The sequence below is a fragment of the Balaenoptera ricei genome, chromosome 12 (genome assembly GCF_028023285.1).
Source record: "Balaenoptera ricei isolate mBalRic1 chromosome 12, mBalRic1.hap2, whole genome shotgun sequence".
NCBI classification, from domain to species: Eukaryota; Metazoa; Chordata; class Mammalia; order Artiodactyla; family Balaenopteridae; genus Balaenoptera; species Balaenoptera ricei.
Genome location: NC_082650.1, coordinates 8,702,860 through 8,774,948, shown reverse-complemented (window position 1 = coordinate 8,774,948; position 72,089 = coordinate 8,702,860). Strand labels below are relative to the sequence as shown.

General features: G+C 38.8%; 2 protein-coding genes across 3 annotated transcripts in view; both read right to left on the bottom strand.

The window, feature by feature from the left end:
* Nucleotides 1-21,654: 21,654 nt before the first annotated feature.
* On the bottom strand, nucleotides 21,655-40,706 carry RSPH3 (radial spoke head 3). Its single transcript, XM_059942071.1, has 9 exons — nucleotides 40,640-40,706; nucleotides 39,885-40,563; nucleotides 35,496-35,583; nucleotides 29,815-29,956; nucleotides 28,108-28,253; nucleotides 26,568-26,771; nucleotides 24,825-24,987; nucleotides 22,563-22,649; nucleotides 21,655-22,148 (listed from the first exon to the last, which is right to left on the bottom strand). The coding sequence occupies exons 1-9, from the start codon at nucleotides 40,704-40,706 to the stop codon at nucleotides 21,835-21,837; spliced, it is 1,890 nt and encodes a 629-aa protein (XP_059798054.1). The 3' UTR covers nucleotides 21,655-21,834.
* A 28,818-nt stretch (nucleotides 40,707-69,524) lies between these two features.
* TAGAP (T cell activation RhoGTPase activating protein) overlaps nucleotides 69,525-72,089 on the bottom strand; it is an 8,359-nt gene continuing 5,794 nt past the window's right edge. Inside the window, exons 8-10 of one of the 2 annotated variants that reach the window (XM_059941867.1) lie at nucleotides 71,732-71,846; nucleotides 70,067-71,061; nucleotides 69,525-70,027 (exon numbers count right to left, since the gene is read on the bottom strand). In XM_059941867.1, coding sequence (XP_059797850.1) covers nucleotides 69,788-70,027; nucleotides 70,067-71,061; nucleotides 71,732-71,846 — 1,350 coding nt within the window. In that variant the 3' untranslated portion in view covers nucleotides 69,525-69,787. Of the gene's footprint in view, nucleotides 71,062-71,731; nucleotides 71,847-72,089 lie in introns of both variants that reach the window. The other variant, XM_059941866.1, reaches the window with a different exon arrangement.

Here is a 72,089-nt window from a genome sequence, read left to right as displayed (position 1 = left end):
AAATTACACTGACCTTGATGGGAGGGTAAAAAGCTGGGGCAACCTTTCTAGAAAGCAGTTAACATCAATATGTAGTGAGCCTAAAGTTCCTCAAGGACCAACAGTAGGACATCATTAAACCAGTAATTGCACTTTAGGTACTGTTTGTAAAGAATACTGAATAAAGTGTGAAATGCAAAAGAGATTAAATGATAACAGCAGAAAATGAAACTATATTCAACATGATCCCAATCTGGTGGAATTATAAACATACACATTCATGTTAAAAAAAAAAAGACTGGAAGAAAATATTATAGGTGATAACTCCTATTAGCTTTTGGTGGTGAGATTATAGGTGATCTTTTTCCTTTTTAATAATGTTTAATAACTTCCAAATCGTCTCAATGAAATAAAATAATGGAATAAACAACAATAAAATTACTTTTTAAAAGTTTATAGATCCTTGGACAACCTAGAAGAAATGGATAAGTTTCTAGGAACATACTATCTCTTAGACTGAATCAGGAGGAAATAGACAATCTGAGCAGACTGATCACTAGTAGTGAAATTGAATTAGTAATTTAAAAACTCCCAGCAAACAAAAGTCCAGAACTGGATGGCTTCACAGGGGAATTCTACCAAACATATAAAGAAGAGCTAATACCTATCCTTCTCAAACTATTTCAAAATATTGAAGAGGAGGGAACGTTCCCAAATTTATTCTATAAGGCCACCATTACCCTGATAACTAAAATCAGACAAAGACACTACAAAAAAAGACAATTACAGGTCAAGGGCTTCCCTGGTGGCGCAGTGGTTGAGAATCTGCCTGCCAATGCAGGGCACACGGGTTCGAGCCCTGGTCTGGGAAGATCCCACATGCTGCGGAGCAACTAAGCCCGTGCGCCGCAACTACTGAGCCTGCACATCTGGAGCCTGTGCTCCGCAACAAGAGAGGCCGTGATAGTGAGAGGCCCACGCACCGCGATGAAGAGTGGCCCCCGTTTGCCGCAACTAGAGGAAGCCCTCGCACAGAAACGAAGACCCAACACAGCCAAAAAATAAATAAATAAATAAATAATTAATTAAAAAAAAATTACAGGTCAATATGTATGATGAATATAGATGCAAAAATCTTCAACAAAATATTAGCAAACAGAATTCAACAATATTTAAAAAGGATCATATACCATGATTAAGTGGGATTTAATTCCAGGGATGCAAGGATGGTTCAATATCCACAAATCAATTAATCTGACACACCACATGAACAAAATGAAGGATAAAAATCACATGATCATCTCAATAGATGCAGAAAAAGCATTTGGCAAAATTCAACGTTATAAAAATTCTTATCAAAGTTGGTATAGAGGGAACATATCTTAACATAATACAGGCCATTTATGACAGCTAACATTATACTCAATGGTGAAAAGCTGAAACCTTTTCTTCTAAAATCAAGAATAAGACAAGGATGTCCACTCTTGCCACTTCTAGTTGACATATTATTGGAAGTCCTAGCCACAGCACTCAGACAAGAAAAAGAAAAGTCATCCAAATTGGAAGGGAAGAAGTAAAACTGTCACGTATTTGCAGATGACATGATACCTTATACAGAAAACCCTGAAGTCTCCAAGTCTCCACCAAAAAACTATTAGAATTCAGTAAAGTTGCAGGATACAAAATTAATATACAGAAATCTGTTGCATTTCTGTACACTAATAATGAACTATCAAAAAGAAAAAGCAATAAAACAATTCTGTTTAAAATTACATCAAACAGAATAAAATACCTAGGAATAAACTTAACCAAGGAGGTGAAAGGCCTATACTCTGAAAACTACAAAACACTGATAAAGGAGACTGAAGATGATACCAAAAAATGGAAAGATAGCCCATGTTTATGTATTGGAAGAATTAATATTGTTAAAATGCCCATACTACCCAAAGCAATCTACAGATTTAATGCAATCCCTATTAAACTTTTCACAGAACTAGAACAAATAATCCTAAAATTTATCTGGAACCAGAAAAGATCCTGAATAGACAAAGCAATCTTGAGAAAAAAGAACAAAGGTGGAGGTATCACATGCCCTGACTTCAGACTATACTACAAAGCAACAGTAATCAAAAAGTAATGGTACTGGCACAAAAACAGATACGTAGATCAATGAAACAAAATAGAGAGCTCAGAAATAAACCCACACAATTATGGTCAATTAATTCATGACAAAGGAGGCAAGAATATACAGTGGAGAAAAGACAGTCTCTTCAATAACTGGTGCTGCGAAAACTGGAAAGTGAATGAAATTTGAACATTTTCTCACACCACATACAAAAATAAACTCAAAATGGATTAAAGACCTAAATGTATGACCTGAAACCACAGAAGAAAACACAGGCAGAACACTCTTTAACATAACTCGTAGCAATATCTTTTTGGATCTGTCTGCTCAGGCAAAGGAGACAAAAGCAAAAATAAACAAATGGGACCTAATTAAACTTAAAAGCCTTTACACAGCAAAGGAAATCACTGACAAAATTAAAGACAACATACGGAAAGGGAGAAAATATGAAAATATTTGCAAATGATATGACTGATGAGGCATTAATATCCAAAATATATAAACAGCTCATAAAATTCAATATAGAAAAAAACAAACAACCCAATTAAAAAACAGGCAGAAGACCTTAACAGGCATTTTTCCAAAGAAGACATACTGATGGCCAATAGGCACATGAAAAGATGCTCAACATCACTAATCACCAGGGAAAAGCAAATCAAAACCATAATGAATATCACCTCATACCTGTCAGAATGACTTTTGTCAAAAAGACCACATATAACAAATGCTGGCAAGGATGTGAAGAAAAGGGAACCCTAGTTCACTGTTGATGGGAATGCAAGTTGGTGCAGCCATTATGGAAAAGAGTATGGAGGTTCCTTAAAAAACTAAAAATAGAGCTACCATATGATCTAGCAATTCCAATCCTGGGTATATATATCCAAAAACCCCACAAAAACACTAATTTGAAAAGATACATGCACCCCAATGTTCATAGAGCATTATTTACAATAGCCAAGATATGAAAGCAACCTAAGTGTCCATCAACAGATGACTGGATAAAGAAGATTTGGTATATATATGATGGAGTATTATTCCGACATAAAAAAGAATGAAATTTTGCCATTTGCAACAACATGGATGGACCTGGAGGGTATTATGCTTAGTGAAATAAGTCAGACAGAGAAAGACAAATACTGTGTGTTATCACTTATATGTGGAATCTAAAAAATAAAACAAATGAATGAACATACCAAAACAGAAACAGACCCACAGATATAGAGAACAAATCAGTGGTTACCAGTGCGGAGAAGAATGGGGAGGGGAGGGGCAAGGTAGGGATAGGGGATTAAGAGGTATGAACTACTATGTATAAAATAAATGAGCTACAGGACATATTGTACAGCACAGGGGATATAGCTAATATTTTATAACAACTTTAAATGAATTACAATCTATAAAAATATTGAATCATTACGTTGTACACCTGAAACTAATATAATATTGTAAATCAATTACACTTCAATAAAAAAGTCTATAGATCTTGAAAGTGATACTAGAAAGTAAAATTTCAAGGCTCCTCTCACTCCCAATGAAAAGAATTTCTGCTAGTTTCATTTATAGGATAGGAATTATCAGGAGTTATTAATATATGTACTCTACTCAAGAGACGAGGGAGGTCTGGACAAATATTCCTACATTTTTAGATTCCACAGACTCATAACTTTTAAAAAACAAGTTTAAGAATGCACATGTAGAGGGAAAAATCCCAAGCAACTACCCTCTGTTACCTTTATTTCAATTGCTTTCATCACCCCCTTCCCAAATATAATCTCAGAATTAAAGATCTTTAAACAAAAAACTCATAGCACTGTCCTTATTTTTCGACGTTTGCCATGCTTAATGAAGAGTTTTTGAGGACTAAATCGAATTTTGAGATCCACAGGATTAGACAGGTTCTCAAGTCTCTTTCTGTGCTATGATTATATGGTCTTCAACTCATTTTTAGGGCCTGAAATCCATACATGATCAATGTCCTGTCATAAATCATTAACTTTATTTGCTTGCTGAATTTTGATGGCCACGAAAATTCTTTCACCTTGAAATGCAGAAATTCTTCTGGTAGACTCACAGTGAACTCATAGTAGAATGGGTTAGAAACCATCATGTGGCAAGAAGGATTGACATGTAAATAAATTGGTATTGTATCTCAGCCATCTCTAGCGTTTAAAACTTTAAGTTTTTCTTTATTTTTTTGGAATTTTAATATTTACTATTCTGACAGTTGGAATTTCCTAATGGATTTAGATATTTCCTAAATGACTGAGACATAGTCATATACCCTAAGTCAGCAAAGAATATTTGCAAAAAAACAATTCCACTTGTAGAAAATTAAAAGCAGTGTGTTTGCTGGGTTTTTTCCCCATGTATATTTTGTTGTTTTAAAGGGGAGAGCTTTTTAGTTATTGGTTACTTATTAGGTGGTGGAAATCTGCTCTTTTGAAATTCTTTCATGGAACTCTTTACCCTAAGGCAGGTATATCTGAAGGAGCAACAATTCAAAAGACTGAGAATATGATGCTCTTTCTTTGTGAGACAGCAAAAACTAGTTTATCTATAGGAAGCCTCAATTACTGAACATATTTGGGGCAGAAAAACAGTCTTTCATCTATCCAGGAAGACTGAAGAATAAATTATTGTGGACAGCAAAATTGTGCAGTTGTCTGATCTTCAAATTTTTCTATAGAGCATTACACACTAAGAATCTTACATGGAATGCACTGAACATAATTTCACTAATTTTTTGATGCTTCAAGGTCATCTTTATAAACATTAACTTTTTTATGCCAGCTGTATGGAGACATAACTTACATATAATAAAACTCATCCTTTTAAAATGTACAACTCGGTGCAACTATGACCATTATTTAGAGCATTTTCATTACTTAATATCCATTAGCAGGCATTCCAGTTACACCCTCTACAGCCTCTGGCAACCACAGATATACTTTCTGCCTCTAGCATTTGCCTATGCTGGACATTTCATATAAATAGAATGACATAATGTGACTTATGACTGGCTTCTTTCTACAGTATAATTTATTTTCAAGGTTCATCCATGTTATAGCATATAAACAGCACTTCATTCTTTTTATTGCCAAATAATATTGCATTGTTTGGATATACTACTTTTTGTTTATCTATTCATTGATGGATATTTAGATTCTTTCCATTTTTTGGCTTTTATGAATAATGCTGCCATGGACATTCATGTACACATTTCTGTGTGGATATGTTTTTATTTCTCCTGGGTGGAGAAATGGAATACCTAGGAGTGGATTGCAGGGTGATATGTAACTCTATGTTTAACATTTTAAGAAACTGCCAAACTGTTTTCCAAAGCGGCTGTACCATTTTACAATCCCATCAGCAGTAAATGAGCTTTCCAATTTCTCTTTATCTTCATGATCTCTTGTTATTGTCAGGCTTTGATTTTAGCCATCTTAGTGGGTATGAAGTAGTATAATAATGTGATTTTGATTTGTATTTCCTTGTTGACTAATGACATTGAACCCCTTTCATGTGCTCATTGCCCATTTGTTTAAATTCTTTGGAAAAATGTCTATTCAAATCCTTTGCTGATTTTTAAATTGGATTGTCATTTTATCGTTGAGTTGTAAGAGTTCTTTGTATAGTTTGGATATAAGTTCCTTATTAGGTATACGGTTTGAACATGTTTTCTCCCATTCTGTGGTTTGTCTTTTTACTTTCTTGCTGGTGTCCTTTGAAGAATAACATTTAAAATTTTGATGAAATCAAATTTATCTATTTTTTTCTTCTGTCATTTATGCTTTTGATGTCATATATAAGAAACCATTTTCTAAACTGTGGTCACACAATTATACTCCTATGTTTTCTTCTAAGAGTTTTAAAGTTTTAGCTTTTTACATTTAGGTTTTTGACCTAAATCCACATGAGTTCATCCATTTTGAGCTAATTTTTGCATATGGTGTGAAGTTGGGGTCAAACTTCATTCTTTTACATGTGGATATCCAGTTGTCCCAGCACTATTTGTTGAAAAGACTATTCTTTCTCTATTGAATAGTTTTGAACACTTGTTAAAATGAATTGGCCATAAATGTATGGGTTTATTTAGACTCTCTGTTGATCTATACATCTATCTTTATCCCACACTACACTGTTTTCATTACTGTAGCTTTGTAGTAAGTTTTGAAATTGGGAAGTGTGAGTCCTACGACTTTGCTCTTCTTCTTCAAGATTGTTTAGTGTTTTTTTGGTTCTCCTGAAATTCCATATGAATTGTAGGATAGGCTTTTCCATTTCTGAAAAAAAGATTGTTGGGATTTTGATTGGTATTGCATTGAATTTGCGGCTCACTTTGGGGAGCACTGCCATCTTTCCAATATTGTCTTCCAACATGAACATACAATGTCTTTCTATTTATTTAGGTCTTTGATTTCTTTCATCAGTTTTGTTGTTTTCATTATGTACGTTCTGCATCTCTTTGGTTAAGTTTATACTTCAGTATTTTATTCCTTTTGATGCTATTATAAATAAAATAGCTTTCTTAATTTCCTTTCAGATTGCTCATTGCTAGTGTATAGAAATACAATTGACTTTTGCATACTATTGATTTTATAGGCTGAAAACTTGCTGAACTCATTTATTAGTTTTAGTAGTCTTTTCGTAGATTCCTTAAAATTTCTGTACACAAGACCATGTCTTCTGCAATTAGAGATAGTTTTACTTTTCCTTTCCAATCTGGATGCTAGATGCCTTTTATTTATTTTTTCCCGCCTAACTGCCATTGCCAGAACTTTCAGTACAATGTTGAACAGAGGTGGCAAGAGTAGACATTTCTGTCTTGTTCCTGATCTTAGGGGGAAAAAGCATTCAGTCTTTCACATTACGTTATGATGTTAGCTGTGGGGTTTTCCTAAATGCCTTTTATAGGGCTGAGGGAGGTCTCCTCTATTCCCAGTATTGTTGGCTGATTTAATTTAAAAAATTGGATTTTGTCAAATGCTGTTGCTGCATCTATAGAGATGATCGGGTTTTGTTCTTTATTTTATTAATATGGTATATGACATCGACTGATTTTCAGATTTCACAACTTTGCATCCTTGGGATAAATCCCACTTGGTCATGATACATAATCCTTTTTATATGTTGCTGGATTCAATTTGCTAGTATTTTGTTGAGGATTTTTGCAACTATGACTTTAAAGGATGTTGATCTGTAGTTTTCTTTTGACGTCTTTGGTATCAAGGTAAACTAGCCTCATACAATGAACTGGTAAGTATTCCCTCTTCTATGTTTTGAAGAGTCTGTGAAGGATTGGTATTACTTTTTCTTTAAATGCTTATTAGAATTCACCTGTAAAGCTATCTTAGCCTGGGTTTCTGTGAAAAGTTTTTAAAATTATTAGCTCAATCTTTTTATTTGTTATAGGTATATTCAGGTTTTCTATTTCTTCTTAAGTCAGTTTTGGTAATCTGTGTCTTTCTAGGAATTTGTCCATTTCATCTAGGTTATTTAACTTTGTAGCATACAGTTGTTCATAATATTCTCATAATAATCCTTTTTATTACTGTAGAGTTGGTAGTGATATCCTCTCTTTCATTTCTAATTTTAGTAATTTGAGTCTTCTTGGTCAGTCTAGCTAAGGGTTGTCAATTTTGTTGATATTTGCAAAGAACCAACTTGTGGCTTTATTGATTCTATTGTTTTTCTATTCTCCATTTATTTCTACTCTAACCTTTATTATTTTCTTCCTTCTGCTTCCTCTGAGTTTATTTCACTCTCCATCGTCTAATTTCCTAGGTGGAAGGTTAGGTTACTGACTTAAGATCTTTCTTCTTTTAAACAAAGGGAAATCCCTGGTGGTCCAGTGGTTAGGACTCCACGCTTTCACTGCTGAGGGTACAGGTTCGATCCATGGTTGGGGAACTAAGATCCCGCAAGCTGCGCAGCATGGCCAAAAACAAACAAACAAACAAAAAAAGTAGGTGCATCCCATAAATTTTGGTAGTTATATTTTTGTTTTCATTCATCTCAAAATACTTCCTAATTTTCCTGTGATTTCTTCTTTGGCCTATTTATTTAGGGGTATGTGTAATTTCCATATTTGTGAATTTCCAAAATGTCCTTCTGTTATTGACTTCTAATTTAAATGTATTGTGGTTGGAGAACATACTTCGTACGACTTTAATATTTCAAATTTATTAAGGCTTATTCTATGGCCGAACATCACCTATCCTGGAGAATGTTCCAGGTACACTTGAAAAGAATATATATTCTGTTGCTGGGTGGAGTGCTCTATGGATGTGTAATCCTAGTTGGTTCATAATGCAGTCCCCATGTTCTATTTTTTTGTTGATCTGCTGCCTAGTTGTTTGATCCATTACTGAAAGTGGGGTTTTGAAGTCCTCAACTGTTGTTTTTGAATTGTCTATTTCTCCCTTTAGTTCTGTCAGTTTTTGCTTCATTATTTTGGGGTTCTGTTGTTATATTCCTATGTGTTTATAATTGTTATGTCTTCCTGGTAATTGATACTTTTATCATCATATAATACACTTCTTTATCTCTTGTAACAATTTCTGTCTTAAAGTCTATTTTGTCTGATATTAGTATAGCCACTCCAGTTCTCTTTTAGTTACTGTTTGCATGTCATATCTTTTTCTATCCTTTACTTTCAACCCATTTGTGTCTTTCAATCTAAATTGTCTCATAGATAGTATAGTTAAATTGTTTTTTAAAAATCCATTTTGCCAATCTCTGCCTTTTGATTGTAGCATTTAACCCATTTAATTTTGATGTAATTACTGACCAGTTAGCATTTCCATGTGCCATTCCATTGTTTTTTATTTTATTTTTTCTAGGTTTTTTTTTTTTTTTTTAATTTATTTATTTTATTTTATTTATTTTTGGCTGTGTTGGGTCTTCATTTCTGTGCGAGGGCTTTCTCCAGGTACGGCAAGTGGGGGCCACTCTTCATCGCGGTGCGCGGGCCTCTCACTATCGCGGCCTCTCTAGTTGCGGAGCACAGGCTCCAGACGCGCAGGCTCAGTAGTTGTGGCTCACGGGCCTTGTTGCTCCGCGGCATGTGGGATCTTCCCAGACCAGGGCTCGAACCCGTGTCCCCTGCATTGGCAGGCAGATTCTCAACCACTGCGCCACCAGGGAAGCCCTCCATTGTTTTTTTAATGTTTTTCTTGTGCCTCTATTCTTCTATTACTGCCTTTTTTTTTTTTTTGGTATTAAATGGATATTTTTTACTGTACCATTTTAATTTTATCTTGTTTCTTCTAGTATTTTTTTAAAAAGTTATCTTCTTAGTGGTTTTTCTGGGGATTATAATTAACATCTTAATTTAACACAGTCCAGTCCAGATTAATACCAATTTAATCTCAATAGTATACAAAACATTTTCTCTAATATCACTCTGTTCCCTCCCTCTCCTTGGTGTTATTATTGTCCTATAAATTGCATCTTTATACATTAGAAGCCCATCAACAGTTTTATAATGATTGCTTTATGCAGCTGCCTTTTAAATGACAAAAGAGTGATAAAGAAAAATACATTCCTACTCTTTTATATACAGATATACTGTCTTTATTGCTGCTCATTATTTCTTCATGTGGACCTGAGTACTGTCTAGTGTCCTATTATTTCACCCTGAAGGACTCCCTTAGTATTTCTTGTAGGGCAGGTCTGCTAGTGACAAGTTCTGTTTTTGTTTATCTGGAAATGTCTTAATTTCTCCTTAATTTTTAAAAATGTTAATAACATTTTAAAAATAGATTTTATTTTTAGAGCAGTTTTAGGTACACAACAAAATTGAAGTGAAGGTACAGAGATTTTCTGTATCTCCCCTGCAGCCAGACACGCAGAGCTTCCCCCATTATAAGCTTCCCCCTCCGGGTGTTACATTTGTTACAACTGATGAACCTACATCGACACATCATCACCCGAAGTCCATAGTTTACATAATGGTTCACTCTTGATGTTGTACATTTTATGGGTTTGGACAAATATATGACATGTATCCATCATTATGGTATCATATAGAGTATTTTCACTGCCCTAAAAATCCACTGTGCTTTCTATCCATCCTCCCTCCTCTCTAAATCCTGGCAACCACTGATTGATACATATATATATATATATATTTTTTTTTTTTTTTGATGTGGACCATTTTTTTTTTAACCTTTCATTTCTTTTTTTTTAAATTAATTAATTAATTAATTAATTTATTTATTTATTTTTGGCTGTGTTGGGTCTTCATTTCTGTGCAAGGGCTCTCTCTAGTTGCGGAGAGCAGAGGCCACTCTTCATCGCGGTGCACGGGCCTCTCACTATCGCGGCCTCTCTTGTTGCGGAGCACAGGCTCCAGACGTGCAGGCTCAGTAGTTGTGGCTCACAGGCCCAGTTGCTCCGCGGCATGTGGGATCTTCCCAGACCAGGGCTCGAACCCGTGTCCCCTGCAATGGCAGGCAGAGTCTCAACCACTGCGCCACCAGGGAAGCCCGACGTGGACCATTTTTAAAGTCTTTATTGAATTTGTTATAATATTGCTTCTGTTTTCCGTTTTGGTTTTTTGGCTGTGAGGCATGTGGGATCTTAGCTTGCTGACCAGGGATCGAACCTGCACCCCTGCATTGGAAGGCCTTCGAAGTCTTAACCACTGGACTGCCAGGGAAGTCCCACCACTGATATTTTGCCTTAAGTCCCCATGATTTTGCCTTTTCCAGAACATCATATAGTTGGAATCATAGGTATGTACCCTTTTCAGATTGGCTTCTTTCACTTAGTAATATGCATTTAAGGTTTCTCCATGTTTTTTCATGGCTTCATAACTCATTTCTTTTTAGTGCTGAATAAAATTTCATTGTTTGGATATACCACCATTTATTCATCCATTGACCAACTGAAGGACATCATTTTTGCTTCTAGTTTTGGCAATCATGAATAAAGCCACTATACACATTCTTGTACGGTTTTTGTGTGTGAACATAAATTTTCAACTCTTTTGGGTAAATATCAAGGTGCACAATTGCTGGATTGTATGGTAAGAGTATGCTTAGTTTTGTAAGAAACTGCCAAACTCTTTTCCAAAGTGACTGTACCTTTTGCATTCCCACCAGCAATGAATGAGAGTTCTTGTTGTTCCATCTCCTCACCAGCATTTGTTGTGTGTTCTGGATTTTGGTCATTCTATTAGGTGGGTAATTGTATCTCATTATTGTTTTAATTTGTAATTCCCTGATGACAAATGACATGGAACATCTTATGCTCATTTGCCATCTATACATCTTCTTTGGTGAGGTGTCTGTTAAGGTCTTTGGCCCATTTTCAATAAATTGTGTTGTTTGTTTTCTTATTGTTGAGTTTTAAGAGTTCTTTTTATATTTTGGATAACAGTCCTTTATCAGATATGTCTTTTGCAAATATTTTCTCCCAGCCTGCGGCTTGTTTTTTCATTTTCTTGACTGTTTTTTTTTTTTTTTTCAGATCAGAAATATTTAATTTTAATGAAGTCCAGATTACCAATTCTTTCTCTCATGGATTATGCTTCTTGTAGTATAGTAAAAAGACATCACGAAACCCAAGTCAACTAGATTTTCTCTTATATTATAGTTTTATAGTTCTGCATTTTACATTTAGGTCTGTCATCCATTTTGAGTTACTTTTTGTGAAGCATGTAAGGTCTGTGTCTAGATTCATTTTTTTACCTGTGGATATCCAGTTGTTTCAACACCACTTGCTAAAAAGGCTATTCTTTCTCCATTATATTGCCTTTGCTCGTTGTCAGGATCAGTTGCCTATACTTGTGTGGGTTTATTTCTGGACCCTTTATTCTGATCTATGTGTCTAGTCTGTCACCAATTTCAAATTGTCTTGATTAGCTTTATAGTAAGTCTTGAAATTAAGTAGTGCCAACTTTGTTCTTACCCTTCAATACTGTGTTGGCTCTTCTGGGTCTTTTGCGCTTCCATATAATCAGTTTGTTGATATCTGCAAAATAATTAGTTGTGATTTTGATTGGGATTGCACTGAATCTATAGATCAAGTTGGGAAAAACTGACATTTTGACAATATTGAGTCACCCTATTCATCAACATGAAATGTCTCTCCATTTAGTAGTTTGATTTCATTCATCAGAGTTTTGTAGTTTTCCTCATACAAATCTTGTACATATTTTATTAGACTTATAATACCTTGAAATACCTAAGTATTTCATTCTTTGGGGGGGGGATGCTAATGTTAACGGTATTGTTTTAAATTTTAAATTCCATTTGTTAATTGCTGGTATATAGGAAAGTGATTAATTTTTGTATATTAACCTTGCATCTTGCCACCTTACTATAATCACTTATTAGTGTCAGGAGTCTTTTTGTTGATTCTTTCAGATTTTCTACATAGACAATCATGTCATCTGCAAACAAAGACAGTTTTAATTCTTCATTCTCAATCTAAATACTTTTTATTTCCTTGTTTTATTGCATTAGCTAGGACTCAGTATGATACTGAAAAGGAATGGTGACAGGGGACATCCTTGCTTTGTACCTGATCTTAGTGGGAAAGCTTCTAGTTTCTCACCATGGTGTTAGCTGTAGGTTTTTTTTTTTTGTACATATTCCTCATAAAGTTGAGGAATTCCCCTCATTCCCAGTTTACTGAGAGGTTTTGTTTGTTTGTTTGTTTTTTCAAATCATGAACGGGTGTTGAAATCTGTCAAATGCTTTTCCTGCATCAATTGATATGATCATGTGACATTTCTTTTTTAGCCTGTTTCTGTGATGGATTACATTAATTGAATTTGAAATGTTAAACCAGCTTGGCATTCCTGGGATAAATCCAACTAAGTCATGGTATATAATTCTTTTTTTTAAAAAATAAATTTATTTTATTTTATTTATTTATTTTTGGCTGCGTTGGGTCTTCATTGCTGTGGGCGGGCTTTTCTCTGGTTGTGGCGAGCGGGGGCTACTCTTTGCTGTGGTGCGCGGGCTTCATTGTGGTGGCTTCTCTTGTTGCAGAGCAGGGCTCTAGGCGCAGGCTTCAGTAGTTGCGGCACACGGGCTTAGTTGCTCCGTGGCATGTGGGATCTTCCCGGACCAGGGCTCAAACCCGTGTCCCCTGCATTGGCAGGTGGATTCTTAACCACTGTGCTACCAGGGAAACCCTATAATTCTTTTTATACATTGTTGAATTCAGTTTGCTAATATTTTCCTGCAGATTTTTGCAACTAGGTTCATGAGAGATATTGGTCTGTAGTTTTCTTGTAATGTCTATGTCTGATTTTGGTATTAGAGTAATGCTGGTCTCATAGAGTAGGTTAGGAAATATTCCCTCTGCTTTTATTATGTGAAAGAAATTGTAGAGAATTGGTATAATTTGTTAAATGTTTGGTAGAATTCACCAGTGAACTCATGTGGGCCTGGTGTTTTGTTTTGTAAGGTTATTAACTATTGATTCAATTTATTTAATAGATATAGGCTTATTCAGATTGCCTACTTCCTCCTTCATTTTTAAGAACAGTTTTGTTGGATATAAAATTCCTGAATGACAGCCTTTTTAGCACTTTTGAGTACATCATTCTACTGCTTTCTGACCTCCATGGTGACTGAATAAAAATAAGCTGTTAATATTGAGGAGCCCTTGTATATGATGAGTTATTTTTGTCTTGCTGCTGTTGAGGCCCAGGGCATGCTGCCCCCAATTATGCCTCAGTGGCATATTGATTATTTTGAATTAAAGTTACTTGAGAAACAGTCAGTGAAAAAAATGATATAAAAAACCCACTATGCCCCCAACTCCTTACCCCCTAAAAGTGGGAAATAAATCTCCCATGTGAAGAAGGTATCCTCCCTGTACCAGCAGGATAGAAAGCATCCTTAACAACGGAGTTAGGAAATTCAAGGTTAAGTAAGCGTTGTAAACAAACTTTGTTACTTCCTTTCTTTGCTACTCCAAGCACAAGCCCCTTTATCTTGTTAACAGGCACAAATAATTGTTTCTTTGTCTAAAAATGATATTTAAACAATCTGCTTTGGTGACTTTGGGCGTCCCATTTATATGAGACCTCTGTGCATACAAATTCAACTGATTTTTTTTCCTATTAATCTGTCTTATGGCAGTTTAATTATTAGACCAGCCAAAAGAATTCAAGATGGGTAGGGGGAGAATTTCTCCCTCCCCAGCACTGTCTCAGAATTGTCTTTGTCTCTGTCTCTTGGCAGTTGGACTATGATGTGTGCAGTTGTGGATCTCTTTGAGTTTATTATACATGGAGTTTACTGAGCTTCTTGGATGTAAATATTAACTTTTTTTTCCATCAAATTGAGGACGTTTTCAGCCATGGTTTCTTCAAGTGTTCTTTCTGCCCCTTTCTTTCCTCTCCTTCTGGGATTCCCACTATGTGTCTGTCAGTGTTCTTATAGTGTCCCACACGTCTCTGAGGCTCTATTCGTTTATCTTCATTCATTTTTCGTTCTGTTCCTCAGAATGGATAATCTCAATTGATTTAACTTCAATTTCATAGCTTATTTCTTCTAACAGTTCACATCTGAGGCCCTCTGGTTAATTTTTCATTTCAGTTATTGTACTTTTCAACACCAGAATTTCTATTTGGTTCCTTTTTATGATTTCTATCTCTTGATATTCACTCTTGGGGTGAGAATCATTCTCATACTTTAAGTCTTTAGACATGGTTTCCTTTAGTTCTTTGAACATATTTATAATTGCTGATTAATGTCTTTGTTAAACAGGTTCAAAATTTGGACTTTCTCAGGGACAGTTTCTATTGACTGCTTTGTTTTTTCTTCTGCATGGGCCATACCTTCTTATTTTTTGCAAGTCTTGTATTTTTTTGTTGAAATGTGAACATTTTATTTTATTTATTTATTTTTAGCTGTGTTGGGTTTTCGTTGCTGCGTGTGGGCTTCTCCCTAGTTGCAGTGAGCGGGGGCTACTTTTCGTTGCGGTGTGTGGGCTTCTCACTGCGGTGGCTTCTCTTGTTGCAGAGCATGGGCTCTAGGCGCACAGGCTTCAGTAGTTGTGGCACGCAGGCTCAGTAGTTGTGGCTCGCGGGCTTAGTTGTTCCACGGCATGTGGGATCTTCCCAGACCAGGGCTCGAACCGGTGTCCCCTGCATTGGCAGGTGGATCCTTAACCACTACGCCACCAGAGAAGCCCGAACATTTTAAAGAATTAAAATGTGGTAACTCTGGACATCAGATTCTTGCTCTACCCCTTCAACCTGGGTTTTTTGTTGGTGTTTGTCTGTTTAATGACCTTCCTAAACAAATTCTGTAAAGTCTGTATTCTTTGTGCTGCCACTGAAGTCTGCTCAGTTAGCTTAGTGCTCAGCTAATCATTAGAGAGATTTGTTAAGTGCCCTGAACCAGTAAGTCTTACACCCTTTGCTGAGGGGCTCTATGTGTGTCGAGACACACCCTCAGTATTTCAGCAGTTTACAACTCTGACTTAGCTTTTAACTCCTGCTTGTGTAGATCCTCAAGGTCAGCCAGGGATGAGAGATAAGGGCCTTCCCAGGTCTTTCCTGGGCATGCAAACAGCCCTACAAAGCACCCTATACATATAGATTCCCAGGAATATGTTGAAGCTTTTCAAAACCTCCTGTGGACATCTCATTCCTCAGATTTCCTTTTCAAGTTTTTTGGCCAGCCTCCTGTTTGCTCCAACTGGCACTTCCACCTCAGCCAGCTGTGATGTTGGACAATTACTGCTGATTATTTATTTAGTTTTAAACAAATGTCCTGGTGTTGGGACTTTCCTCACCGAGCAAGCTCTGAGTCAGGTCAAACAAAGATAAGCCCTGTAACAGGACTTATCCAGGGAGCTAGCCACCAGACAGGTCGAATACTGACAGTTTTCTGGGGACATGGCTTTTCTGGAGAGCTCTAGGCATGTTTTGCCCCCTCCAGTGGCTGACAGGCTGCTTGTTTTCTCAGTTACCATGGTTTTGAGTCTGTTGGTTTTCAAGGCTATTGTGGAGCTGGGAAGAATGAGATGGGAATAGGGCAAGTTAAAATGCCACAAAGCTTACTCGTCTGTGATTCAGCTACTTTTCTTGAATAGATACTCTTCATTGTTGCAAGCCTTTGGTTAATTTCCAGAGTTCTGAAAATGTTATTTTTTTGACAATTTTTGCCTGTGTTCTCATTGCTTTTATGGAGGAGCTGAGTTTCAGAGGTCCTTACTCCACCATTCCAGAAGGGCTTCTTCCATAAACATTAATTTCTGTACTGTGCTGTAATGTAATCATGTATTCAAGAGCTGATGAGGAATATTCAGTTTTGGCCCCAGACTGCTGTGCCTTTTGAGCTATCTATTTTTTCCTTCTACCTTTTTTTTCTTATAAATGTCAGCCCACGGTCTTCCCATAGCAGTCCCTCTCTCCTTGTCAATATGCTACTTCTAATATGCTGTGGGGTTAATAAACAGCCAAATTGGGTAGCAATGTTAGAATAGCTTTGGATGGTCCATGGCAAAATGTGTGGACTCTGACATTGCGACTGCTCAGAAGTCACTTTGGCTTTCTCTCTCTTATGCTCTAAAAATGAGGTTTCTAGATACCTGAATTTAGAAGAATTGAGTTGGTGATGTCCAAATCACGGGAGATAATAGTCCCACAATACTCCTTGCTGAGTCAGATTATATCTATAGTGGTATACCTAATTTTGGGAAACATGTTTTAAGATGGCTTTGACCAAATAGGAATTTCAAGGTAACAGTAACCAGGATGGAGAGTGAGTAGTTCTAAAACTATGCCATACAAGGAATAATTGGGAAGAGTGGTGGTACTTCATTGGGAGAAAGAAAAACTTGGAAAAAAGAAAAAACTATTGGAGTACAGGACAGGGCTGGTATGGTAATAAAATTATTCTGTCTCCCTCCACCATAATCATGCCAATTGATTATAGGTTATAAACGAAAAAGAATAGGTTATAATGGGACAGATTTTGACTCAATATAGAAGAGATTTCTAATAATGAGAACTGCCCAACAATGTAATTGACTAAGTATTTACCATAGCTTGAGCCTGGGGAGACAAAACTAAATAAGACAGAATCACTATTCTAGGGCAGCTCATAAAGGGAAAGCCTCATCCTTAGTGATTAAACAAAGACTAAGTGACCACCTGTTAAGGATGCTGTATTGGATAGAAGACTGGAGTATATAGAGCTAAAGTCCATTCTAACACGACCATGTTAAGGGTCTGAGGTACAGGGTGGAGTCTGCTGCAGTCCCTACAGAGCTGGCAGATGACTTTAGGGCAAGATAAAATACTCAGTGTGAGTCTAGAGCAGCAGTCCCCAACTTTTTTGGCACCAGGGACTAGTTTCGTGGAAGAGAATTTTTCCAGGGATGGGTTGGGAGGTGTAAGATGGTTCAGGCGGTAGTGCGAGCGATGGGGAGCGGCAGATGAAGCTTCACTCGCTGGCCCGCTGCTCACCTCCCGCTGTGCGGCCGCTTCCTGGCAACCTGAGGACCGGGAGTGGTCCGCGGCCCAGGAGTTGGGGACCCCTGGTCTAGAGTCTCCAAGGAGTACAATATATTTTTGAACTCTTTGTCTACCAAGGTCTCTTTATGGTCATTAAATTATGTATGACGTTGGAGGCAAGTCAACTTTACTTTAGGGATTTACTGACACCTAGTGGTAAAAATAGATATCAAAATAATCCAAAATGTTAGAAGACCATACACACAAGTTCATTATCAAAAATAAAGATGTATAACAACAAAATGTATAATTTACAAAAATTATAAATGCACATTGTGATAAAAATGTATTAATGTTTCAAATTCTATTTTCAAAAAGAATTTTAAATTCTTTAAATGTTATATTTTTATACTGAAATTTCAAACTTCAATACCTTGATTGATTTTATTTATAAGCAAACCTATAACACCATTACTGTATCTTTTAACTCATATATTTCATTTATGCCATTTTCATGGTTTATGAAAAACAGAAAAACATCACCTAAGCTATCAATTTATTAAATTTTAATTTGTAAGTTGAAAGCACTAAAACAGAAAGGTTAATATGCTCTAATTCAAAGGGAGAATTATAGACATCAATCCAATACCATTAACAGTAGTTTTTCATGATAGTGACACCTGATCTGTAACATTTTTGTCTGGGTCTCTGTGAACAAACTTGGAGAAGCTTGGAGAAGGTTGCTTCTGGTTAGACCTAGGAGCTATGGCTAAAAAACAATAGGTGTTAATTGGGCTATGGGGAAATCAAACCCATATTTGGGCCTCTTCAGAATGCCTTTATGCTAAATAAACTCAGATAAATGGCTATGGCTCTTGAGCTATAGAATGCATAATAAAACTTTCTGTGATTTACCTACAAACAAAAGAGAAAAGCAGAATGTAACAAATTTTGCATAGTAAATAAAACTTATGAAAACTAAAATTATAGATAAAAAATTTAGCTGATGTGGTTAATATGTTTTAACAACATGACAAGAAAATGAAAGTTTTTTAGGTTAGAAGAAATGAGTACCATTAACATTCTGATGGTTATGGTACCATAACATTTTGATACGATATGCAAAATGCCACTTCTCCCACATGCATTATGAGATTTAAAGGAACTATCCTCTCCAAATACTTCTTCCTTCTGCAAAACCTCCACTCTCCTACATGTTTTCAAAATAAACCACAGTCTGATAAACCAGTTCTTTTTCGTAACTACAGAGGCAAACCCCTTATGTGTGGTGAAGAATTCAAGACCAGGCAGTCTGGCTCTGGTGTCTGCCTTCAGTCACCACCCTGTGATGCCCTGAGTGACTTCTCAGGCCACGCCAGTATTCCTCAGCTCAACAGAAGTCAGAATGGCTTAAACACCATGATACCTACACTAGAGAAAATTACTTCTACCTTTCAGATCTATTTCAGTGATATGGGAATTTTTGTCAGGGATGACAATCTCTATAAAGTTATTACATATTATCTGTTTTATTACTATTTAGCTTCTGTTAGCTTAGTGTTGGTTGAAAATAGAAAGGAACAGAACTCGTAAGAAGAGTATTAGAAAATGTGAGCATAGCCAATTTAAAGTTTCCATTCAATATTTTTTTTCGACAGATAATATATAACCAGCTTCACAGGACAGTGCCCTAACTTCTCAACTATTTTTTTTCTCTCGAGGATGGAACAGGATGGCAGTTAAGCTTAACCAACTTCAGTGTGGGGTCTACAGATGTAAGGATATTTAATAAATTGAATTAACTTATGGAATTGTAGAGCTCAGAACTGGATGGTTAGCAGAACATCTGCGAAGTGTTTAATGCACTGGCTTACTATAAAGGAAGGTTAGAATTGTAGAAGATAATCAACCTCAAATCCATCTTGAAAGCATTCTTAAAATTGTGGGTATTTAACAATCCATAATAAAAGTGATCCACAACAACCCAAATTAAAAAACATTTCCTGCTCTTACTACCAACATTAGTATTTTGTAAATTTTAGGAGGATCATAAAGACTGTTTAACAAGATGGAACCAACCCAGCAGTGAATAACAGGAGTGATTCCAGTTTTTAAAATGCTGTTAATGCAATAATTTACTTGAAGTTATTCTTTGTACCTCACAAAGGTTCAAGGTTGTTCAGAAGAAAGTATAGTAGATTAGAAGGAAGGAGATTTGGGCTCCAGGTTTCATCCTATTACTTACTAGGCTTGTCACTTAGGGCAAATCACTTAAAACCCCTGAGCTGTGGTTTCCTCATTTTACCCCTGCTTCATTCAGCTCCACTGCTAGGCTGTATCTGCAGCCTCCTCAAGGTGCTCCACACCCAGCAGGCACTCAGTTAATGTTTGCTGGCTGAACAAACCAAAGACTGATTGAAAATGAAAATAAAAATATTGTCACATACACCGCAGAAGTTGCTCTGAGGTTAAAATGATGTGGGGTTATAATATGTGGGGAATTAGCTTGAGAATCATGAAGAATGCTATAGAGACATACAGTGCAGTTCTTTTTACAAATGGAGAAGATGTTCTTATATATTTTTAATACCTAATTTAGAAAGAAACTAAGGTTGGGACTTCTCTGGCGGTCCAGTGGTCAAGACTTCGCCTTCCAATGCAAGGGGTGCAGGTTTGATCCCTGGTCAGGGAGCTAAGACGATACATGCTTTGTGGCCAAAAAACCAAAACACATAAAACAGAAGCAATATTGTAACAAATTCAATAAAGACCTTAAAAATGGTCCACATCAAAAAAAATCTTTAAAAAAAAAAAAAGAAGGGCTTCCCTGGTGGCGCAGTGGTTGAGAATCTGCCTGCCAATGGGGGACACGGGTTCGAGCCCTGGTCTGGGAAGATCCCACATGCTGCAGAGCAACTGGGCCCGTGAGCCACAACTACTGAGCCTGCGCGTCTGGAGCCTGTGCTCCGCAACAAGAGAGGCCGTGATAGTGAGAGGCCCACGCACTGTGATGAAGAGTGGCCCCCGCTCGCCGCAACTAGAGAAAGCCCTCACACAGAAACAAAGACCCAACACAGCCAAAAATAAATAAATAAATTAATTAATTAAAACAAAAAGAAACTAAGGTAAGTGTGTTAACAATTGCAAGCTATTTCAAATAGCTTATATACTTATAAATATTTATATATATTTATAAATATTATATATTTATAAATATTCTGAGAAAAACAGACTATATCTACCGAAAGCCTCAGAAGACTTCAGTGATTAAAGATTAACATAACTTTAGAAATAAAATACCTGTGATTTTCAATAGTGCAGGTAAATTCACCACAGAAGTTCAGATTAAAAAGTCAAATGGTAATTCCCTATAACACAGTCATACTAGGCAATATCTTACCATATTTTAAAAAGAGATTTATATGTACTAATGTTGAAAGGTCTAAGATATACTGTTAGGTGAAAAATGCAAATAATACAACCCATATATTTCCAGGTGTTCAAATCTATATCTATAAAACTATCTTGAAAAAGGCCTGGAAGGTACACACCTGATGGATGACAGTGGTCGTCTCTGAGGAGGGACTTTTAGCTTTATTGGCATTGCCTGAAATTTTTTAATAGCAGGAATGTGAAAAAATAGATGAGAGCATATTACTAATTCATAGAATCCCTTGAGCATTACTTGAATATTGAAGATTGAAGGGATAACTATCTGTTTAATTTTATACAAATATGGGTATACTTCTTGGTCTTTGCAAGGAGAGAGCACTATAGCTTTCAGTTACCCAACATTTAGGGATTCTTGGTTAGAGTAAGTTAAACAGTTTTTCTACAGAGAAGAAAAGCTCAATGGCTGACAGCACTGATATCTAGCATTAAATAGCATACTTACTAAAAAAAGAACTAAACCACAAAACTAAGGAAAAATATATTAGCTATATATAGTGGTAATGGGAAGAGTAAGTAAAAATATACTAGTTACACAGTGGCGATGGAAGGACTAAGGAAAAATACATTCATTAGTTATATATACTGGTAATGGGAAGCTTGTAATTAGACATAATTCTCATTAGAGTTATAATATAGCTTCTAAATAGTCTACTATTAAATAAAGTTTCATTTTAAAAATTAGTTTTATTATTTCAACGTATTTGATTTGCTCAGTCCATTAGACAAGAAGGCAGGTTGACTAAACACAACCTAATGCATAACCTGAGGGGACTCGCGCATCATTACCTGATTGCTCGCGATGCTGACTGGCTGCTGATGGGTTCCACGGCTCCGAAGCTCCCCTCTACTGCAACGGTTCTTCACTCCTGAAGGATTTCCTCATTTCTGTTTGCTCAACCTCTTCTTCCATAAGCTTCCTGTCTTGGGACGACACTCTCTCCATATACCTTGCATCATACGGTGTTCTTTGCGGGGAGTCTCTGTCCGGAAGTGGCCTCTGTGCCTGTGATGCACCGTGATCCTGGGATTCGTAGCCCACCAGTGGATCCCTCATTCCTCCAGGACCACTGAGCCCATCCTCAGGTTTCAGAGAAGAGTGCTTGTCCTCCTTACGCTCATACAGACTCAGTCGTTTCTCAACCACCTCACGAATCAACACTGAAAAATTATACGTGCAGAAATCACTGTGATTTTCCGTATTTTAGTAGTTATAATGCTGACTTACAGATGAGTACAAAATATTCACCAGCCCTCGTCCCTTCCCTGTAGCATGACCTTTTATATAAACTCAACATACTTACCTTCTGTGCCACTTAATGCACTAAATATGCATTATATTCAATGCCCGTTTTAACAGAATATAATTTATAAAGTAATGACAGAAGATATTAATTCTGATCAAATTATAAAGGAACCAAAATTAATACTGAGGGTAAAAATATGTACCTTTGTTAATATAATTGATATACTGAAAATTTAAGAACCAAAACTTTAAAATATCTTTTCTTCTATATATTCTTTCTACTGAAAAATTTCAGAGATGACTTTTCAATAAAAAATAAAAGAACTTACTGTCAACCACTGTTCTTCCAACCATGCTGCACTCCATGGTTTTGTCAACTTCATTCATTAGCCATGGAAGGAATCCTATCTCAATATCTGTAATTTAAAAAGTTAACTTCATTAAGTGATTTTTAGGAATCATTATAGATTGGAAGAATCTGTGCTTTCCCCTAATGTTACAGATACATCAATATTGTTTTCTTATTATAAAATGTCAAATAGACTCATACAGCATCACTTTTGCTGTTACCACATTCTCTATATATCTTCTGGTCTATTTCCTTTCAATTGCAGTAGAAATAGTATTTTTAGAACTATGAGGCCTTCCTTGGAGTCAAAGCTGTTAGAACTGACTTTATAGGTGCAACGTGAGATGAATCAAGGAGGCGGGGGGTGGAAGCAGGGGGTGTGGAACTGGGAGCAGAACTCCAATCCAAATGTAATGCAAAGCCAGGACTGAGCAATGCTGGCACCTCCACCTGAAGCCCAGCTGAAGCCTGGGGTCTGACGGAAGCTGATCAAGATTCAGAGGTAAGGGTCAGAGGGCATCTGAGAAGAAGGCCATGTAGAAATGGGTCGGAAACAAGGTGTTTCCATTAGTGATAAATTTGTTCAAACTGAAATGGAAATCTACTCTATGGTGTAAGCCTTTAAAAAATATGGTCCCTTACAATATACATTTTAATGTTTTAAAATGGCTTTTTTGGGGGACTTTTCTGGAGGTCCAGTGGTTAAGACTCCGCGCTTCCACTGCAGGGGGCACAGGTTTGACCCCTGGTCGGGGAACTGCGATCCCACATGCCGTGCGGCATGGCCAAAAAAAAAAATCAAAGGCTTTTTTTGGGGGCAGGCATCTAATTGTTATTTTTCAATGGGTGACAAAAGAGAGTGTGATAGAATATATATTCACTACTATAGTAGTCTTAATCTGAAGCATGAATCTCCTTTGCAAGCTTTTACATGATCTATAACTGACTTTTCCAGCAGCCCATGAATGCAGAAAAGGTTGCTGGCCTCTGTGACTAACAGCAAGAGGCCCAGCTGGACCCTGGGCAGCTGGCAGCATGGCAAGGGCACTGGACCTGGAGTCAGAGCCCCAGTCAGTCCAGGCCTAAGCACCCCCGAGTGTCCAAGAGCAATTCAAGTTCTCTGAGCTTCAGTTTCTACTTCTGAAAAATGGGACTTAATCTGCCGTACTCCCTCCCTCACAGCCCTTTCGGGCGCGCCAAATGGTATCACGTGTGAAAAACACGACAAAAATTGCAAAGTACAATAGAAATGTAAACTAATAATATTTGTCTGTAACCTGACCCTTATGTATTGAATTGAGTGCGTCATCGGTGAAAACTGACATTGCGAATATCTGCCCTCAGACAGTATTAGCCATTTGAAATAGGACCTGCGTACAAAGCAACATGGATGTAAGTGCTTTTGAACCCGAGGAAGGAGGGCGGCAGTGAGAAAGTGCCAATTTTTCCCCTCCGTTTGGCCATGCTAAGCTGAGGAGAGTGGCTGTGAGGGGATGCTGGGAGATGGCTAACAGGTACGGGTTCTATCAAGGCCGAGATCAGGTTGGTTTGGTTGTTGTTGAAGCCTCCAACACTTAATACAGTGCCTGGGATAGTATAAACACCTCATTACATAACCTCACTAGCTGTCCCCAAAGAGATTTTGATTGGAATAGGAAGTCTACTGAGAAAAACTTAGCGACAACTACTTACACATATAGATTACATATACAACTGACCCCTGGAGGACATGGCGGCTGGGGCTGCTGACCGCAGGCACAGCCAAACATCTGCGTATAACTTCACAGGCAGACCTCTGTATCTGCCGGTCTGCATCTGCGGCTTCAACCAACCACGGACCGTACTGCAGTACGTACTGGGTGAAAAAAGTCTGCGTTTAAGTTTTATTTACATTATGACATTTAGCTCCTAAATAATCCTCGTGTCACACAGGAGCAGACTGAAGGTCATAGAGCTAGTTAATGATAAACTGGGATTCAAGCTCAAGTTTTTGACATCAAGTCCATATTTCTTTCTACTATCCAATGTTGTTTCTCAATGAAAGTAAACATCCTAAAATCAAGATCTTTATAATGCACCTCTTACTAGTAAAAGTTCTTTCTTAAAACAACTATAATTGATTTTAAAATTTGTTTCAGAGATAGAAAGATTCCAATTCAAACTAAAAATGGGCACGCGATAAATCTGAACCATGAAGAGGATGCTTATTGTGACAGTTAATTTAACAAAGACCTCCACAGACCTCTTTCAACAGGATCATAAAAGTAGCCACCATCCCTGAGGCTGCTGAAAACAGAAGGGAGAAGGTCGGCCAGGTAACGCTGTGCAAACGCTTGGGCGGCGATTTTCTGTGCAGTCTCGTTATGCTTGTGAACCACTTGCCACTGCTGTTGCTTACGACGCTCCTGCCCAGAGAAAAACGCCACCACAGGTGGTTATTCAGCTATTACGTCTTCCCCAAATACTGACTCTAGTGAGCGGAAGAATTTGGACTTATATTTGTATCCAAAAATGAACAGCAAGGTGTCTATTACCAGTTCATGTTTTTCATCAAGATTTTAATGAATTTCAACAACTAGGTAGGTACTAAATTCAGAGGAGATGAAGCTTAAGGTAAAATTCATTTCCTGATCCATTTTCAAGTAAAATAACTTCAAGATATACGTGTTTGACTGTATGGCTGACACCAAAGAATAATAATAGTTATATGTATTTTTAATTAGTATTATAAAGTATTGCTGATATGAAAATTACAGTTGCTTAGACATTTTTGATTAAAAAACTTGGGCCAATAAATTATCTCATTTGTAATGATTCTTTGAGTTCATAAAGTTCAGAAAATTATAAAACCTCTTTTTGTTGTTGTTGCTTCTTGTAGCTCCTATGAAATCTGTGAAGCTAATGAACTATTCTCTACTCCTGTGTACAAGTGGGAACATTAATATATTTTCTAATTAAATCTATTTTCAAAGTTTAAGCAAATATAAATCTAGATGATTTGTAGACTTCATTTTTTATAATATATTTCCTAACAGTAAATAAACAAATTTAACTATTTTTTTATAAAGGCTTCACCAATTATTTCAACAAAGCTAATTCTGTCAGTGTTCATTTTATAATTGTGAACAAATAATCGTGCATTTGCACAATCTTTACCATCAGCCCCATGCTCTTTACACAATTAATTATTCACTTTGGAGGAGAACTGAAAGTCCGTTTGACTAGATTTTGAGTAGAATGTCCCGACAACTAAGCTATTCTGTGTGGTAAGCTAGACTCTTTGAGCCCTTTCAGGTGTTTGGGAACTCTTTTATCATTTATCCAGCCAGTGTTTACCACAGGGTGACAGTTATTGCCAGCCCCAGACAGACTCTTATCTGAAGATTACTGAGCCTCGTGCTTCCTAACTAGAGGTTTCTGGCATATTTTAAAAATTGGATTCTAAAACTTTTCTTATTAAAGGTTCTAAAAACCTATAATCTAGAGAAATATTCTATAAAGACCCAAGTATAAATATTCTATAAAGACCCAAGTAGTAGACTCTACAGATGTGGAGCAGGGCTCACCACAGAGAAGAAGATCCAGAATTCTAGGCAGATCCTCTGCTTCTTACCACCCACCTACCCAAAGATACTCCACTTTTTCCTGCCACCTTCTCTGCCACTGACTTGGGGCAAATCGACATTCTTTCTTTCTCTAGCACTCTTGATACTTAAGAGTGCCTTTCACTGGAACCTATGTAATTTAAATTGGTTACATTTAGGAACTTTGGGAACTCTATGTAGGTACATTTATGTAAACTGGAATTTAAAAACGTAATTCAGTCCAGGAAAGATCTGTGATCTACAGGAGAGACCTGAGCAACAATTACTACAGGTCTTTTCTATATGTTTGCAAAGATCTTTAGCTCTGTTCATACTACATGTGATTTTGAACGTAGTCTATTAAATAATCAAAACCTAAGAGAGAAACTAAAATTCTATACTTTTTCCTCTCGGTGTCGTCTCTCTCGCTCTTCAAGTCGCTGAACTTCCGCGAGCTCGACATTGCGTAACTCCTCATGTGCGCGCTGACTGGCCCGCAGGTTTGCCAACTCTTCTTCTTCCATTACTTCCAGAAGAGACTGCTCGATGGTCTTTCCCACCAAAACTTCTAACATTGGCTTAACTTCAAGATCAAAGTCAAAGAGCTTAAACACACAAAACAAAGCAAGTTTAAAATAGTAATCATGAACCAAAGGCTCAGTGAAAAAATATCCAGAAGAGTAGCAAGAACAGTATACTATTTATTGTCTTCTGTGTGCCAGACACCGTGCTGGTGTTTTATTTATGGTTTCTAATCCTCAAAATAGCCTGAAGGGCACACAGGCTGTTTACAAGCAAAAACTGATTGAGTCAAAGTTATAAAAAGACCTATGCAATCATCAGAATGAACCTCGATACTCAACAATTTTCAGATCAAACTCTGAAACCCAAGGGAAATATCCGTCTTTCTTATTCTCTGCCTTTTCTGCTCAATTTTTACTGGTTGTTTTGATAACGGTTTGAAGAATAATGGATATTATGGTGATTCATCTCTAGGATTTCGAGGCAAATATACCCTTCTATGTAGATTATGAAAACTTACTTTATTTCCCAATTTCAATGACAGTACTTTCAAGTTCCTTCGAATCTTAAATCTCACTGAAGTCATTATGTACATAAGGATTGCCTTCTCTTCTTCAATTTCATAAACTGGCCTATCTATGTATTCCACACTGATATGAAAATGTAATTATTTTAGGATTATTTTCCTACCATAGATTATCCTCATAACATTTATATAATCTACAAGGAACTAACAGTGGAACTTTTTATACCAGAGATATTATTTTTCTTTATTTGGTACAAATCTACCTTATATTCATACATTAAGCAAGTATGCAAACACACAAAAATTAAATATGTAAATATTCTAAAAACATTTATACAAATCTTTATTTCTGAACAGCAAAGAGGGAAAATGAGATCATGGTATTTAAAAACATGCAGACCTACTAGAGAATGGACTGGAGGACACGGGGATGGGGAAGGGTAAGCTGTGACAAAGTGAGAGAGTGGCATGGACATATATACACTACCAAACGTAAAATAGATAGCTAGTGGGAAGCAGCCGCATAGCACAGGGAGATCAGCTCTGTGCTTTGTGACCACCTAGAGGGGTGGGATAGGGAGGGTGGGAGGGAGGGAGATGCAAGAGGGAAGAGATATGGGGACATATGTATAACTGATTCACTTTGTTATAAAGCAGAAACTGACACACCATTGTAAAGCAATTATACTCTAATAAAGACGTTAAAAAAATAAATAAATAAAAACATTTCTGGGTAGCTCAGGATAAAACTATTATAGATAAATTTGGAAAGAAATGCAGTAAATAGAATCTTCTTGACTGTGAAGTGGTTTGTATTCATGTTAAGCTTTTAACTAAACCTAACTTTAACTATTTATAAAGAAGATAGAGGGAAGTCCAATAATGTACTATACCTCTCCTTCTAGAATTTGGGTGGCCATATCTTTGCCAGTTTTGGCAGGAATAAAGAGCGGTGTTGGTGGTTTGTCCAAAAATGCATCTGTTTGGCATTCCATATCAACTTCTATTATGCGGTCAGCAATTTCTTCAAGGTATAATTCTAAGAGAACACCATATACATTGAGTTAGAAATTCTGGTCAATTTCAAGTATTTGAAACTACAGTCCCTTCAAAATAGAATTGAATGGATCAGAAAACAAGTCTTGGAATAAAAGTACTCAAATGTGGGGTTCAATTCACATAGTGTACTAAGCGTTTTTATGATATTTGGAAGACTATAGAGTCACTCAGGCTAGAACATTAATTAAATGTTGAGAAAGCACTGAGCTTTGTATTTGAAAACAGAACTAAAGAAGAGCATGAAACCATAGATGTATATATGACACAAAGTATAACACAGGATGCAAAGTTAACAATCCATTTATTTAACGAGTCCTAAGATAGCCAACTTATAAAGATTTGAAAATTCCTGGATATTAAAAAAAACTATGCACCATGTCACTGTGTTACTTGATGTTCCCTCTAGCCTACATATTATAAACAGACATATGAAACCAAATTTCACCTTAGGAATAATTTATATGAGGCAAGGGCAGTATGGTATCATGCAAAGAACATGAGAACCGGAGTCAGATGTTGAACACAGAAACTAGCCAAATTACATCCTCTTCGGGCCTGTTTCTTTATGTGTAAAAGGGATCATAATTATCAGTCACATGGAGTCTTCTTTCTAATAAAGGAGATACATAGGAAAAGGACCTGGTATAGTCTCTGAGATATAAGAAATACTCAGCAAAAAGTAGCTGCTATTCCATCACTTAATATTCTGATGGTATAAATAAACACTAAAATTTAGCTCTCTCAGAATTACAACTATGTTGGCTAATCACAGACATATACTCATTCTAGACTTGGCCTCAACGTAGGGAAAAAACACGGAATGGTCCTCTTCCTTTCATCCTTATTATCCGGAAATACCTCAGATGAATCCACTCACCATCTTGGCAGGGTGCAAGGTGAATCCCGAGTAGTTACACTGGTCCAAGGAGAACACCAAGTATTGTTTGACTATCAAGATTCTGTCAACAACACAGCTAGACCCTATAGGTCTAGGTAAGCCTCCACAGCTGACAACAGTCAAACAAGCAGGAAAAGCCTGGCACTAGCCTAGGAGAGCCCGCATGGCCCTGGGGAGTATGCAAAGCGAATGGAGAACAAAAGGAGAGACAAGAAGAGGCCATGGTGAGAGAGGTGGGGAACTCAGATCTAAATGGGTTTACGCCCCTCAAAAGACAAACACCAAAATAAAACTAGATTGCTGTCCTCTCCTGTTGGTCCAACACTGATTCATGTTGGGCTATAAAAAGTAAGAAATAATGCCAGTTTGAGAATAGAATATGTGAAAAGGGCTAAGAGAGAACTTAACTTGGTCATTAAATTCTTTTTTCAAAAACCCCATCTCATACTTTCAGCCATACCCAATATAATAATAATATATAGTCTATGAGTTTGTTTAATGAAGGAACTTCTCCCACCATGTGACTGGGGAAGTACTGGACAGCATAACAGATACATAAATAATATAAAGGCCACATAAAATGAACTGACTTAGAAAACCAAGCACACCCAGGAGCCACCATGCCAATGGCGGGCCCACATACCTGTCTGCACATCTACATGCTTTCTGCCTTCCACGGGTTCGGGCGTTCGTGGTCTGAGCTGTTCTTGGGCTCGTTTTTTGGCAAGAGCTCTCCTCTTAGCCTGCTGCTGTCTCTGAATCTCTGCAAGATCGGGCTGCCCAGGCTGAGTGACAGAAAAGGCTTCTAAAATTTAGAAAATATTTTTCAAAACATATAGGACTGCTGTTCCAAAAGTGATTCCTGGATGGTATAAAAGCATCTGTCATAGAATGCCTCCTGATTATCAGTGACTTGATGATTAAAAATTTATTTGAACTTTGTCTGGTAATTACAAAGGTATCTGACAAAACATATAAAGTAACTTCAATTTATGACTGTTAATTAAAATGCGTGCAGAATCCCATCTAACAAATTGTTTTTCCTCATTCAAGGATTTTTACCATGAACTCCTCTGGTGCCTAGTAAACTGATATAACCATTCAGTCACAGTAAATTTTAATGTATAGTTAAGAAATTGAAAAGCACTCGAATTTTTTAAAAATCTGATTTCATGGACAGAATTTCCTTAAAAAATTTATTAGCTCACAAAGAAAATAGCCTCAGTCCAAACGAAGCCTGTCCAAGTGCACAAAATAATAGCTGACTCAGGGATTAAAAGTATAATTATTCACAGTAGTTCTGCAATATGTGGCAGTCCTTGATTTTGTATCCATATCTAATTTTGTAGTCCTTCTCTATAGCTAACTTGTCTTATCTCAAGGTAAATATGAAAAGAAAAGGAGAAATATGAAAGTACTTTACATGAAAATTTTTAATATTTAAAATTAGACTTCTAAAAACATTTTAATTGAAATGAAATTGTAGTTTTTTTAAAAAGAAAAAAGAAAATTACCTATAATCCCATCTTCCTAATACAATGGCTATTGCTATTTAAATGCATACAGTTTTTTTTAAGTTGTGATGATACCATACATTTTATACTGTTTTCCTAACTTAACACTACCTATTGTAAATTTTCCCCATATTCACATTATATAGTGGAAAGAAGAGCATTGGCCCTGAAGCTCAAATTCCAACTCCTTAATTTATTAATTACTAGGATTAGTAAAGCTTGGACTATTAACCCACATTTTCAGATATTCAGTCTTCTCATCTGTACAATGGGAATAATGTCTGTTAAGTTTTAGATTATAAGGAACAAATCAGGTGATAAGGTAACAAGTCTAACAAGTCTAACAATACCTGTCATAGACTAGCTCTTCCCCTACATAGTTATCACTTCCTTTTATTATAAAATAACCACCAAAAAGAAAGAAATATCTTTACCAAATATCTTTACCAAAAAGAAAGAAATATCACCTACAGTTTTGTTTTTCTAATACAATTACTAATATCATTTTGGGATTATTCAATGGAGGACTTTTCGTTTGTATAATGTGTATATTCTACATTATTATAAATATCATGCTTGATTTATTTCTATTTTTTTAATGTAATAGAATTATAAATGTCAGCCTTGAAAGATTTAGGGTAACAGAAATACAACAAGTTCATTTTAGAAATGCATTGCCTAACTTAACTGTTTCAAATCTAGTTATAATCTCTTTTTAAAAAAGTTTTACTTTGAAAAATTCACAGAAATTTGCAAAAACTATATATAGCATCCTGTGTATGCTTCACCCAGCTTCTTTCAATGGTGACATTTTATACAATTATAACAAAATATCAAAATCAGGAAATTAACATGTAAGATATTAACAGATCTTACTGGGTTTTCACAATTTTTACATGCATTGATTTGTGTCTGTGTATACTGTTCTATGTGATTTTATATATAGATTTGTGTAACCACTACCACAATAAAGATAGAGACCTAACTCATTGCCCCAAAGGAGCCTCCTTTATATTTCTCCAAGTTCCACCTTCAATTCTGTTCTCCATCTCTAGATTTTGTCTTTTTAATAATGTTATATACAAGGAATCATTCAGAATGTAACCTTTTGAGATTGCCTTTTTTTCACTAAGCGTAATGTCCTTGAGGTCCACCCAGGTTGTTACATGTATCAATAGTTCATTCCTTTTTTTTTAAATTTATGTATTTAATTTATTTATTTTTGGCTGGGTTGGGTCTTCGCTGTTGCACACTGGCTTCCTCTAGTTGCTGCGAGCGGGGGCTACTCTTCGTTGCGGTGCGCAGGCTCCTCATTGCAGTGGCTTCTCTTGTTGCGGAGCACGGGCTCTAGGCGCATGGGCTTCGGTAGTTGCAGCACATGGGCTCAGTAGTTGTGGCTCACAGGCTCTAGAGTGCAGGCTCAGTAGTTGTGGTGCACGGGCTTAGTTGCTCCGCGGCATGTGGGATCTTCCCAGACCACGGCTTGAACCTGTGTCCCCTGCATTGGCAGGCAGATTCTTAACCACTGCACCACCAGGGAAGCCCTCATGGCTTTTTGTTAGTAGTACTTGATTGCATGGACGTACCAGGTTTGTTTAACCATTTACCTACTGAAAGACACTTGGGTTTTTTCAGTTTTTTGGCTATTATGAATAAAGCTGCTATCAATGTTCATTTGTGAACAAGTTAATATGTGAACATATGTTCCTATTTCTCTGGGATAAATGTCTAAGAGTTCAATTGTGGACTTGAACGGTAGGTGCTTGTTAGTTTTTATAAGCAGCCACTTAACAATTTTCTAGGGTCAATGTACCATTTTACATTTCAAACTGCAGTCTACCAGAGTTCCAGTTGCTCTACGTCCTCACAAGCACTTCTTCTTACTATTATTTTAAAATTTTAGCTTTTCTAACAGGTGTGTAGTTACATCATTGTGGTTTTAATTTGTATTTCCCTAATTTGTATTTCCCTAATCTTGGTTTCAAGACTTGTTTTGTTTTTTGCTTTTGGAAGTTTGATTTTGATGTGTCTTGGTGAAAATTTGTAGGTTTATGCCTTTTGTCAAACTTGTGGAATTTTCAGGCACTATTTCTTTGAGTATTTTTTCAAATCCCATACTTTTTCTCCTTTCCTGGGACTGAATTTAGATATTTTATAACATGAATTTAGATATTTTGTTATTGCTCCTCAGATCTCTGAGGCTTTTTTGGGGGCAGGGGTCTATTTTCTACCTGTTCTTCAAACCAGGTAATTCCACTGATTTGTTTCTGTATTCACTGATTGTTTCCTATGTCATCTCCAATAAGTCCATCTGAGAGGTTTTTATTTTGGTTATTGTATTTTTCAGTTCTGTATTTTCCATTTGGTTCATTTTAATATTGTCTATTTCTTTGCAAAGATTTTCTATTTTTTTCCATTTGTTTCAAGAAAGTTCATAATTGTTCCTTTTTTATTGAAGTAATTTTATGATGACTGCTTTAAAAGTCTTGTCAGGTTACTCCTACATCTGAGTCATCTTGGTGTTGTCATCTCTTGATTGATTTTTCTCATTCAAGTTGTGACTGTCCTGGTTCTTGGTACAATTGAGTGATTTTTAAATTGTATTCTGGACATTTTGGGTATTATGTTGTGAGACTATGGGTCTTAATCGTTTTAGCAGGAAATCACCCCTTTTGTTTTAGTGCACAGGTGTGAGTGGAGAGGGAAGTTTACCACCACGAAGTGAAAGCAGGGTGCCAACCTGTATCACCTCACTGGTGCCAGGCGGGGGTGATAACTCAACTCCTTGCCATGCTCCGCTGACACGAGTGTTGGAGTGTAGGCGAGTTGAGTTCTGGCTAGCACTGCCTCTTACTACCTTGTCCCTCCTTGTTGCTGTCAGGGAGGGTTGAAAATTCAGCTCCCTCCTGGCTCGGCTGATGCCACCCCAGAAAAAGTAGGAGATCCATTTATACCATCTCTTACCACCTCACTGCCCCTGGGTGAGGGTGGCACTTCAGCTTCCTGCTCTGCCCTTGTTGACACCAACTCCATGGATGAATCAGAGGACTGGTTCGTATTGTTGCTGTCACGTGGAGATCAAGGTCCAGCTCTCCACCTTAGCCTCACCAATGGCCATGCGGAGAGGCAGGGCGGTTTACCCATTGGTGTGTGGCTGGAGGAGGGGTACTATGGTAAGAAGGTTCCTGTTCCACGAGGCCACCCTCTATCTTTGGACAGAGGGAGCGGGCTTTTCTTAGGGTGTGCCAGGTTCCAGGGTGTTCATGGTTGCAGGTTGCAGGCTTCTCTGGCACTCTGGGATATGTGAGAGGCAAAAAGAAAACCCATGGACTCATTGCCATGTTGTTCAAGTCCAGAGGTCCCTAGCCAGTCCACTTTCTTCTTTCCACCTTTCAGAATCTTCCTATGTTTGTTTGTGGTGCTACATCCAGGGTTTTTTAGTTGTAAGAGGAAGAATTGGAAGGAATTGGTGAATTCCTACTTGTCTGGAACTGGAAGTCTGAGTATACTTTTAAAGTGAGGTGTTGATGAACTGACTAAAGAACTAAAAAAAAATGTACCAAATCATCATAATATTAATTTTTTAAAAAAGGACTAAAAAAGCAGTGATTCCCCATTCTACTCTTGTTCGAGGTCTGGCAGTATTCATTGCTACTGCCACAAGAAAATGCTGAAACATGTCTATATCACATATTTGAGCTATTGTTTCTAAATGCTGGCCCCTGAACTGGCTGTACCAGAATTGCCCAGGGAAGTTTATTAATACTACATACCCCTGTGTCCAACTTTTGGAGGTTCTAATGCAGTAGATGCATGGTATGCTGAAGCATATATATTTTTGAGTTTTCTAGGTGATTTTGATATATGCTGATTCAGAATGTCTAACATCCCATACATCCCATGTGGTGGTAGGCATTTATATGTCAAATAGTGTTTACAAGTTAACTATATTTCATTTCTGTGCCAAGAAATCATTCTTCTTTTTAAATTAAATTGAATTTTTTTAATACAGCAGGTTCTTATTAGTTATCTATTTTATACATATTAGTGCATATATGTCAATCCCCAAGAAATCATTCTTAATATCACACTACATCTTACTCATCTCTGTATCCTACGTACCCAGCACAGGACTTAAAACTCAATAAATATTTGTTGAGTGAACTAAAGAAAAGAAGCATAATTCAGACTTTTTGATTAAATAATGATAACAGTATTGGAGCATGAGATAATTTAAACAAACCTAAATATATTAGACCAGTGTTACTGAAAGTGTGGTCCTCAGACTCGTGTTGTCTGTGAGCTACTTGAACTGGTCTATAACAATTTAATTACAGAAATTGAGAGTAAACATTTGGAAACTTTTAGAATAGTTCTCCACAGTTCTATTAACCTAGTAAAAAATTGGGGCTTGTATTTTTTAAAATACTTTTAATTGTGGTAAAATACACATAACATAAAATTTACCATCTTAACCATTTTTAAGTGCACAGTTCAGTGACATTAACTACATTCACATTGTGCAACCATCACCACCACCCATCTCCAGAACTCTTTTCATCTTGTAAAACTGAAACTCCGTACCCATTAAATAACGACTCCCTATTCCCCCATCCCTGGCAACCACTATCTGGCTTGTATTTTGCATGTCTTTTTTTTTTTTTCATTTCATTTTTCTAGCAATTCATCTTTATTTTATTTCATAAATGTGTTAGTCTATAACAGATTAGAAATTAAAAGAAACAAAAATTGGTCCTTCACCACAGGTAGTTTGGAACGCTCTGTGTTAGACTATTCAAATTATACTTACCAGTGGTACTGTCTGCAGAGCATAAGTGTTGCCTCGGATCACCCTTCTGTCATACATTATGTTTCCGTAACGCATAGGTTCTTCAGCTCTGTAAAAAAGCAAATTCTAAATAATCACTGTTATAGAGTATTGGTATCTATGAAGTCAATTCATTTTTTAAAATTGAAGTATACTTGATTTACAGTGTTGTGTTAGTTTCAGGTGTACAGCAAAGTGATTCAATTATACATATATATATATATATATATTTTCAGATTCTTTTCCATTATAAGGTATTACAAGATATTGAATGTAGTTCCCTGTGCTATATAGTAGGTCCTTGTTGTTTATCTATTTTATATATAGTAATGTGTATTTGTTAACCCCAAATTCCCAATTTATTTCTCTCCCCCCTTTCCCCTTTGGTAATCATAAGTTTGTTTTCTATGTCTGTGAGTCTATTTCTGTTTTGTTAATAAGTTCAATTGTATCACTTCTTTAGATTCCACATATAAGTGATGTCATATTTGTCTTCCTCTGTCTGAAGTCAACTCATTTTTAATAGGATTTAGAAATGAAAATATTTTAAGATGAAAATATTTTAATTGATTTTTTTTTTTAGCACAGTCCATAAAATAAGGAGACAAATGGCTGCCATTTATGGAATGTTTATTATAAAGCCAGGCACTTCACAGGTATTATTTATTGCTCACAATAAGCTTCAAGCTGGGAATGATGGTTGCCATTTGACTGAAGGGGAAGTAGACCCAGAAAGGAATCTGACCGAGGTTACCTAGCTAGTGAGAGGTGGAGCTAGATTTAGGATGTAAATCTGTTAGACTACTTAACAAACCTGAAAAGAGCCCAGGTGAAATGGGGCTTGCTCTAAAGGACTGAATAAATTTTGATTCCAGAATTGAAAAGTTACATTAATAGAATCAGGCTTAAAAAATAAGTTAAATTTCTTATTGTTCTTTAACCTCAAAGATATTTTAAAATATTGTTTTAAATATTAATAAAATTTAAATTTCAGAGGTCAGAATGATCAATAGTGAAAAATACACAGCTGATATTTTCATTTGAAGTTCTTTAAACGATATGCCATTTGTGGCTATGAAACCAAATAGCGACCTATACCAATAACAGTACTCTCTCAGAAATGATTCTGTTAGGGGTAGTAAATTGCTTGTTTATCACATATTGAAACCACTACTGGATAGCCTGACATCATATTACTTAAAACCCAGACATGCTTCACTGCTCATCTTACTTGACCTCTGGACAGTGTTCGGCTCAGCCGGCCACTTCCCCGCTGAAGTACTCTCCATCCCAGGCCTCCCTGATACCACCATATTATTCTGAATGCTCTTCTGCTTTTTCTGACTCCTTTCTCAGCCAGGTGTTTGTTAGTTCCCCCCACTGGAGAATTTCCTCATGATTCAGGCTTCTCTTGTCCTGAGTTGACCTCATCCACTCTCAAGGCTTCACTTAATGTCCATATACCTAAAACTTCCAATTTTATCTTTAGCTCAGAACTCTCTTCTGAGCTCTAGACTGTACAGCCAGTTGACATGCCTGATGACATCTCACTCAAATGTCTCAAAAGCAACCTCAAAATTGAACTAATTATCATTTTCCCACTCCAACTTGTTACTTCTGTAGTGTTCTCTATTTCATTAAATGGTACTAACCACCCAATTGGTTTAGAAGCCTGGGAGCCATCCATGACTCTTCCCTCTTCCCCATTTTCTACAACCAGCAAATCCTATTGATTCTACCCCCCAAATCTTTCTGGCATCCACCCACTGCTCACTGCCACCACTATCGTTTACTGGGACTGTTGCAGAAGTCTCTTAGTCTCTTAACTGTGTGGAACAACATTTCTTTCCAACATTTCTATCCACTGTAGCCAGTGATCTTTCAGAATGGAAAAATCCAAACATAATGCTTACTTGATTAAAGCCTCCTAGTGCTAATTAAAAGTGATAGTGAGGATAAATTTTGTTTTTTTTATGATATCAAAGACAGAAAGAAAAAAAATCCATAACACCTACTGCTGGAGAGGATGTGGGAAAAAGGATACGTTTAAACATTTCTGGAGGAAAGATACTTTGTTCCATTTGTCTGTATTAAAAAAACACATGACTTAACAATCTCATCCTGGGAATCTGCCTCATAGATATAAAAAAGCCAGTACATAAGGCTGTTTACTGAAACTTCCTTCTTTGTGGTAAAAACTTGAAGTGAACTGAATATCTATCAATAGTGGAAAATTTTAATAACATATGGTATCAGGGATATCATGCTGCTATTAAGAATAATTGGAGGAATTTCCACAAAGAATTAAGTGAGCGAAGGAAGATGTTGAGAATTGTGTATGTTACCTTTGCTATGAAGTAAAGCCCTTGTAGATGTGTATCTGTATGTATATATTTATACATGTGTACATAAACATGTGAGCCTGGAGAAAAGTACAAAAGTATTCAAAGTCATTAACATGGTTTGGGGGCAGGAGAGGGAGAGTAGGTTTGCAGGGGAAGGGGCTGGGGAATAAGGCTGTACTAAGAAAACCCACAGGCATGAGTGATAGGATAATTATTAAAAGATTAAAGAAATTAGGGAAAAAAGGAATTAGAGCTTATAAAATGGGGGGGAGCCAACTGCAGATTAATACGTGTAGTATGATTCTACTTTGGAAATAAACCTTCTATACATATGTGCATATGCTCCTGTATGTGTGAACAAGCAAGGAGGCGTGAAAGAATAATAAAAGACTTTTTAAAAAATTTATTTATTTTATTTATTTATTTTGGCTGCATTGGGTCTTCTTTGCTGTGCACGGGCTTTCTCTAGTTGTGGCGAGCAGGGGCTACTCTTCGTTGTGGTGCACAGGCTTCTCATTGCAGTGGCTTCTCTTGCTGTGGAGCACGGGCTCTAGGCGCGCAGGCTTCAGTAGTTGTGGTGTGTGGGCTCAGTAGTTGTGGCTCACGGGCTCTAGAGCTCAGGCTCAGTAGTTGTGGCGCACAGGCTTAGTTGCTCTGCGGCATGTGGGATCTTCCCGGGCCAGGGCTCGAACCCGTGTCCCCTGCATTGGCAGGCGGATTCTTAACCACTGCGCCACCAGAGAAGCCCAAGATTGTTAAATTTGGTTACAACAAGGAAGTGGGAGTAGAGGTCAGTGGGAGATAATTAACTCTGCCTTTATTCCCCTTTATTTTGTATTTTTCATTTGCTTCAACAAGCATATATTACTTTTATAAATGGAAAATCACCAATAAGGATAATTTTAAACTGAAAAATCAAAGACATAATATAAAAGAACTCCTGTCAAAGGCTTGAATCAACAGATTGAATATACCAATCAACTAACTCTATAGAAAAAAGAAATTGTTCCTACTGAACCACCATTGATTCTTATTTCATCTGTTGGTGTGATTTAATAGGAAGGATTTGTAAGCAACCACTTAAAGGCACCAGGAAGTATTTCTCAAAGGAGTCCCTTTTAAAATTGAATCCTTTTATAATATAAATAATTTAAATTTAAATTTTCTTGTTTTGGTTTTCTTAAAGTGGTAGACATTTCTTATAAAAGAAGTCTTTACTGTCAGAATAAGATAATCATGAATTTAGACTCTGTTTGAAATAAGCATCAAGAGCTACACTGCTCCTGTTGTCATTAATTCAACAATTTGTGTTGAGTGCTATGTGTCAGGCACAGTCTTAAGTGAACAAAAGTCACAAAGGTTCCTGTTTGCATGGAGCATGCATTCTTGGAAAGTTCTGCTGATTCCAAAATTTGAGGCTTACGGCAAGAACTTTAAGAGAACCATAACATTTAATGCCCTTTCCAAATATGGATATTTGAATATTTGCAAATACTGATGAATGTAAAAGTACAATTTGGGGTCCAGCATGTTAGGATAACCTGATTCCTGCCCGAAGACTGCTGTGAAACAGCTTTAGTTGGCTCCCATTTTGGACACGCTATTGTGACCCCTTTTTACCTCAGTTTCTTCATTTTCATAATGGAGTTATAGAACCAAATTCACAGCACTGGGGACTACGTAAGAAAATGTCTGTAAGTGCCCCTAGAAGGTGCTTGCATGGCACATAGTCGGCCAACAATAAACATCACTTGACTAAAACTTAGTGAAATAAGTCGGTTCCGTCCACATGTTATTAATCATGCCAGCATCATCATCAGTAAGAGTTAACTAATGCCTTCGTGCTTCAGTCCTCCACACCACGGGAGAGTTCTTTAGAGGAGGAAATTTTATATTTCGCAGAGTGTAGAGAAAGGAAAGCAGCATAGGCAGGTTTTGCCAGGGCGAAGGGGCCAGGATCCCGCGGCCCCGGGACGGGGTTGGGGGGGCGGGTGGAGACCACAGAGGGGTTGGTTGGCTCACTCACGGCTGCATCTGGTCGTCCCGGTAACGGCGGCGCTGACAAGGCAGGGCCCGGGGCTGGCTGGTGTAGGTGTAGGTGGCCATGGCCGGGGAGGCGCGGTCCGTCAACGTACAGGCCACGCCCAGGGTCGGACCGCTTCGCTTTCGGTGAAGCTTGGCTTCGAAGCAGGTGGGCACGAAAGTGTCGTAGGAGCCGGAGAGGTGCACGTAGTGCCAAGGGCAGGGATTCCGCGACGCAATGAGAGGCGGCAAGAAGGGAAGAGGGCGGGACGGGAAGTTGCCAGGGCAGGAGGTGGAAGCTACGCTCGGCTTACTCGGTGCAGCACTGAGCCCGCCGGCGCCACCCGCACCGGTTGCCCAGCAACCCAGCGTTCCGGCTGGAAGCGGGACCTCAGAGAAGTTCCTGCTGGCCGGTTTCGGGGGAAGGCCGGTGCGCCGGGGAACTTCCGGCTCTTGACTCCGCCCACCCAAGCCTTCCTTATAGATGCGCCTGCGCGTGAAAGAGGCGGACATGGCGGCCCCCGCGGAGGCCTGAGGAAGACGGCGGCGGTCCCCGGCCCCACTTTTGAGTGTGGCTTTGCGGGGCCTGTGTTGGCGCCGTTCTCCCAGGCCTCGTTCCTTGGGATCCGCCCTCGGCTGCTTCTCCCGGCACTGACGCCGCGCCTCTACTCCGGGCTGTCCACCTACGATCGCACACGCGTGGCACCCGGGCTCCTGGCTCTGTTACGTGCCAGGGCCGGGCCAGGGCTTCCCTGGTGCCTCCCAGCTCCGCCACCTCTGCCGCCCCAGGGGCCGCCTGCCGCCGTCCTCCGCAGCTGGTCTGCATTTTCCGCCTTCTCCGCTTAGCGCTCTGTTGCTAGTCCTTCAGGGACCCTCGGGCGCACGGAGCGTGAAGGCCTGCCCCACGGGCGTCTCATTTTGGGAAAGGGTGGGCGCCTTGGGTCTTTTAGGCCCCCTTTGCCCTGAAGAATGAAGCATCATGGGGTGGGTCTGCCCTTAGAAACGCAAATGGATTGGTTTTAGTATTGGCAATGTAAAAATATTGGTTTGTGTAAGTGAAGTTTAGGCATCCCTGAGTGATCGGTTATTTGCATTTGTGTTTGCGTTCTTCAATTCAGTTAAGTGCTGTGTGGATTTAAATCCAGGTTCTGCAATGTACTAGCCCTGTAACGAATGGCAAGTTAATGTTTCTGTGCTTCATCTTGCTAATTTGCAAAATAGGGGTAATAGAATTTATCTCTTAAGAGTTTGTCATGAGGATAAAAAGGGTTAAGTGTAAAATACGTAGAACTGTATCTGGTAAATGATAAGGTCGAGATCCCTCCTGTGCTTTGAAGCTTATGGTCTAAAGCAGATGTAGGCGTTGTATAAACACTAACATAAAGGTATATGGTAAATGCTAGAGGTAAAAACACTGGATGAAGATTTTAGGTCTGATCTCTGAATTTTGAGGTGGTTTCTGAATGGGCTAAAGGAGAAAGTGACATTTAAATTGTGTTTGATGTGCGTAGAAACAGATGGATTAGAAGTGGGGGGCTAGAGAAAGAAAGGAAATAAAGATCACTTTAAGGGTTTTGATTAAATGTTGGACATTGTGTAGAAAAAAAGGCAGAGACGCTCTAGCTTATGTTGTTTTCCTTCAGAGGATTTAATTTTATTCAATTGGCAGAGTTGACATTTAATAAAGGATTCAGGCTTTGGGAGGACTGATCGATTTCTGGTTTGCCCTTATTCCAGACCATAGGCCTTTAAGAATCTCAACAGAAAACCTAGCGTTTTAACAGGTCCCCATCTTGGGGGACCTTGAACTCTGTAAGTTTGTATTCCCAGCTCTTTGAGATTGTGGAAAGGTCTACTTAGCTTTTTGACCACTTAGCACCTGCTTGGTATCTTGATTTCTAGTGCCCTTGCAGCTTAGAATTAAGCAAATGTCTCAAAGATAAAAGGATAATAGTCAAGCAAATTGTCCGATTTACTTCTCTGTGGTCCCCCTATCTCTGGGGTCTTGTCCCTTCAAGACCTGTCTAAAGTTCTCAACTCTAACTTTTATCTTCCCAGATCTGAAAGACTCCCGACACTTCTAGGTCACTGCTTTCTGCTTGCACTAAGTGCTGTGCTCAGAAACTCAGTAAATGCCCCAGGAGAAAAAGCAATGGAGAAATTCTCTATCACTATGTATTTTTCTTCTCCCTGGGATCCCAATCCCTTATGTCCTCACTGGCTTGGTTGCTCTCTAGTGCCTTCAAATCGCCTGTGTGATTTTTGTTTTGTTTTGTTTTTAAATGTTTTCAGCTTTTTTTGGTTTTTGTTTTACTCGTATCCTTTGGTTTTATTTTTCTTTTCAGCAAGAGATATTCCTAATTCCTATAGAAGTGTTGGTTTGATTCAAGCTCCTAAGTCATAGCTAGAAGTTATGCCAAGAATGAAGTTTCCATTTACTGATACAGGGAACACTGGGAAGGAGCAGATTTTGGGGGCAGCATTGGAAGCTCAGTTTTGGGCACATTAAGCTTGAGAAACATGTTAGTCATCTGAATGTAGAGATGTTGAGTAGTAGTTGGATATGGGAGTCTAGGGTTTCAGGGGATTGGTCCAGCGTAGAGATGTGGATTTTTGACTCAATAGCATATAGATGGCATTTAAAGCCATGAGACTTGATGAGATTATCAAGGGAGTATAGAGAGATGAGCCTTGAGCATATTTAGAGGTTGGAAAGTTAAAGAATAAGCAAAGGAGACTGAAGAAGGTGATCAGAGAGATGGAGGAAATTGCAGACAGTTTGGTCACCTGGGAGTCGAGTGATGAAAGTGTTTCAAGGAGAAGGGAGTAGTCAGCGATGTCTGATCCTATTCAGAAGTTAAGCAAGATGTGAACATTGGATCTAGCAACACAGAGGTGATCTGGGAAAGCACACCTTCGGTAGAGTTATGGAGAAGAAAGGTCAGTTATAGTGGATTCAGAAGAGAATGGGGGGAGAGAAATTTGTGAATCAAGGAGGTTTGCCACAAAGGAAAAGAAGGAACTAAGGTGGTAGCTAGAAGGAAGTTGGGTCAAGAGAAGGTTTTCTATTTTTTAATGGGAGAATTAACTGTATATGTGTTTATTTAAAGGAGTGATTTCAGTAGAGAGGGCAGAATGGATGATGTAGGAGAGAGAGGGAATGGATGTAAGGATGTAGGCAAGAAGGGATGGGCTCTTACCCACAAGTAGAGGGATTGGCCTTGTCTAGAAGCATGGACAGTTCATCCATAGCAATTGGAGAAAAGGTAGGTATATGATCACAGATTCAGGTAGATTGGAAACACAGATGGTCCCCAACTACAATGGTTCGACTTATGATTTTTTGACTTTACAATGTTGTGAAAGCAATAGCATCCAGTAGAAACCTTAGTTTGAATTTTGAATTTAGATCTCTTCCCAGGCTAGCAGTATGTGGGACCATCCTCTCTCATGATGCTGGGCAGAGACAGTGACGCACAGCTCCCCGTGAGCCGTGATAGGAGAGTCAACAACTGATACAGTTACAACCATTCTGTTTTTTACTTCCAGTAAGGTGTTCCACAAATTACATGAAATATTCAATACTTTATTGTAAAATAGGCTTTGTGTTAGATGGTTTTGCCCAACTGTAGGCTAATGTAAATGTTCTGAGCACGTTTAAGGTAGGCTCGGATAAGCTGTGATGTTTGTTAGGTTATGCATTTTCGACTTATGATATTTTCAACTTACGATGGGTTTCTTGAGACATAACCCCATTGTAAGTCGAGGATCTATAATTTTAAAACCCCTTTAACAATTCATGGAGATTTCTGATATAGCAGGCGCTATGCTAAGCACTTTGCATACATGATTTCATACAATGACCCTTTGAGGTTAGTTGTCATATTGTTTCTATTTAACTGACAAGGAAATTGAAGCTTAAGGATTTTAATGTAACCAAAGTCATACAGCAAGTAATTGACCGAACCAAGATTTAAACCCTTATCTGTCTGACTCTAGAACCTGTGCACTAACATATCAGCTTACGGTGGTTGTTCTCTTCCCATCCCTCCACCTCTTTTGCTGTGTTTCTCTCTCTCTCTAAATATATATATATATCTCCCAAATAATCATCAAGCCGTGCCCATTTTACCTCCTAAATTCTTCTTGATTCTGAGTCCTCTTCTTTGCATTCTTACTATTCTTACCAGCCTTTGACCAGACCCATACAGCCTAAGTTGGATCTTCTGTGCAACCAGAGAATGGTCTGTCTGAAGTGCAACTCTGATGGTGCTAGTTCCCTCCTCAAATATTTCTGTCACCACTTTGCCCTATGAGTTCAAACTCCTTAAACATGCTATGAGCCTTCACTGTCTGGTTACTGCCTGTTTTTCCAGTCTCAAGTATTGTTAGACTCTCCATAGTCCTCAACCATATTTCTATCTTTTACTTATCAAGTGATAGTCATAATGATGTGTTGACATGTTTGCCTCCACACCTAGGCCATGAATTCCTTGAGGGTAGGGATTGTGTCCTATTTGTGTTTGTAATGTTTGTCTATAATAGTTTGTTGAGTGAATGCGTGAATGAATGAATGAACGGCACAGTTGTATAGTTTTTCCAAGGAAAAGAAAAGGAAGCATTAAAAAATTTAGAGTTTTTAAAAAATGAGTGAATGGCTGTGGTTTCTGAAATTTTCTGAGCATAGGTAAGAGAATGCAAGAGAGAACTTATGACAGTTCATTATTCAAGAAACATCAAGCACCTTCCTTGTACCAGGCACTTTAGTGAGAGCTAGGGGTAGGTAGAGGCAGATAACAGGCAAGTAAACCAAAAAAGAAAGAAAGAAGAACATTTGGGGGGAATGATAAAAGCTTCGATGGAAACAAAGCAGGGTGTTATGATAAGGAGTGCCTGAGCAGCTGCTTTAGATTAGCTCGAAGACAAGGCCTGAGGAGGTAATACTTACCTTGAGACCCGTATGACATAAGAAGGAAGCAACCACATGGAGTTAGGGGGACAGCAGCACAGGCAGAGGGGAGGAGCTGGTGCACGGTCCCGTCCTGAAGGCAGGACCAAGGGGAAGAGAGCTGGGCAGTGAGTTTTTAGAGGTAGTGAGGAGTCAAAGCATGTTAGGGCCTTGTAGGATGAGAGAGGACTTTGGATTATGGGGAGCTGTTCAAAAGTTTTAAGGTGGGGGGATGACCCGATCTGAGTTAGTGGGTGAAAGGTCACCCATCACTCTGTGAAGAAAGGATTGTAAGAGGTAAGGGTAAGAAATGAGTCAGGAAGGCATTGCAGGTTAGAGAGAGGGTGTGGCTTGAGTCAGGGTGATGGCAGGGAAGGTGGAGAGAAGGGGTGCATTTGGGATACTTTGGAGAATGAATTTAGGTAACTTACTGATGGATTAGATGGAGGGGAGGAATAAAGGAGCAAAGGTTGACTGCTAAGTTTTTGGCTTGAGCAAAATGACGTGATAATCATGTCATTTACGGAGACGCAGTTGACTGGGTGGAAGGAGTAGGAAATCAGGAGTTCTGTTTTGGGCATGTTCATTCTGAAATGCTTTGGGCATCAAATGGATGTGTCACGGTAGTAGACTAGAGATGTGAGCCTGGAGTTTGGTGGAAAGGTTGGGGCTAGAGATAAGAATTTGGTGCTCATGAACATTTAGAGGCTTTAGAGACTTTAGAAGTTAAAAAGAAACAGTGTGGTCTTGCTGAAACCAAAAGTTTCAGGACCGGTGGGGTCAGCCTGGTCAAATATGAGAAGTTAAGTAAGATGAGAACTGAGAAGTAACCATTGGGTTTGCCAACGTGGAAGTTGTCTGTGAACTTGACAAAAATAGCAGTTTCCGTGAAGTGGTGGGAACTGAGCCCAACTGGAACAAGGGGAGGACAGTTTTAGTTGTGAGAAGCAGAGTCTATAACCATAGATTACTCTTTCCAGAAGTTTTGCTATTGTCTTAACTACTTCGTGAAGGGCATAAGGCCTTTGGACAAGTCTCTCAACTGAAAATGGATGGTAGTAGCTCACAAATTAATATGTTTTTGCCACAAGGTGTCACTAATTCTTTATTATCTTCTGGTAAGTAAAATTATTGCAGCACAAGCATACCTTGTATTAAGGAAATACTGTTGTTGTTTTTTTTAATCATATTTACAAAATAGGCCAATTAGAAGGTAGTTGTTTACCCTGTGGAAAGGTTTCCTTTCAAGAGCCAGTCTCTCTAGAGTATTCAACATCTGTGCACAGGCCTAAAGGGACACATTGAACACGAGGCTGGGAATCAGAGGGCCAGGATTCTGCACTTAGAGCACTGGATTGGGAGTTAGAAGACTGGGGTGCAACACCAGTTTTGCGCTCACTAGCTGTGTGACCTCAGGCAAAATTTAAATGATTCTTTGTCTTATTTATTTTTTAATCTTTCATTATTATTTTAAAATAAGAGTAGAGGCCACTTTACGCATCTCACCCAATTATTTGTACACGTCAAAAGAGATGTGTATAACAGAGATGCTTAGAAAATGGTGAAGTGCAATGTAAATACAAGATTTAAAACAATTTTTATAAAAATCATTTATGCCCAACTTTATAGCAATGTAGGTATAACATTAGGCAGTTATATTAGTGAAGACTCTTGGTGGCAAATGGTAGAAACCCAATTTGAACTTGCTTGGCAAGCAGGGTATGTTTTGATGTTTCTAAGGGCAGTTCATGTGACTTCCGGAATGGCAGCGCTGCGGGGATGGGAGGGCTTCGGGCGTCACTGGAATCAGGGATTTGAATGACAGCAACGTGGGCACCCCTACTTTCCTCTTTCGTTCTGTATGATGTCTTTATCTCTTTGGTTCCAGCTTGCTTCCTCCACCTAATAGGGAACATGTTGATATTATGAAGGTTGTGGGACATCCACATGACAACATCCTGTTGGTTGAGAAGGTGAGAAGACAGCTGAAGAAGTAGATGCTATAAATTACCTTGATTTTGGTGAAGAGAATGTGAATTTCAAATTTATGAAAGCTATTGTCAATACTGACTTTCAAATTAAAAAAAATAAAAACCAAATGTTCTGAAACAGTCTAGTATCTTTGGGTCTACATGTCTTTATTTTAAAAAATTAGACAGTCTTTCATTATTATCTTCAATAAATTCATATTATAAAGAGTTAAGATAACGGGATCAATGTACCTAATTTAAAGAAATCAAAGTTTTTTTTTAATTACCAAAAAATGAGATAGGTATAATTTTTTAAAAAGAAATCTTCATTTTAAACATTTCAGAATGGTATTCTTTTAAAAGGCATTCTGATCTGGAATATATGTTAATTAAAACCTATTTTTACATAACTCTTCAAGAACATATGTATCACAATTTTATGAGGTGTATTTGCTAGTCATGTATGATCTATTTAATTTCTTTTAACCCCCCCAAGTATGCCAATTCCTTTTAACCAAAAGATCTTAAAAAGAACTATTACTGAATTTTTTCCCTGCATATGCATTAATTAATCAAAAGTCACTTTAGTTATCCATGAGATTTTATCTGAAAATAAATTCTCCTGAGCTGAATTCCCTTAGCAGAAGCAGAAGCAAGTTTTATAAACTTTCTTATATTGAATGGATGGAATCTCTCTTCCCAGCCCTGAGATTATATTGAAATCCAGGAAATGCAGACACTAGCACTTCAAGTCCCCTGTTTTGAGGGAAACATCTCAAAAGCAGAGACCATTCCCTTTCCTGGGAGACTGGTGTCTCCCTGCTCTTCATACAGCTCACCCAAACACTGACAACATCGGTAGGATTGTGCTTTATTGTATATATGCCCCAGCTGTTTATGAATATTGTTAAATATTTAGATCTCTATAAGAAGCTCTAATACAACATAGGGCATAACTAGGTCTTCTAAACTGTTCAAGGATATTTCCCGAAATTATAACATCCTTGACGCTGAGATTTGTTTTAAAAGCACGGGGTTGGGGACTCTTGGTTTAAAATGGCATTGTCTGAAGTGGGAATTTCTTCCAAGTACTAGCTACATATCCATGGCAGCAGTGATAGGGTTTGTTCATTTCTGTTTAGAAGAGCGCAGTAGATGTAAGCAAGGGGCAGGGGGTAGAAGTTGTGCATAGCAGTCTGTTTCAGCTTGAGAAGGAGATTTAAAATGCACCCAGGTAGACAACGAGTGAGGCCGGGGGGCAGTTATGATGCTGTTTGTTGGCAAAGCACCAAGTCTGGATTTATTCCCTTGCTGGAAGGTAAGAGTGAGGAGGAAGAGGAGAAACATGGAGCTTCTGGAAAAAGTGCTGTCAAACAGGGGAAAGGAAATATGTATTTGGACAGTCAGAGGAAGACGCGTCTCTAGAAGTGAGACTGTTTGGCATCCCTAAAGACATTGGCACCACCCATGAATAAGAGCAGGAAGCCACAAGAAAAAGAATACTTGAAAGACAATAGATGCGATTGAAAGGGAGTGATATCATAGGCAAAAATACTTTCTGAATGCCAGGGATTGTGCTGGGGGCTGAGAATAGGATGATGAATAAAATTGCCATGGTTCTTGCCCTCACGAGTCTAGTGGGGTAACCCAGGGGAACAGAAACTTCCAATCCTGTGTGATATGAGTGATAACAGGGTGGGACAGGGTGCAAGCACGAGGACCCCTAACCCATGCTGGGGTCATAGCAGTCTTCCTGCGTGACATGATGCTGGAGATCAGGCCGTATGAAATTGTAGGAGTTTGCCAGATGAAATGAGGGGGAAAGAATACCATGTGTGAAGCCCAAGAGGTGAGAGAATGCCTAGAATTTTGAGGATCTGAGAGCTCAACGTGTCTGAATCAGAATATGAGGCAGGGGGTATTAAAAATATGTGATTAAAAGGAGATTAAACATGCAGTTACAGAATTCAAATCCACATTATGGAGAATGTTGTCGAACGTCAAATCAGTGATTTAAAGAACCATCCTGAGAAATGTTCCCAGAATTAGAGGAAAAGATTAAAATATTGACCCAGCATGGGAGATGATAGGTATTGATATATAAGAGAGCAGATAACAATTCAACCTAAAACTCATATTCCTATGGGACCATAGAAGTAACAACGAAAGATGTAATTTAACAAGTGTTCCCTGAGTTGAAGAAGTACTTGAATACACAGATCAAGAAGCTTCTCCACAATCCAAGAAAAATGAATGGCAACATTTTTATACTACAGGGATATAGAAAACAGATCTTATGAGCATTCAGGCAAAAAGAAGCAAATTACCTTGCAAGAATGAAAATCCCACTGACCTTAGGCTTTTCTGCAACAAGATCAGAGGACAATTTAACAACATCTAATAGAGTTTTCAGGGAAAATGTTGGCAACAACCTCACCCTCAAAAATTCCATTATTTTTCAAGGCAAGAGCATTTCCTTTCAGATTTGCAAAGCCTTGCACCATAGACCATCCTGCCCCTCATTAAAAAATACTCACAAAAGAGCAGTCAAAATGAAGAACTCAGTAATGAGGAAATGATGATTCACAAGGACTTATGAGACCAACCTTACTCACTTTGGACCAAAATACAGCTACTTGGTTGACCTCCATGTGCTCCGGTCGGTTCTGGGGACTGAGGGTGAAGCTTGGCCTGCAGAACTTCCCTGAGCTATTCCTCCTGAGTCAACTCTCATGTCCCAGAAAATGAATTTCTTGCCTCACATGCTTTACCCCTTGTTTCAGAAGGAATGTCATGTTTGATGACCACTTAAAACTGATTTGGTGGGCTTCCCTGGTGGCGCAGTGGTTGAGAGTTTACCTGCTAATGCAGGGGACACGGGTTCGAGCCCTGATCTGGGAAGATCCCACATGCCGCGGAGCAACTAGGCCCGTGAGCCACAACTACTGAGCCTGCGCGTCTGGAGCCTGTGCTCCGCAACAAGAGAGGCCGCGATGGTGAGATGCCTGCGCACCGCGATGAAGAGTGACCCCGCTTGCCACAACTAGAGAAAGCCGTTGCACAGAAAACGAAGACCCAACACAGCCAAAAATAAATAATAAATAAATACATAAATAAATTAAAAAAAAAAAACTGATTTGGTTTCCAACGTCTACTAATATTGGCTTAGCTACTTATCTGGTTGAGATACAATGTCGAGAAGAACTAAACACTCCCCTTTTCTCAGAGCAGAGTCTTGTAGCTTATTGATCATTTTCATGTCCAAGATCTTGCGGTTCTTTTAATTGGGCAAGACTAGTAAACTGTGTATTAGCAGCGGTTGAGTCCTGAAGCTTCGCTTTATCTCATCTGGGACTTGTGAATGTCCCTGTGTTACCTATGGTTGGAACCAGCATGTTCATTATATACATATGATGCCGACGTTTAGAAAAGTAGCTTATCTCTTTTTCTATTTCTTACAGAAAATCTCAGAAGCAGATAAACAATTTATCATTTCCTTTTGATCAAGGAAGTTAGTGACTCACTTCAGTAAGAGAGATATTCTTAAACGCACAGAAAAAAACCTGAAAATCATAACATTTCTAGTTACTATTGCTGTGTAACTAGTTCCCCCAGAAATGAGTGGCTTCAATAATAACCATTGTCTCATGCTCCCAGATTTTGTGGGTCAGGAATTGGAACAGGATGCAATGGGGATGGCTCGTCTTTACTCTGTGAGGCCTGGGACCTCAGCTAGTAAGACTCAAACTGGGGATGACTTGACAGCTAGGGGCTGGAAACATCTGGAAGCTCTTCCACTCTCCTGTCTGGTGCCTGGGTTGTGATGACTTAAATACTAGGACCACTGAGCAAAGTAGTTGCTACCTTGCCCAGACTCAAGGAAAGGGGACGTAGATCCCACTTTCAATGGGAGGAGTGTCAAAAAATTTGTGGCTCTATATTAGAAACTACCTAATAATAAATTGCTAACATTGGTTTTCTTTGGCTCACAGGTTTTGGAATGGTGTTATGGGTTGAATTGTGTCTCCCCACAAATTCATCTGTTAAAGCCCTAACCTTCAGTACTTTGGAAATAGGGTCTTTGCAGATACAATTAGTTTATTTAGAATGATGTCATACTGGAGTGGGGGTGGGCTCCTAGTCCAACATGATTGGTGTCCTTTTTTTTTTTTTTTAAATTTTTTAAAAATTTATTTATTTATTTATTTATTTATGGCTGTGTTGGGTCTTCGTTTCTGTGCGAGGGCTTTCTCTAGTTGTGGCAAGCGGGGGCCACTCTTCATCGTGGTGCACGGGCCTCTCACTATCGCAGCCTCTCTTGTTGCGGAGCACAGGCTCCAGAAGCGCAGACTCAGCAATTGTGGCTCATGGGCCTAGTCGCTCCGCGGCATGTGGGATCTTCCCAGACCAGGGCTCGAACCCGTGTCCCCTGCACTGGCAGGCAGATTCTCAACCACTGTGCCACCAGGGAAGCCCTGGTGTCCTTTTAAGTAGGGGAGTTTGGACACAAACCCCACCACACAGGGAGAAACCCTGTGAAGCTAAAGACAGAGATTGGTATGGTGCTGCTACAAGCCAAGGGATGCCAAAGACTTCCAGGGAGCTACCAGAAGCTAGGGGAGAGGACTGGAATAGACTCCTTCACAGCCCTCAGAAGGAACCAACCTGAGTAACACCATGAACACCATGATCTTGGACTTCTAGCCTCCGCAACTATGGGACAATAAATTCCTGGTATTTAAGCCAATCGGTTTGTTACAGCAGCCCTAGAAAACTAACACAGATGGTTTTTAGTTTCTTTATACTTTTCAATATTTTTCATATTTTTTACAAGGAACATATTTTTCTTTAAAAGTGAGGGAAATAGATTTATTTAATGTAATAATGTCAATTTCTAGGTTCCATAAAACATGGAAATATACTTTGGTTGTATCTGGGTAATGCAAATATAGGTAATTTTTTAAAAAATTCCTTCTACTTCTCTATACTGAAAATGTTTTCTATCATAAGTGTGTGTCATTTTATTATGGGAGGGAAAAGAGACCGCAGGAAGCAGCCACTGAAAGTAGAAAGAGTAAGGGCTTCAGGGAGATGACCCTGGGTCCTGCTCTGCTACTTAGTAATTCTGAGCCTGTTTCCTAATCTGAACATGGGAGGACTATTTCTCAGTGTTGCTGTGAGATGTCAGTGAACGAACACATCTGAAATCACCTAACCTGGTGCCTCATAAGCTTCGCCTTCACTCTCTACAGTCTAACTGACAACCTCCGTGACTGTGATTATGGGGGTGGGTGGAAGACTGAAGTAATTTAAGAGCTCATGCATGATTTTCCCTGATTGTTAGTGGGAGACTAAGGGCGTGAAAAGCTAGGAAGCCTAGAGGTGGCTTTTACTGTGAAGCAAAGGCCGCTTGAGCTAATAGTCTCTACTTACCCAGGTCCCTCCTAAGGCTTTGGGAAGGGTCAAGGTAAAAAATGGATCAAATGGTCATGTGGCTTTGAAAAAAACTGCAAAAGATATTTTAACTGCAATCAGTTAGGACTGCGGTCTCCTTCCACTCTGACCCTCTGCCCCGACCCCCAGCCACTTGGATGGCCTTGGAGTGGCCATGGAGATTTGGGGCCTGGGCTAAGGGAAAGTTGACTTATGGATACATTTAATTTGGGTTCAGTGAGATGTATTTATGTGGTTTGCAGTCACCTCCTTGAATACATAAGCTGTTAATAGCTGATCTGGGGTACAAGGGCCTTGCAGAGGTATTCCCACTGGCCACTGTGCCTACTCACCCAGCTTTTGAGACGAATAAGAACACATATAAGGGGCTTCCCTGGTGGCGCAGTGGCTAAGAATACGCCTAGCCAATGCAGGGGACACGGGTTCAAGCCCTGATTCAGGAAGATCCCACATGCCGCGGAGCGACTAAGCCCGTGCGCCACTGCAATGAGAAGCCTGCGCACTGCAACGAAGACCCAGTGCAGCCAGAAATAAATAAAATAAAATAAATAAATTTAAAATATATATATATAATATGTTAAAATAAACACATATAAGAACACTTTCTACAGAGCCTAGCACTGACTCAGTATGTGGGTACTGGAGGAGAAAAAAGGTTTGAAATATATGGAGCCAGAAAGTTGCCTGTGGAAAAAATTTCCAGATTTTACAGCTTCTATATGAAAGAAACTTGATAGAAATTTCTCCAAGTTTGACAACAGTCTTAAAAATTTAAATGACATTACCAATAATGAGTTGAGAAGCTGAAAAAATTATTCTAAACTATTAATGTTGACGAGAACACCATTTTAATCAAGTAAGCTAAAAAAAAATCAGATATAAGTTTTATTCTTTCTACACAAAATGTTACAAAATCTTTATTTATAAGAAGAAGTGATTTTAAAGGGTATGCAGAAAAAATCTTATTAAAAAGTGATTAAAAAACTACAATGAGGTATCACCTCACACCAGTCAGAATGGCCATCATCAAAAAATCTACAAACAATAAATGCTGGAGAGGGTGTGGAGAAAAGGGAACCCTCTTGCACTGTTGGTGGGAATGTAAATTGATACAGTCACTATGGAGAACAGTATGGAGGTTCCTTAAAAAACTAAAAATAGAATTACCCTATGACCCGGCAATCCCACTACTGGGCATATACCCTGAGAAAACCATAATTCAAAAAGAGTCATGTACCACAGTGTTCATTGCAGCTCTATTTACAATAGCCAGGACATGGAATCAACCTAAGTGTCCATCAACAGATGAATGGATAAAGAAGATGTGGCACATATATACAATGGAATATTGCTCAGCCGTAAAAAGAAATGAAATTGAGTTATTTGTAGTGAGGTGGATGGACCTAGAGTCTCTCATACAGAGAGAAGTAAGTCAGAAAGAGAAAAACAAATACCATATGCTAACACATATATATGGAATCTTAAAAAAAAAAAAAGGTTCTGAAGAATCTAGGGTCAGGACAGGAATAAAGACGCAGACGGAGAGAATGAACTTGACGTGGGGAGGGGGAAGGGTAAGCTGGGATGAAGTGAGAGAGTGGCATGGACATATATACACTACCAAATGTAAAATAGATAGCTAGTGGGAAGCAGCCGCATAACACAGGGAGATCACCTGGGTGCTTTGTGACCACCTAGAGGTGTGGGATAGGGAGGGTGGGAGGGAGACACAAGAGGAAGGAGATATGGGGATATGTGTATATGTATAGCTGATTCACTTTGTTATAAATCAGAAACTAACACACCATTGTAAAGCAATTATACTTCAATAAAGATGTTAAAAAAAAGTGATTAAAAAATGTATGCAGAAAAAGGAGCATTAATGAAATGTGTCTAGAGGTTGTTAATCAAAATATTAATATTATGTAATTTTAAGGGGGGATTTTATTGTCAAACAAACCAGTGCTTCATTAACATTATAACTTATCTAATATGAACATTAAATTTATAATTTGTGATTTGTTTCTCTATATAAATATTTGTATTCATTTTTAAATTTGTATTTGTAAGTTTGCATCCTTTTTCTCCAAAATGACAGAAGGCCCCTCAATACCTGGGTCTGGCTTAAAAGAGCCCAAGTTTCAGATTAATCCTTGTTCTTCCGCAAAGTTGTTACTTGAATCTGATGCTAATATTTAGCATTGTAGCTTCTGCTTTTCCATTTCCTACAGCAGAACTGAAAATTGGAGGAGCTATTTACCGATCATTTCCTTTTGATCTAAAAGGTTTCAGTGGCTCTGCCTCGTAAGAGTTTGAGGATGCTGTTCACCTAGTCAGAGTAAAACCATGACTCAGAGTGTGAGAAAATGGTTCTCATCTTCCCAGGAAGCTTTAAATATAAAAACATGCTGTGCTTTTGAATAAAAAGTACAATTTAAAGCCAGTGGATGGAAATTTCTTGTAAGAAGATATCAAAACCCCCTCACTCTTCCTATTCTTAAAAATAAGAGTTATTTTTGTCACAGGAGCTGAGACCTGAATACATTTTTGGAAATGAATTTAGCAGATTGTGATAAGGCCCATGACTCCGTACATCTTTCCTTGGGGCAGCCCCTCCGCTACCCCCCTTTTGCACCCACTGTGCTTGGGTGTCTTGCTGTTTCAAAACACAGGAAAAATGGACTTGCATAATAAAATTACTTTTGTACATATATGATTTTAATTTAAAGCCAGGAACTACTCTGTTGTTTTAAAAATATTTCAGGTCTGTGAAGCTCTATTACAGATTTATTTATAGCAGATTTATTACAGAAAGAACATAAAACCAGTATCCAGCCTCGAGTATGCTCCTCACCCCCCATGCTGGTATGGAGAAAAAGAGCGCATTTTCAGAATATCCATGTTCAAATGCCGACTTCATTATGGGGCAATTTACTAAATTTTCTCATCTATAAAACATAGATATTAATATTCACCCACAAAGTTGTGAGAATTAAATGAGATAGAGGTAAAAATTTTTAAAAAACCTTCCCCATCTAGTCCCCTGGCACCAAGAAGGAGCTAAGTAAATGCTTAAAGGATAAGAAAGATAGTGTCTTAAATCTCCTTCCAAAGAGTTTGGGATCTAGAATATAGCAGAAAACAAGGATCAAAGGAAAAGGATTAAATCATGGAGCCCTTGAAGTTGATGAATATTGAAGGAAGTTGTAGAAAGATGAATGATTATAGTTTGGAGAAATTCTACTAAGATGCAAGCAGATAAATGATGTGTAAGGAACCACTGTTAGATTTTCCTGCTTGAATTAAAGTTTTCACATTCATTTATTTGTTTGTTCTTTCATTAACTCAACAAACATGTAACGAACATTATAACATATGCCAGGAAGGTTTTTAGGACGGGGAATACAAAGAGAAACGCAACGCGTTTTTGCCCTCAGAGAAGTTACGGTCTACATGGGGGAGAGTAACGTGACAAAAATAAGGACTTTAAAACGTGGCGTACAGAAGAGGAAGGATCAGTTTTACATCAGAAAGGAGGCGGGCTCAGCGAGGGCTTCATGGCAGAGGTGATTCTTGAGACGAGAAAGTGTCTGCACAGCAGAGGAAGTGGAGGAATGTGGACGGTGTAGAGCGCAGGCAGAGGAGCCGGAGTGAACAAAGGCGCAGGCATGAATCAGCTTCGCTCGCGTGTGGGAGGGGCAGGTGGGGTGATGGCAAGTGGTGCAGGGGCGCCTGGAGCCGTGGGCTGGAGGAAGAGGCAGGGTCAGATGATGGAGAGCCTCACCCGCTATGCTTTGTGGCAGGGCCATGAGGGGCCCCATGAGGGGGTAATGACAGTGACGATGGAGGGGACTCCAAGAGCAAAGAGACCACCTCTAGTGGGCCAGGCAGGAGAGTGGAATGTGAAGGTCTTGATAAACATGATGAAGTGAGGTTTGGAAGGTGAGGCTTCCCATCACTGCTCGCTGTATCAGTTGCAGGGGGAGCATACTGAGGCATCGAGCACAAAACTGAGCACTTCGGCCCGGAAGACAGCCTCTCAGATCGTTCTAAGGGATGGCTCCCGAGAGGTAAGGGAGGAGCCAGGATATAGAGGAGTTTTTGCAAGAAAGACCAGGTATGCAGAACATCAAAAGATTACTGTTAATTAAAGAAAACGTGCTTTTCTATATATGGGAAGATGCAGGAGTCTGGGCTCATTGAAATCCTTCCTCTCATAGGTACCTTAGGACCAGTATCCTGCTTTTCCCCAGCCTGAATCCCTTCAGGGAGCACAGCTGGGGGCAGCTGCAGTGGCTACTGGCTTGATGGCCACAACATCCTTTGTATAATGATACGTCAGGCAAAATTTTTTCATCCACAGAGGCAAGGATATTAAATAAGATGACATTTTTAAAGCCCGGGCATTTGATGATAGGGACTTGGACCAGTAGACTGTAGTTTAAATTTTGCCTAATTTCTAACTCTTTGATTTCTAAGAATGGCCGGAAAATTTGAAAAATTACCATCTCTGCTAGGGGGTTGCATAGTCAGATACCAACGTTCACAAATTAGATCTGAAACATGACTCAAACAATTTGTTTAAAAAATGATGTAACAAGAGGAACTGCTCACATGCAAATGAACACCTGTGAAAATTCTTAGGCAAGAACTGCTAAGTTTAGCAACATCAGTTTAGCAATTTGAGACAAGGAATCTCTTTTGGGGCCAAATGCCCAGTTTTACAGATTGCTTTGCTGCTTGGCTCTGCTGGAATGTTTGTTGAACAAACAATTCCTGTCTTTAAAGGAGTTATTGAACTTTATAATTAATAATCCTGGAAGGAATAAATTTAGATCGTGTGCATCTCAGTGTGTTCTGAGGCCTGCAGATGTTTGCTGTACCTTTCAGGATTTAGACATATAAACCTCGCTGTATAAAATTTTTCTTAGCAACCAAGTGCATGCAATTCAAGTGTTGTGTTACCTACAAGTCTTCCAGAAACCAAGCTTTTTCTTATTTCCAATACAGTGAAAACCCCATCACTTTTTGCTACAGATTCACAGATAAAAATAATTGGGGTCACGAATGAAATGCCCAGATGACTTCCCTGTCACTCTGCAGAGAGGGCCCCCACTTGACATGTTTCTGGTTCCTTAAGACTTTAAAATATTTGTCTTTTTTTTTTCTTTTTTTCATACTTTCCTAAAACTAAAAAAAAGAAACAGAAAACACAGAAAGAAAAAAATAGAAGATATATACCAAGAAAATATTAACCAAAATAAAGCTGATATTGACACTGTTAATATTATACAAAATAACATCAAGAAAAAGCAGCATTAAGGACATTATAAAATGATTAAAGATTCAATTCATCAAGAAGGTATAACAATTCTGAACTTGTATTCTTTTTTTTAAATTAAAAAAAATATTTTTTGATTACCAAAGCAAAGACATTGATAAGGCAAATACAATCTGCAATAATAAATACGTCTGCAATAGATGCTAAATATCATTAAATTATTATATAATTTAGACAGTAAACATGGTCTATTTTTGCTTCTTTCCAATAGAATACATTTGATCACTTTTTTTTTTATACAGCAGGTTCTTATTAGTCATCCATTTTATACACATCAGTGTATACATGTCAATCCCAATCGCCCAATTCATCACACCCCTCCCCCCACCACCCCGCCACTTTCCCCCCCTTGGTGTCCATACGTTTGTTCTCTACATCTGTGTCTCAATTTCTGCCCTGCAAACCGGATCATCTGTACCCTTTTTCTAGGTTCCACATATATGCATTAATATACGATATTTGTTTTTCTCTTTCTGACTTACTTCACTCTGTATGACAGTCTCTAGATCCATCCACGTCTCTACAAATGACCCAATTTCGTTCCTTTTTATGGCTGAGTAATATTCCATTGTATATATGTGCCACATCTTCTTTATCCATTCATCTGTCGATGGGCATCTAGGTTGCTTCCATGACTTGGCTATTGTAAATAGTGTTGCAATGAACATTGGGGTGCATGTGTCTTTTTGAATTGTGGTTTTCTCTGGGTATATGCCCAGTAGTGGGATTGCTGGGTCATATGGTAATTCTATTTTTAGTTTTTTAAGGAACCTCAATACTGTTCTCCATAGTGGCTATATCAGTTTACATTCCCACCAACAGTACAAGAGGGTTCCCTTTTCTCCACACCCTCTCCAGCATTTATTGTTTGTAGATTTTCTGATGATGCCCGTTCTAACTGGTGTGTGATGTTACCTCATTGTAGTTTTGATTTGCATTTCTCTAATAATTAGTGATGTTGAGCATCTTTTCATGTGCTTCTTGGCCATCTGTATGTCTTCTTTGGAGAAATGTCTATTTAGGTCTTCTGCCCATTTTTCGATTGGGTTGTTTGTTTTTTTAATATCGAGCTGCATGAGCTGTTTATATATTTTGGAGATTAATCCTTTGTCCGTTGATTCATTTGCAAATATTTTCTCCCATTCTGAGGGTTGTCTTTTCGTTTTGTTTATGGTTTCCTTTGCTGTGCAAAAGCTTTTAAGTTTCATTAGGTCCCATTTGTTTATTTTTGTTTTTATTTCCATTACTCTAGGAGGTGGATCAAAAAAGATCTTGCTGTGATTTATGTCAAAGAGTGTTCTTCCTATGTTTTCCTCTAAGAGTTTTATAGTGTCTGGCCTTACGTTTAGGTCTCTAATCCATTTTGAGTTTATTTTTGTGTATGGTGTTAGGGAGTGTTCTAATTTCATTCTTTTACATGTAGCTGTCCAGTTTTCCCAGCACCACTTATTGAAGAGACTGTCTTTTCTCCATTGTATATCCTTGCCTCCTTTGTCATAGATTAGTTGACCATAGGTGCGTGGGTTTACCTCTGGGCTTTGTATCTTGTTTCATTGATCTATGTTTCTATTTTTGTGCCAGTACCATATTGTCTTGATTACTGTAGCTTTGTAGTATAGTCTGAAGTCAGGGAGTCTGATTCCTCCAGCTCCGTTTTTTTTCCTCAAGACTGCTTTGGCTTCAGGGTCTTTCGTGTCTCCAGACAAATTTTAAGATTTTTTTGTTCTAGGTCTGTAAAAAATGCCATTGGTAATTTGATAGGGATTGCATTGAATCTGTAGATTGCTTTGGGCAGTATAGTCATTTTCACAATGTTGACTCTTCCAATCCAAGAACATGGTATATCTCTCCATCTGTTGGTATCATGTTTAATTTCTTTCATCAGTGTCTTATAGTTTTCTGCATACAGGTCCTTTGCCTCCCTAGGTAGGTTTATTCCTAGGTATTTTATTCTTTTTGTTGCAATGGTAAATGGGTGTGTTTCCTTAATTTCTCTTTCAGATTTTTCATCATTAGTGTATAGGAATGCAAGAGATTTCTGTGCATTAATTTTGTATCCTGCAACTTTACCAAATTCATTGATTAGCTCTAGTAGTTTTCTGATGGCATCTTTAGGATTCTCTATGTATAGTATCATATCATCGACAAACAGTGACAGTTTTACTTCTTCTTTTCCAGTTTGTATTCCTTTTATTTCTTTTTCTTCTCTGATTGCTGTGGCTAGGACTTCCAAAACTATGTTGAATAATAGTGGTGAGGATGGACATCCTTGTCTTGTTCCTTATCTTAGAGGAAATGCTTTCAGTTTTTCACCATTGAGAATGATGTTTGCTGTGGGTTTGTCATATATGGCCTTTATTATGTTGAGGTAGGTTCCCTCTATGCCCACTTTCTGGAGAGTTTTTATCATAAATGGGTGTTGAATTTTGTCAAAAGCTTCTTTTGCATCTATCGAGATGATCGTATAGTTTTTATTCGTCAATTTGTTAATGTAGTGTATCACATTGATTTGCGTATATTGAAGAATCCTTGCATCCCTGGGATAAATCCCACTTGATCATGGTGTATGATACTTTAATGTGTTGCTGGATTCTGTTTGCTAGTATTTTGTTGAGGATTTTTGCATCTATATTCATGAGTGATGTTGGTCTGTAATTTTCTTTTTTTGTGGTATCTTTGTCTGGTTTTGGTATCAGGGTGATGGTGGCCTCATAGAATGAGTTTGGGAGCGTTCCTTCCTCTGCAATTTTTTGGAAGAGTTTGAGAAGGATGGGTGTTAGCTCTTCTCTAAAGGTTTGAGAGAATTCACCTGTGAAGCCATCTGGTCCTGGAGTTTTGTTTGTTGGAAGATTTTTAATCACAGCTTCAATTTCATTACTTGTGATTGGTCTGTTTATATTTTCTATTTCTTCCTGGTTCAGTCTTGGAAGGTTATACCTTTCTAAGAATTTGTCCATTTCTTCCAGGTTGTCCATTTTATTGGCATAGAGTTGCTTGTAGTAGTCTCTTAGGATGCTTTGTATTTCTGCGGTGTCTGTTGTAACTTCTCCTCTTTCATTTCTAATTTTATTGATTTGAGTCCTCTCCCTCTTTTTCTTGATGAGTCTGGCTAATGGTTTATCAATTTTGTTTATCTTCTCGAAGAACCAACTTTTAGTTTTATTGATCTTTGCTATTGTTTTCTTTGTTTCTATTTCAGTTATTTCTGCTCTGACCTTTATGATTTCTTTCCTTCTGCTAACTTTGGGTTTTGTTTGTTCTTCTTTCTCTAGTTCCTTTAGATGTAAGGTTAGATTATTTATTTGAGATTTTTCTTGTTCTTGAGGTAGGCTTGTATAGCTATAAATTTCCCTCTTAGAACTGCTTTTGCTGTATCCCACAGGTTTTGGATTGTCGTGTTTTTATTGTCATTTGTCTCTAGGTATTTTTTGATTTCCTCAGTGATCCCTTGGTTATTTGGTAACGTATTGTTTAGCCTCCATGTGTTTGTGTTTTTTACGTTTTTTCCCCTGTAATTCATTTCTAATCTCATAGCGTTGTGGTCAGAAAAGATGCTTGATATGATTTCAATTTTCTTAAATTTACTGAGGCTTGATTTGTGACCCAAGGTGTGATCTATCCTGGAGAATGTTCCGTGCACACTTGAGAAGAAAGTGTAATCTGCCATTTTTGGATGGAATGTCCTATAAATATCAATTAAATCTATCTGGTCTATTGTGTCATTTAAAGCTTCTGTTTCCTTATTTATTTTCATTTTGGATGACCTGTCCATTGGTGTAAGTGAGGTGTTAAAGTCCCCCACTATTATTGCATTACTGTTGATTTCCTCTTTTACAGCTGTTAGCAGTTGCCTTATGTATCGAGGTGCTCCTATGTTGGGTGCATATATATTTATAATTGTTATATCTTCTTCTTGGATTGATCCCTTGATCATTACGTAGTGTCCTTCCTTGTCTCTTGTAACATTCTTTATTTTAAAGTCTACTTTATCTGCTATGAGTATTGCTACTCCAGCTTTCTTTTGATTTCCATTTGCATTCCCCCCCCCCCCCACCGCACCCCGCCCCGCCTTCTGGATTTTAAGTCATGTTATGAAGGCCTCTCCTACTCTGAGATTGTATATGAATTTTTCCTTTTTTGTCCTAGAAATGTGATTCTTTCACTTCCCACATTTAAATCTTTGATCTATCTAGAATTTATCCTGGCATATATTTGAGATATGGTTCCACCTTTTTTTCCCCAGATGGCCACTCATTTATAACCAATACCATTTATTGAATTACCCTTAGAATCCCCACTGCTGTGAAATGCCACCTTCATACACTAAAGTCCTGTGTGCACTTGCCTCTATTCTTGGGGTCCCTGTTCTGCTCTGTTGGTTTGCTGCCTATTCATGCTTCAGGACCAACCTGTTCATGGACTGAGCATGGCTTAAAATCAGCAGGGCTCGTTTTCCCTCACTGCTCCCTTTTCCATGGTTCTCGTTCCTATTTGTTTACTGTTTTAAAATATGACATTCAGATTCAGTTTGTTTGGTTTCAGCAAGCAACAAAAACAACTCCCCCCCCCAAAATTAAAACAACCTCCTGTTGGTTCCTTTATTACCATCACCTTAAGTTCATATAACATAGGAAAACTTGACATATTTTATGACTTTGAATCTTACTAAGAATATAGTAAATTCTTCTATGTTTATTCAACTCTACTTCATTGTCCTGCAGGAACATTTAAAAATTTGTGTCAAATTGGTTTGGTTAAGTTTATTCCTAGATATTTTATCTATTTGTGGCTAATGTACATGGAGTGTTTTCTTTCATTGTATTTTCTGACTCTTGTTAGTATGTGTGGAGGCTTTTGATTTCTGTATATTAATTTTACACCATTCTAGCTCAGCTTGTTTTCTTATTATTTCTAGTAGGTTTTGTTCTTAGTTGATCCTCTTTAATTTTCCAAGTATCTAATCATATAATCTGCGAACAGTAATAGACTTGCCTCTTCCCTTACAATATTTATTCCTCTGATTTCTTTCTCTTGTCTGGTTGCTTTAGAGAGTACGTCCAGAACACTTTTAGGTAAATGGAAATATTACCAACCTGACATTTTCCCGATTTCAGTGGAAGAGTCTAGTGTTTCCTCATTCAGACTTTTGGTTTGAGATTTACAACTTTAAAAAAAAATATGTTCACTGATTTCTATTTCATTAAGCATTTTTAAAAAAATTTAGTAATGGAGATTAAATTTTGAAGGTGACTTTTTGGTATCTATGGGGTTGATTATATTTTCCCTGTAACTTACTAAAATGATGACTTACATCAGTAAATTTCCTACACTGAATTACACTTGCATTCCTGTACTAACTCTACTTGGTTCAGACATTCCATCTGCTAATACTGGGTTGGCCAAAAGGTTCGTTCGGTTTTTTCGTAAGATGACTCCAGTAGTGCTTAGTTGTCTTTAATTTCATTAGAAACAATTTTGTTAGATTGTATCGTGACAGCTATCATATCAGGATGCATTTTAAAAAAACTTATCAAAATTGGTGGATTTTTGTGTAGCTATTTTAATATTGAAGAGGGAAGAAAAAAAAGCAACATTTTCGGCATATTATGCTTTATTATTTCAAGAAAGGTAAAAGCGCAACTGAAACGCAAAAAAAAAAAGATTTGTGCAGTGCATGGAGAAGGTGCTGTGACTGATCAAACGTGTCAAAAGTGGTTTGCGAAGTTTCGTGCTGGAGATTTCTCGCTGGACGATGCTCCACGGTCAGGTAGACCAGTTGAAGTTGATCATGATCAAATCGAGACATTAATTGAGAACAATCAACGTTATACCACGCGGGAGATAGCCAACATACTCAAAATATCCAAATCAAGAACTGAAAATCATTTGCACCAGCTTGGTTATGTTCATCACTTTGATGTTTGGGTTCCACATAAGTTAAGAGAAAAAAACCTTCTTGACCGCATTTCCACATCCGATTCTCTACTTAAATGTAAGGAAAACATTCCATTTTTAAAACCAATTGTGACAGGTGATGAAAAGTGGGTACTGTACAATAATGTGGATTGGAAGAGATTGTGGAACAAGCGAAATGAACCACCACCAACCACAGCAAAGGCTGGTCTTCATCCAAAGAAGGTGATGTTGTGTATATGGTGGGATTGGAAGGGAGTCCTCTATTATGAGCTCCTTCCGGAAAACCAAACGATTGATTCCAGCAAGTATTGCTCCCAATTAGACCAACTGAAAAGCAGCACTAGACGAAAAATGTCCGGAATTAGTCAGCAGAAAACACATAATTTTCCATCAGGATAATGAAGACCGCATGTTTCTTTGATGACCAGGCAAAGACTCTTACAGCTTGGCTGGGAAGTTCTGATTCATCCACCGTATTCACTAGACACTGCACCTTCGGATTTCCATTTATTTTGGTCTTTACAAAATTCTCTTAATGGAAAAGATTTCAATTCCCTGGAAGACTGTAAAAGGCACCTGGAACAGTTCTTTGCTCAAAAAGATAAAAAGTTTTGGGAAGATGGAATTATGAAGATGCCTGAAAAATGGCAGAAGGTAGTGGAACAAAAGGGTGAATATGTTGTTCTGTAAAGTTCTTGGTGAAAGTGAAAAACATGTCTTTTGTTTTTACTTAAAGACCAAAGGCACTTTTTGTCCAATCCAATATTTTATTTGGAATTTTTGCATCGATATTCATAAGATCGATCTGTAATTTTCTCTGTTTCTTATACGAAGTACATCTGTTTAGCTTTTCTCTCTTTTCTGGAATTAGGTTGGTAAATTATGTTTTCCTAGAAACTTGATCATCTCATTCATATTTGCATAGAGTTCAGCAAAGGAAGGCTTTGGTTCTTTGAATTTCCAGTCTTTGTTGTGATTTCCCATGATCATTTCTCATGTTGTGTAGGTTGGATTTTACCCTTTTCCTTGCGTAGGGTAGGCAGAAGTTTGTTTTCAGAGAGCTAGTTTGGTTTTATTTTTCAGTTCTAATCTTTTTCTGTTTTCCAAATGATTAATTTCAACTATATTTTTATTATTCCCTTTCTAACTTCATGAATGGTATGCTGAAGGCATTCATTTTTATTTTTGTTTATTAATATAATTTTAGAAGGACAAGAATTTTCATCTGAACACCACTTTAGCTATCTCTCAGGTTCTGAAAAGTAGTCTACACATATATATTTCATATTAGCTACTGCTATTATTATTATTTATGTAGAAAGCCACTGGAGAGTTAAGGAAAGAAATGTTTGGTTTCCTAGGATAGGGCTAGATTAAGGTGGGCCTTGAGTGGGAGGTGTTGGTTAGAGATTTTTAACTTGATAGAAATAGTATTAAGAAGCCACTGGGGAGCTTTGGAAAGTAACATGATATAAATGTTGTTTTGAAATGATGAACTCTCACATATTAGCATTACCTTATCTAGTACTTTGTCTTTTCCAAAGCAATTTTGGATAGGAAATGCCTTTTTCAACAAAGATGGAAAAAAGAAGTCTTATCTATCTCCTTTTCAAAGATGATATGGTCCAATCCCATAAATGAATACCTACCTAGAACTTCTCATGATTGTTTTGAATGTTGTACATTGGCTGAAATCTTTCATTACTGACATTGGAATTTCATACAGAAAGCTCCTTTAAATTTGAAGCATATCCTAAAATTAATTGGACTATGGAGCAATCATTCACTTCTACTCTAGCACTTTATGTTACCACTCATTTGGAACTGACCTTTGCCTTCAGAGGTGTTTTATTTCTCTAGCAGGCTGTAAATTTCTCATATAAGTACAGTATCTTTTATATTGTAGGAGGTCAATTCATATTTGTTATTAAATTATTTTGCTTAAAACTACTCTTGTATAATTATAAAATTCTCACAATGTGCATATTAATAATTGAAATACTCCAGGATAACTGTCTGCTTTATCTTTATATTATCCCTAATCATATTCAACATTTTCAGTTGTCTTTCTATACGAAATAGATAACCTGCACTTTATCCTGCTTTCTATTATTAGAGCAACTAAACTAGTAAACTGGTATGTGTTATACCAGATCCACAATCTCTTTTATTTGATTTTTGTGTCAAGGGCTAATAGTTCCTACTCAATGTCCACTGTTCTCTTCTTTCTTACAGATTTTATCGGAGGAGGCAATGTGCCTACAAAAAACTGTATTTCCTAGACCCCTCTCCAGGTGAGAGTAACCATGTGACTAAATTCTGGCCACATGAATGTAGGTAGAAATTATTGAGCTAGAAAATTCCTGCCTAGAATTTGGAGGGCAAGCCTGGAGGAAGATCATGCTCACAGAAAGGATGGTGGACTAGAAAGCTAGAAAGTGTGAATGAGACTAGCTATGCGATTCGCAGGGGCAGCACAAAAGGAAAATGCCAGCAACAGAGCATCACCTCTGGCGCTGGGCCCTTGGAAGCATGGGGCCCTATGTGACTGCATGGGTCACATGCTGGTGGAGCTGGCCCTGGGTGTGAAGGAACTGGGGCCCGAGGATGTTGTCGAGCTGCCATGTCAGCCCTGCACTGCCCGTCTGTTCTTCTTTTAATAGAGAGGGAGCACAGCCCCCTTCTTGTTTAAGCCTCTGTTATCGGGATTTGCTGTGAGGTGCCTTCCATAACTGATGCAGTGCTCTGACTATCTTCATTTTACAGATGGAGAAACTGATGCTCAGACAGTTTGGTACCTGATCCATGGTAACCCATCTGGGGTGTGGACTCAGGCCCTGTGAATATGGGTCACATACTCTTTCTTGTGCCAACACATTGTCTTTCTTTTCCTACAGAGATATAATCATTCTGTGTTTCCTTTTTCCAGCAAGATACTGCATTCTGCAGGTTTGCTGGTCTCACTATGGTCCCTCTGGGTAGCCTATAATAGGAGGAGGTTAGCTTCATCTCATTGGTGGTTCCTCATTCACATTGAATTGTACTCTGGAGTGGGCAAGATGCAGGGCCTCAGTCCACATTTAAAATATTGCCAAAAAGTGATTCACTCTTGTCTCTAGCATAATATTTATATTCTGATTCCTCAGTAATTCTCCCATTGCAGATAAAGCGTTAAGATCTTACATAATTCAGTTAAAAAAGAAACTCAAAATATGTGAGAGCCCATCTGATGTGGGTTTCCATCTACTTGACCCTTCAGGAGGAAAGCATGTACTGGCGGTCCTTTTGGTGATATCACAATCAGGAAACTTCAGCTAGAATTTATTCTTTTAATAGTGCATTAGGATAAACAGTGTTGATCGCCCTTTAGGTGTTCTCATGCATGGCTGTGGGAAGCACTGTGGCAATTAACTATTATCTGTTTTATTAGCATACAAGCCATGGCTACCACTTCAATGCTCCAGGACCCCAGGGTAACATAGGTTATATTTGCTGGGTTTGAGCTCCAAGGTGACCGCGGGTTTGCTCAGCTCCAGGGCCAGCACCCAGCTTGGTTAACAGACACAGGTTCTGGACCAAGTCCCGAGTGGTGCTGGGGTGGAGGTCAGTGTATGATCGCAGGTAATCAGTGTACTATGTGGGATGCTGGCAATGGCATTCAGAAACCCACCTTCTCCCTCTTGGTAGGAGGAGAGAAAACCTCCTACCTTCCCCAAGAGGAAGAAATTCCAGTCTGTTCAGCCAGATTCCAGGACATGAATGTTGGTTGTTCACCAACAGGCACATGAACTGTATGTGCCTCCCTGCCTCTTCCCTTGGTTAGAGGGTCAGGATCCCTCCCAAGCTGGGCCAGGCAGGATAACGAATGGGTGCTGGGGAGGCCCTGGGGCTTGGAGGCTGGGGATCAGACCTGGATTTAGGTTGAAGCCTCCACTTAGGCCTTGGCTTCCAACCTGGTTTTACCATATACCTTGCATTGGAGTGTCAGGCCCATTTGTGACTATGTGGCCTTTAGGCGGTCCACGGAAGACAGAACTGTGGTGTTCTGGGGTCCTTGTCTACAGTATCATTTTAAAATATCACCCAAATCTCACTGCAAGCGTGGGCCCTCTGTCGACACCTTGATTTCAGTTCTAGGCTCTAGAACTGTGAGATTGAACATTTCTGTTGTTTAAGCTACTCGTCTGTGATACTTTGTTATGACAACCCGACTACCATGCTTGGGAACCAGGTTGGGTTCTCCTATTTTAAAAGGCTAGTGGACTCCGTGGTTAGAAGTGGGAATACCACACTGTGAAGTATTCGAAATCATCACCATACCTTTTCTTCCAGTGTTCAAATATAGTAGCTTCTTGACTACAAGAAGCTCATAAATGTTCATCAACAAACTGGACTACTTATGTGCAATAGAAGACTTTCCGTCTCATGCCTACTTTGGTAAAATAAGGAAATGGGGGTAGAGTTTTTGTGGTCTGAGTTGGGTCACGTGGAGGTCAGGTCAGTGGTAACGTGGAATAGATGGGAGGCTCCCTAGCTTATCGTGTTAGTCATCTATTGATGAGAACTCTCTGATTCTTGATGAGAAGTTGCTAGAAAGATGATGGAGGATTTTTCTTTCAGTCCTGAAATACTTAGTGCAGTGCCCAGCACTGATAGGTGCTAAAGACTGTAACTGTCACTGTTAGTGTCCAGTTCTGGAAAAGGATTGCTTTTCTTAAGTCAGCGGTCAGAAGGGGAGTGTCTCCCCCTTGAAATTTATGTATTATCGGTGGTGCTTAATAAAGTATTTAAATGATATTAATGGGTCTGAACATGATGCCTTTAGCAATCTGGGTTAGAACATTTTAAACTTTATACCACATTGCTAATAAATCACCTCTCAAAAGATCTGTCTTCAGCATCTGGTAGCTAGCCAACACAAAAATACTTCTTTAACAAACCAAAAACATGCAGTGTTTTATGAAAGAAATTGATAAAGTAAGGAAAATCAAATCCAGTATCTCCAAGATATCTTAATCATTGAGCATGAAAGTTCTAATCTATGACATTTTACCACTATGTTTGCTAACAATCAAGAAAACTGAGCATTGTAAAAATAAGCTTTTTAAAAGTACTGAAAACTTTAATTTACTAAAACCAGGAAATATTATATTTGTATACTAAATATAATAATATAATAATATAATAATAATTTGTATACTAAATTTTCTGGCCTCTGAGTGACCGTTTGCCAAAAACTTGGCTTAAAGAGGGTTTTGCAAATTTCTGGAGAACAGGGATTGTCTCTTCTTCTTAAACATGAGATCCACATCTTGCTCTGCCTATCAGTCTAGAATAATGAATATATATTCAGTAAATGCTTGTTGAATGAACCAGTGTATGAATGATTTTCTTGGTGGGTTTCTATGAACTGAGGGAGAAGAGGCAACATATCAATAAAGAATGAACATTTTTACTTTGAAATAAGGAAGGCAATTTATTGTAGTGAGATTATATTGAAGTTTTACACATGCCCGCCAATGCATATAAAGTAATTTCCTCCACACTACTGGAGAAGACACCATTGAACTACAAAGAAACTCAAAGTGCTAGAAATCAGTTAATGACGCATAATGTGATGCATTTTCACTAACTTACCCAAATTTAGAATCAGATGATTAGAGGACATATTGAAGTATTTTTCATGCATTTTAACAACAACTTTTTCTTTTACCGGAGCTTGCAATGCCTTTGATAACTCCAAACACTGACAACTCTATTCCTTGCTGTCTGTTTCTTTCATCTTACTGTGGTGACTAGTTATCACAAAGCTGCTTACTAGAGGAAACTTCTAACAGAGACTTAAACATTTTCCCCTAAATGGAGTTTGTGGAAAATGTGAAAACTAGCATGCTGTTTGAGGCAACATAAAAAAAGAAAAGATCATTTTTAAACCCTAACCACTAGAAAAATGCCCCAGGAGGCAGAGGACACCATGCAGTTTAGTGCAAGTTCACAAACAAATATATACACACATCGACGTAGACCTCTTCGCACCCAACGCCTTGTCTAGAATGCATTTGATACATTTGCTACATGTTGCACAAATGCAGGTGCACAGACACTGCCTGAGTGCCATTGAGGAGCTGGGTAGCTGTCCTCTCTGAGGAGGTATCTACACAGCTTTCCAAAGGAGCTTATTCACGACTTTTTGGAAAACAGAGTCTCAGAGCAGCTCTGTACACAGCCTTGCGTGTACAGAGGTGCCACGCGCTGTGTCTGGGTGACGGGTCCACATCCTAGATGTAGGATTCCTTAGCGAATCGGAACTGATCAGCATCAAAGACGGGCTGACTACACCGCCGGGCCAGGAGGGCCTGCTTGTTCTTCTGCTGAGACTCAGACATGGTTCTCGGCCGATGCAGCTCAGGTCTCCTGGTGACAGTCACCTGTCCTGCCATGTCTATAGAAGCACAGACAGTCCTGCTCTGCTTCCAGCTCTCAGTCCTGGGCCACAGTCGGGGCCCGTCCAGTGCCTCCTGACCGCATGTATTTCTTGCGTCCCCTCCGTGGTGGACAGGGAGAGGAGGGTGTAGCCGGGCGTCCAGGCTCAGCATCCTGGCCCTCATGCTGCCAACTGTTTGGCTCCCGTAGGCGGCGAGCTCCAAGGCCTGGTGCTGAATGGCCTCCTCGTAAGACGGGGGGCTGCTGGGGCTCCTCTGATCCACCAGCTGGAACACGTTCTCCACCGAGAGGGAGTGGGCCCCCGAGTTAAAGTCCACAGCTGTTTGGCCGTGGACGTCAGACAGGTTCTCTTGGACGATTCGGCCAGCGAGCTGGCTTTCTTTTTTAAGACCTTTCTTTACTTGGTCTCTGGCGCAGCCCTGGGATTTCGCAGCCACAGCAGAGCTGCGGGTTTTGGTTGACACTTTTTGGTGAGAGGCAAAGGAGAATGACATGGAGTGTTTTTTAATTTCTCTGTCGGGCTTACTTTTCTCAGTCTTTGTGAAGGACTGATGTCTGGTGAAGAAGTTTCTTTTGGGAGTGGAAGGAGAAGTCAGGCGTGAGCTGTCGGAGAGCGCGTCCAGGGAGCCGCTGGAGGCGGCTTTGGGGGCCAGTGTGCACGGTGACACCAAACCCTGAGCCGGGCTCTGCACCCTCGGGTCTCGTGGCCTCCGGGTTTTGCCTTCCGCTGCAGGAAACACCTCCTCTGGAAACGGGTCCTCGGGTTCCTCACTTGCAAAACGAGGGGCTGCCTGGGTCACGGTGAAGTCATCCTCACTGCGCGTGAGTTTCGGGTTTGCTTTCCTGCCCTCGAGGCACTCCTGCGAGGATGCCGCCGTGCTGGGGTCCGAGTACCTCCTGTCTGGTTGCCCGAGAGAGCCTTTCAGTCTGGGCGCACTGCTGAGGACAGGCTCCCAAGGGTGCGGCGGGCCTCTGGGCTCCAGGCCGGCAGCCGGGTCCGAGGACCCTGGGGGCCACCTGCTCAGGGACCCCCCGGCGCTGCTGGGCTCCGCGTCGGGGTCGGGGTCGTTGCTGTCATAGGCCGAGTCGTTCTGCAGGGTCGACACGTCTGCGGGAGGTTAAGGGACGGTTGAGTTTTTGTTGCGTTACTTTTAGAAATAGACCTAAGTACCGTTCACCTACTTATTTCAAGTATGGCGCCAGGGGATTTGGTGATGCTAATTTGGGGCTTGGTACGAAACTGGCCACATTAAAATTCTGTTTCTTTCCATATCTACTATTTTGAGGTGGAGAAGATAAGTAGGAAAATGAAGCGAGAGAGGGAGGAAATGAGAAAGGAGAGAAAACAGCATTCCACTGAAAATGTATTGATCTTAAATTTAAAACTGATCCTTTGGATGGCTCTTTTGACTGGATCCATCCCCATTTTAACAGACCCATATTCCACGGTGTGGAAACAAAAGTTTCTTACCACAACCCTCTAGCTAAAAGTTACTTAATAAAATTAGCAGTTCTTCATGACTTAGAAGAGGAAGGGGAAGGTTCTAGGCTGAAGCTGAATGAGTGTCTGCAGCCCGAGGGAACAGTGCAGGGAAACTCGAGAGAAAAGGTTCCGTGTTTAATGACTTCCCTACAGACTGGAGTCCACTCTGATTTGGTGATGTGTGAAGGTAACCTCTGCTTCAGATACCAGGGATGCTTTACATTACTGGTCTGGACTGGTAGCTGGCCATGAACTTGACCCCAGAGTCAGAATCAATTGAGAGTACCTTCCGCACCTGAACTGTCAGTGTGTTCCAGGGAGTCATCAGAAGCAATTCTGGAATGCCCTGGCATGTTCTCCCCAAATATTTCAAAGCAGTTATCGATGAGGAATTCCACCAGTGTCTTCACCTGTGAGGAGAAGTTAGCAGGTTGTCAGCTTAACGAGATCTTTATTTATTTTTAAAGGAAGGGTGGTTAAGAATGGGGACATAGGGGCTTCCCTGGTGGCGCAGTGGTTGGGAGTCTGCCTGCCAATGCAGGGGACACGGGTTCGGGCCCTGGTCTGGGAGGGTCCCACGTGCCGCGGAGCGGTTGGGCCCGTGAGCCGCGGCTGCTGGGCCTGTGCGTCTGGAGCCTGTGCTCCGCGGCAGG

Excerpts from the sequence above, each read along its gene's own strand:
- RSPH3 (XM_059942071.1), bottom strand. The coding sequence starts at position 40,706 with ATGCAGACCAGCTGCGGAGGACGGCGGCAGGCGGCCCCTGGGGCGGCA. Across the intron at positions 40,564-40,639 it reads AGAGGTGGCGGAGCTGGGAG|GTGGACAGCCCGGAGTAGAG; the intron begins GCACCAGGGAAG and ends GTGCGATCGTAG. Across the intron at positions 35,584-39,884 it reads CGGGACGACCAGATGCAGCC|AGCTGAAGAACCTATGCGTT; the intron begins GTGAGTGAGCCA and ends GCTTTTTTACAG.